The following is a 72,089-nucleotide window of genomic DNA, read 5'->3' on the forward strand; positions in this document are numbered from 1 at the left end:
TGGAGCTATTGGGTAGGTTGCTAGTAGTGACCGCTAGCGGTAGCCGCCAGCGGTTACCGCGCGATGCCGCTAGCGGTTAGTTAACTGCTGCGGCCAAAAAACACTGCAAATGATATTTTTTGAATTTTTTTTTGAAATTTCTATGTCTCAAATTGCATGCAAAGGCTGTACAACCCTGTACAGCAATTTTTTTCCTCCCAGATCAACGTTGTCCAAATCAGACAAATTTTATATCAAAATGGAGGTTTTGATGCCTTCTAAATCCATCCGTAATGTTTGTTTGGCCTCAAACTACTCCAAAAATTGGTGACCCCCTATTTTCTCAGAAAAACCTAAAAAAACACCAGATATGATCTTCCAAACCCTTGTTCTCTATTTTTCTTGAAACACTGAACAAGCTACATCAGATTTGGCTTTGATACCATATAAGATTTGAGCAAAAGCGCACAACAAATCCACGAAGCCCAAGAAAACCTGCATGCAGAAAACCTATCATGGAGAATAAAAGGACAAGAAGAGGCAAGGGTTTGATTTGAAAAACTCAGATGAAAAAAAAATTATTCAATGGATCTTCATAATAAAAAAATATAAAGAGATCAATCCTTATAAAAGGAGATTGAAACCCGAAAAGGGTAACCTAAAGCCTAAAAAAGCTAGGTTGCACAATACAATTAATAAAATATTAATTATATGCACCTACACGATAGCTTAAGCAAACTAGAGTAATAGGCAACTTAATTAATTAAATCAAATTGATTTAATTAATAAGTGCAAACAAATAATTACTTTAACAAAGTCATCATTTGCCGAGTGGTCTGTGTCTAGTTCTAGTTTGGGCTGACCTTGCCCGTATTTAATTCCATTATAAGTAGTTAATATTTGATGTAAGCCGACTTGTAGCTATGCATGCATTTAATATAAGATTTCATTTTGTGATAGGCTGACCTGTGGTCACACAAGTGTTTAAGGAGGTCTAGGATTGAGTTTAGAGTACGGGAGAATGTGAAGGAAGCAATAGGTGTCTAAAAGTGCGAACTTAAAGTTGGATCATGAATCTAAAAGTTGTATTTTTATAATTGGCCATAACCTAGAAGGCCTTACAACTGGGTATGTATTTTGATCATTAGATGAATCAATAAGTGTTTACTCTTCTCCTCCATGAGTTGTTGTTCTTTGTGTTGTGTGTTTCTACTGTGTTAACTCTTGCATGGTGGTTTGGAGAGCTGGGTATACCGTTGGCCCTAGTTCTTCACCCCTCCTTATGTTAAGTGGTATTAGAGCTTGAGTTTATCCTTATGGTGATTGGATCATGTAGAACCCTAAGTGAATTGGGTTGTAGGGTTGCAGATCTGTGGATTTGACCTATAACTTGTAGAGGGTTACGATCTTGCAGGAACCTAATTTTTAAAGATGGTTTGAGGTAGAGGAAATGTTGACAATACAATATTGGGTACATTGAGATAAATTATAGCCATATTAGATCCTATGGAGAAAACCCAGAGGAGAGGAGAATATCTTGATGATGTAAATGATGATAAAGTAGTAGCACCAAACCCTAATCTAGAACCTAAAGAAGATCAAGATGAAGTAAGGTTGTTGAGAGTATTATCTAGAGCAGATTCAAAAGCCTGCTATAGAAGTTGTTTCTTATGATGGAAAATTGGACACCAATGTTGTGTTGGATTGGATCTCTAATAAGGAGAAGTTCTTTGAGTATGAGAACACTCCTGATAATAGGAAGGTGAAGATTGCAGTTACAAGGTTGAAAGGTCATGCCTCACCATGGTGGGAGCATTTGCAAACTGATAGAAAAAGGAGAGGAAAGGAGAAGATCAAAACTTGGATGAAGATGGTAAATAAAGTAAAGAAAAAATTCCTCCCTACTAATTACCAACTTAGCTTCTTGAGAAAGATGCAAAAATTGAGACAGAGAGATATGAGTGTGAAGGAGTATACTAAGTAATTTTATAGATTAGACATCAGATCTGGACATGTGGATGATGATGTTGAGAAAATTACAAGGTACATAAATGGATTGAGATTTGGAATTCAACATGAAATAAGTTTTGAGAAGTTAGAGAGTGTGGAAGAAGCATATCAATATGCCTTGAAAGCTGAGGAGATTTTGAAAAAGAAGCATGAACAAAGACAAAGAGGTAGAGGTGGTACATTCCAAAGAGGCAGAGGTAGATCTTATGGAGAAGGTGGTAGATCTGACAATTTTGTGAAAGATAAGGACAAATCTAAATGGAAGAATGATGAAAAGGGCAAGACTAAGTGGAAAGGTGGTAGTTCTTATTGATGAGGCACTAGTTCTTATCGAGGAAGAGGTAATTCTTATTCTAGAGGTAGTTTTCATGGTAATTGTTTCAGATGTGGTAAAGAGGGACATATATCTTTTGAATGTAGATACTTTGAAAGTAGGCAAGGTAACATAAATGCTGTGATTCAAGAACATGATGAGGGTTCACCTAGTGGACCTGAGATTGGTGAAAATTTGATGGTGAGAATAACCTTATGTAATAAGGGAAGTGATGAGGAACCTGTCCTTATAAGAAGTCTTTTCAAAACTAGATGTAAGATGGTTAGAAAATGTTGCAAGTTAATCATTGATAGTGGAAGTTCTACAAATTTGACATTAGAAGAGCTGGTTAAAAAGTTGTAGTTGCAGAGGTTGAAGCATCCTAAACCCTATCATATTTCATGGATCAAAGATGAGCATAAGATATTGGTAGGTCAGAAATGCCTTGTGAAGTTCAAGATTGGACATTACTTTGATGAAGTTTTGTGTAATATTATGCCTATGGATTGTTGTCATATTTTTTTGGGTAGACCTTGGCAATATGATAGATATGCTATAGATGATGGAAGATTTTATCAATATACTCTTTGGGTGAATGGAAATAAGAAAATATTGTTGCATTTGATTGAAAGTCTAGATGAAGTTAATTGTACTACTGTGAAAATTTGCATGGTTAATGGGAAACAATTTGCAAAGAAATAAAAAAGAATCAAGTTTGTTTTTCTATAATTCCAAGGAGACCAAGTTGTGTTAATAGCAATCAAGTGGTAGAAAATAGTGTTAGTTGAGTACTAGTTAGTGGTGATCGAGTGACAACTAGTAGTACTGACTGAGTATGAAAAGAAATTATAGAATTGCTGAAGGAATATAAAGAGATTATTGCAAAGGATATACCTGATGGTTTATCTCCAATGAGAAGTATAAGCCATTGTATGGATCTGATTCTTGGAGCTAGTTTTCCAAATAAAGCACCATATAGATTGACACCTACTGAGAATGAAGAACTTAACAGACAAGTGCATGGATTTTTGGAGAAAGGTTTGATTAGAGAAAGCTTGAGTCCATGTGCTATACCTACTATATTAGCACCTAAGAATAATGAATAATGGAGAATGTGTACTAATTCTAGAGCTATCAACAAGATCACAGTGAAATATAGGTTTCCTATGCTAAGGATGGATGACATAATGGATTGTTTGAGTGGAGCTAAGTATTTTAAAAAGATTAATCTGAAGAGTGGCTATCATCAAATCATAATTAGAGAAGGTGATGAGTAGAAAATTGCTTTCAAGACAAAAGATGGTTTTTACGAATGGTTGGTTATGCCTTTTGGTTTGACTAATGCACATTGTACTTTCATGAGGTTGATGAATAAAGTTCTAAAAAGATTCTTGGGTAAGTTTGTGATTGTTTATTTGGATGACATTTTGATATTCAATAAGACTAGGGAAGAACATCTTGAGCACATTAGACATGTATTGCAGAGATTGAAAGAGGAGAAGTTGATGATTAATTTGAAGAAGTGTTCTTTTATGCAAGGGGATATTATATATTTGGGATTTGTGATTTCAGCTGATGGTTTGAAGATGAATTGTAAGAAGGTTAAAGTTATTTTGGAATGGCCTACACTTGAGAATATGGGTGAGGTAACATCATTTGATGGTTTGACTAGTTTTTATAAGAAGTTTATAAGGAATTTTAGTTCTATTTGTAATGCTATGATTGATACAATGAGAGGAGATAAAAAAGAATTAAAGTGGACACATGGAATTGATAAGAGTTTTGAGATTTTGAAAGAAAATGTTGCCGAATTACCTATATTGGCTTTGCCTAATTCAAATAAGGTATTTCAAGCTAAATGTGATGCTAGTGGTAGTGCAATAAGATCTGTATTAAGTCAAGAAGGTAAACTTGTTGCTTTCTTTAGTGAAAAGTTGAATGATGGTAAAAGGAAGTATTCTGTGTATGATCAAGAGTTTTATGCTATTGTTCAAGCCTTGAAGAAGTGGAGACATTATTTGATTCCTAAGGAGTTTGTGTTGTACACTAATCATAAAGATTTACAATAGTTGGGAAGTCAACGTAAATTGAATTAGAGAAATATGAAGTGGGTTGAGTACTTGTAGAGTTTTACATTTGTGATCAAACATAAGAGTAGAGTTACTAACAAAGTTGCTGATGCATTGAGTAGAAGATGTTCTTTATTGACTGAGATGAAGGTTGAAGTTCTTAGTTTTGATAAAATGAAAGAGTTGTATGATACTGACCTTGATTTTTTTGAGGCATGGAGAGAGTGTAGAGCACAAATTTAATAGATCACATAAGTAAGTATGATAAGTATTTCATTCAAGAAGGTATGTTGTTTAAAGAAATTTAGTTGTGTATTCCTAGAAGTTCTATGAGGCTGAATTTGATCAAAGAAAAGCATAGTGGTGGATTGGCTGGACATTTTGGAATGAATAAGACACTTAGTTTGCTAAAAGAGAAGTATTATTGGCCACAAATGTATAAGGATGTTTAGAAATTTGTGAAGAGTTGTGGAGTTTGTCAATTTGTAAAAGGAATAAGTCAGAATACTAGTTTGTATAAACCTATTATTGTTCTTAAGAAACCTTGGAGTGACATCAATATGGATTTTGTTCTTCGATTGCCTAAAAAAACAAAGGGGTATGATTCTATATTTGTTATTGTGGATAGATTTTCTAAAATGGCCCATTTCATACCTTATAAGAAGACATCAGATGCTAAAGATGTTGTTGAACTTTTCTTCAAAGAGATTGTAATATTACATGGATTACCAAGAAGTATTATTTTCGACAGAGATAGTAATTTTGTTGGTTATTTTTGGAAGACTTTGTGGAAGAAGATGGGTACTGAGTTGAAATTTAGTTCTACATTCCATCCACAGACAGATGGAAAAATAGAGATTGTGAATAGAAGCTTGGGTAATTTGCTGAGATGTTTAGTGGAAGATAAGCCAAATAATTGGGAAGTGGTGTTAGCACAAGCTAAGTTTGCATTTAATAACTCTATGAATAGAAGTACAAGGAAGACACCTTTTGAGATTGTTATTGGAATGTAGCCTAGACGAGTATCACATTTGATAAATGTTTTTGGTGAAGAAAAGAGAAGTGCCGCAGGAGAAGAATTTGCTAATTTTATGGAATCTTTGCATAAGGAAGTAAAGTTGAGGATATAACAAAGTAATCAAAAGTATAAAGAGAATGCTGATAAGTCTAGAAGACATCATGTTTTTCAAGTTGGTGATGAGGTGATGGTTCATTTGAAGAAAGGAAAATTTCTTGTTGGAACATACAATAAGCTGAAGATGAAGAAGTTTGAATCTTGTAAAATCTTAAAGAAATTTGACAGTGGTAATGCTTATGAAGTTGAGTTACCTAATGACATGGATATATCTCCTATATTCAATGTTGCTGATTTATATAAGTATCATGAGTTAGATGATGAAGTTGCTATATCAGAAGATTATCCTATGAAATAGATTGAAGAAGTTCAATAGATACTAGATTAGAGAGTTGGCAAGAGCACAAGAGAAAAAGGTTACTATGAATATTTGGTGAAGTCAAAAAATAGACCTATTGAAGATGCTTCATGATTTCTCAATCTAAGTTGGATTTAGCTCAGGTTGTGACATCTCAATGATTCAAGAGAATCATTTCTTCCAACCCTATTTGTCTGATGCAGTGTAACGCCCCGCCAAGGGATCCAAAAGAATTAACCTAAAGTTTCACTAAGTTTGCTAAACATTTTTTTTTTTAAAGTAAGAAAGTATGACATACACATCAAACAAATAGTAGCGGAAGCAATAACATGTAATCATCGACAAACATACATTGCAAGTTACATTTCTTAAAGATCCCAAGACGTTGAGTCACGTTTAAATTTAATTAATTCTAAGTCTAACAACTAACACATACATATAAAAGAATAATCAGAAACTCCAATGTCCATAATATACATTTGTTCCGAATGCTCCTTGGCCAATTAATTCGGAATGCTCATTCATCCACTGTACATGTCACAGGGTATGAAAGGCTTAAAAGAATATACATATGTAAAGATCAAGATACAACATCCTCAAATCCATGATACAAAGTACAGTAAAAAATATATGAAACTATTCACCATACATGATACATCCATACATCCATAATGATAAAACATCTATCATAAAATCTAACCATCCATCATACTAATCCAAGAACATAGTGTAGGTAAATGCCAATCACGAAATCTCCAACCACGGTGACCACGGAATGGATCTCAATGGTAAGAGTAAAAGCACTACCACCCGACCGCGTGGAACCTAAATGGTCCACTCCCACCGCGCTGAGGAGATAGTCTCAAGTCCCAAATAGGATAACAAAACCTATAATCATAAATACTCTCTAAGTCCAGGAAATCCTATAAGTATGCTAACTCAAGGGTTCCTAAAAAGATCGACATCTAAATCCCAGAGGTACCACAAGACACGTAGGAAACCTAATATGCAAGCGGGAAAGTGTCATCGCAAAAGTCATGTAGAAGTTACCCGAGCAATCCCTTAAGAATCCTGGGTCCCTACTGATCCTGCGGCCACTAGTATCCTCTCGTACTGACGAGGCATACTATGGAATGCAAGGTCGTAACCAAGCGTCCTCTCTACCCCATCCTAGTCTGTACTAGCACTCATGGCATGGGAGAGAACATACAATTATCTTGTTAGGTTCATTTTCTCTCATTTAGTGTAAATGTTTTCACTTATTAAAAATGACTTACAATGGGTTTCTCAAGGCAGCCTCTTAGGGGTCCGACCCCCATTGCAAGCCACTTCTCGACTCTACACATAGATAACCTACCCTAGCTCATGAACTCATAAATCAAAGAATCATAATAAAACCATCTCAGTCCTATACGAGCAACTGAAAATATTATAAAAAGATAATCCACAAAATATATTAGTTCTTCATGAGCAACAGATAACATCAAATAGTAATCATGTAGTCACGACAGTTCTCTATCAGCAACTGAAGGCATCAATGATAAGTCACAAAATCCAATGGTTCTCTAATGAGCAACCAGAAAGTAATACAAGTATAACTGATCGAGACTCAGAAATGGTTATCAAATATAACTGATCGAGACTCAAAAATGGTTAAGTTAGGTATTCTCAAATACATACACCTCAGCTTCACACAAGGAAACTGGAAAGCAATCACAAACAATAAACACAATCATGTCATAGAGCACTTCATCACATTACCATGGTCGGGTTAAGAAAGATCGAGACCAAATCATCATGACATCACATTCACAACCCCGAGCCTCTGGTAACAACCTGAACTGGTCAACGCTAAACCAACCCCAAAACATTCAAAGTACAAAGACAACATCAAAGTCTCAGAGATTGGATCTGAAAATATATTATTTGAGTTAAGGTAAGGTTTATGTTTCAGTTTAATGTCGAATTCAAGTAACAAAGTTTTCATATTTACCCCCTTTACGATTAACCCTTTCTATAATAACTTCCATTAAGTCAATCTTCCAAATTTACTATCTAATCAGATAGTATTCATTATTAATTAACTTTAATTAAACTAATTTTTGTTAAAGAAATCAATAATCATTTGATCTAATTACTTATTTTAATCTATCCATTAATTGTTAAATTATTAATATTTAACCAAAATTATCAATAATTTAATATTTACCATTTATGTGAAATACATTTAATATTTATTATTTAAGTATTAATAAAATAAAATTTTTATTAAATAAAAATATATAATAATTTTATTAATTAAAAATTTTAATTAATAATAAAAAATCATTTTTTGTAAATAATATATTAAAGAAAAAAAATGAATTTACAAACTATATATATATTATTTAAAAAAAAAAAAAAAAAAAAAATAATAAAAAAAAAAAAAATCAAATTCATTATTATAAAATTGCCGGCTTATATAAGTCGACGGCCTGCCGCAGTCCTGCAGACGCAGGGCCTGCGGCAGCAGGTACATCGTACCTATGGTCGCAGTACCTGCGACGCAGGTCTGTCGGCTAAGCCGACCGTGGGGGGTGGGCACGGGGTAATTCCCTCCCCCCCCACAAACTTATACAAATTATTATATTTAATTCATTTTTTTTTTTTTTTTGTTTTTAAAAAAAAAAAAAAAAAGGTACAATCAATATATATATATATAAACATTTTTAAACTATATATATATATTAAAAATAATTAATTAATTAATTTTTTTTTTAATATATATATAAATATATGCCTTGAAAGATTGTTTCCTCCTCTATCTTGATATAGAAAATATAGTCATTCATCCAAACGTTTAATCTAGAATCTCGATATTAAATTCAACCCTTCCCATTTAAATCTCATGTTTGAAGAAGTTTATAAACAAGTAACTGATAAATACCAATATCGTAATGTTTAAGTATTCTTCACAAGGAATTTCAGATTTACAAACCCCAGACACGAAGAAGATAGGAAAGGATAATTGTGTATTAAATCGATAATCGAAAACACCAGACCCTTCCTGATTCTGATGCTATTATGCAATCTCCAGGAACTGTAAAAGAATTCGCTCCTCTCAATAACCTTCCTCTGGAAAACTTTCTTGGTATCAGCTTTCTGAAATTCGCTTCCAAAATTGTCTTCCCCCAAAAATTCTCGTCCAACTTCGTATCTCACAAAAATGAACCCCCAAAGTTGTGATAAGAAAATTCTCCTCAATTCGGGGCACTAATTGTGCGTTTACCCGAGAAGACTCTTTGCACAACTCAGTTAACTCCAAATTAACTTTTATTATCTTTTCTAATTCTTTTGCATTCAACTTTCATGCACATTAAGTTGAATGATTAAATAACTTTATTTAAAATTTCACTTGACTTCTATTCTTAATTAATTTATTACTTTAAATCTTATGTGCACTTTTAAGAAATTAAAATAACATTATTAATTTTTATAATTTAATCTTTTAATTTAATTCTTATATTTAACTCATGTTTAGATCATGCGATCTAGAATTCTTAATAAATTAATATCTTTCAACTTTTTAATTTATTTTAGAATTCAATTGATAACATATTTAATTAATTTAAATAACAATAGTATTTAGCATTTATTTAAAATGAACTCCAAATATATTATTATTAAATTAAATAAATATTATCCTGTTCTAAATATATCTTGAACTTTAATTTCCAACTTTAATTCTTTTATTTAATTAATTAATTAATTAAATTAAATATAAAGATATCATAATAATTCCTTATTAAATTAAATCATTAATTAGTCTTTTTTTAATTAGACTTAATTAATAGAAAATACACCAAGGACTCATAAAGCAACATACGAAAACCCATCATAGAAAAATACATACCAAATCAAACAAAAGGGTTATAATCACAAAATTACATCATTTGATGCATTCGGAGGGTACTTAACTCAGATACTTGTCCTAATTATCAATTAGGACAATTGGCTAAAGGGTTTAGGATTTGGACTTAAGAGTTTATCTCCCCTCTCTTACCATTGAGACAGTGCGATAGGGTACGCTCATCCTAACAATTCAGGGAAGTTGATACCTGGTACCTGCAACCTGCATAAAATCCACGCATGTACAAACACAATATTCTAAGCTAAACAGGCAATGGCAGGAAGTGGTGCATCGTGTAGATCCCGACTAGTAGGTGACTACGACTCCCTTCCTTAACCATATCAGAAACACCATACATAAATAAAACAACACGCACACCATACACATGCAGTATGGGGTAAGTATCCATAAGAGGCACATGAAATAATAAGCCATCTAACTAATCATCATCGATAACTAAAACCATTGAATAATCATCATACATGCACGAAATATAGAGTACCAAGTAATCTCATCATATAATAAACTGAGTGTAAACATCCTCTGATAATCTCTAAAATAATGATACTACTCATCAAACATAAATTGGCCTAAAAGAGTTTGGCAATCATATCATAAATGTAGCTCGAAAAATGTAAACTAGGGGCAGGCACTACATCCACCCCCCCTAGACTTAGGCTTACTCCTGGAAGCCTATAAACAAATAGGGATATAAATCCCGTAATCTAGATGCATCCTCCCATGTAGCTGAAGAGTCATCAGTAGGGTCCCATTAGACCCTTACTTGCTCTATGGTTCGACCCCCGAGGGTCAACTCCCGCTGCTCCAGAATACGTATTGGCTCCAAAGCCAGCTGCCCGTCCTCTACCTGTAATGCATTCCAATCAAGAATATGTACAACATCAGGAATATACTGTCTAAGTACTGAAACATGGAAAACATCATGAATGCGAGCAAGGCTGGGCGATAAAGCAAGACGATAGGCAACTGGACCAATCCTCTCAAGAATATCGAATGGTCCCACAAAGCGAGGTGCTAGCTTCGAGCCCTTTCCATAACGGATCGGACTCTTCCGCGGACGCACTCTCAAGAAAACCTTCTCTCCCACAACAAACTGCTTATCTGACCTATGAGCATCAGCATACTTCTTCTGCCTATCCTGTGCCGTTGTCAAGTGCTCTCGGATACGCACCACCTGTTACTCCATGTCACGAAGCATCTCTGGGCCCAACAGGATGCGATCCTCAAGGCTATCCCAACTCAAAGGTGTACGAAAAGGGCGTCCATATAAGGCTTGGAAAGGTGCCATGCCAATAGAACTGTGATACCTGTTGTACTAAGCAAACTCCACTAGGTAGAGATAGTCCTCCCAATGAGTCTGCCTATCCATCACGTACATCCTCAACATATCTTCGAGAACCTGATTCACTCTCTCTGTCTGTCCATCTGTCTCTGGGTGATATGCTGAACTGAAGTTCAACTGCGCTCCAAGATCATGCTGTAGTGATGTCCAAAATGCGGAAGTGAAAACATGATCCCTATCCGAAATGATCTTTCGGGGGATACCATGTAGTCTCACAATATCACGCATGAAGACATTAGCTACTGAAGCTGCAGTGTAGGAAGACCTGATTGGTGCAAAATGTGCCACCTTGGTCAACCGGTCAACGGTGACCATGATAGCATCATGACGACGAAGAGTCATAGGTAATCCTACTATGAAATCCATAGAGATGATGTCCCACTTCCATGAAGGAACGAGATTCGGTTGCAAAAGTCCTGCCGGATGCTGGTGTTCTGCCTTGACTCTCTGACACTCAAGACATCTAGCCACAAAATCAGCAATGTTGCGCTTCATCCCGGACCAATAGAATAAACATCGCAAATCTGCATGCATCTTCTTGACACCTGGATGTGCCGAGTAAGGTGCACGATGGGCCTCTGATAGGATCAATATGTGAAGCTCATCCAGTAGCGGCACATAGATCCTTCCTGAATGTCTCAAAAGGCCATCTGATTCTAAGACATAGCCTGAAAACTTACCCTCCAAGGATCTTCCTGAATTGATCTCACTGCACACCTCCAAATACCATGAATCAGTGGGGAGTGCCTGAAGTATCTGACACCTCAAATCGACACTAAGGGTCATAGATGATATCACATGTTTCCTGCGACTCAAAGCATCAGCTACAACATTCTCCTTCCCCTGGATATACTTCACCTCAAAGTCGTACTCGCACAAAAACTCCATCCAACGCCTTTGCCTAGCATTCAGATTAGGCTGCGTGAATATGTACTGAAGACTATGATGATCACTATGTAGTTCAAATCTGTGTCCCAACAAGAAATGTCTCCATCTCACTAAGGCATGAACTACTGCTGCTAACTCAAGGTCATGTGTAGGATAATTCAACTCATGATCCTTGAGTTTGCGTGACTCATATGCAATCACTCGACCATTCTGCATTAGAACTGCTCCAATACCCTCAAGGGAAGCATCTGTACACACCATGAACTCACCTTCTGGATCAGGTACTGCTAAGATCGGTGCACTGGTCAGAAGCTCTTTGAGTTTCTGAAATGCTTCTACACACTTTTCTGTCCAAAGAAACTTCACTCCTTTCCTCTAAAGGGAGGTAATAGGGTGTGCTATTCTGGAGAAGTTTTGAACAAATCTGCGATAATACCCAGCTAGACCCATGAAACTATGAATCTCCGACACAGTAGTGGGTGTAGGCCAATCTACTATTGCCTGGATCTTCGCAGGGTCTACAGAGATACCTTCGCCTGAAATAACGTGTCCCAAATACTGTATCTCTGATTGAAAGAAATCACACTTTGCCGGATTGGCATAAAGTTGATTATCTCTCAAGCACTGCAAAACTAAACTCAAATGTTCCTCATGTTCCTTTTGGGACTTAGAATATATCAAAATATCATCGAGGAACACAAGAACAAATCTATCAAGATAGGAATGGAACACCCCATTCATTAAGCACATGAAAACTGATGGAGCGTTCATCAGCCCAAAGGGTACCACTGTGAACTCATAATGTCCGTAGCGAGTTCGGAAGGTGGTCTTATGAATATCAGCCTCCTTGATGTGAAGTTGATGGTACCCTGACTTAAGATCAATCTTAGAGAACACTGTAGCTCCCTTGATCTGATCAAATAAATCATCAATCCTTGGTAAAGGATACCTGTTCTTTATTGTCACCTTATTCAGCTGTCTGTAATCGATGCAAAGGCGCAAAGAACCATCCTTCTTCTTCACAAAGAGCACTGGAGCTCCCCATGGTGATACACTAGGTTGAATACTACCCTTGGATAAAAGTTCCTCTAACTGCAAACACAACTCACTTAGCTCTTGAGTGGTCATACAGTAAGGAGCTCTAGAGATAGGTTCCGCTCCTGGAGTGAGCTCAATGCTAAAATCAATGTCTCTCTTCGGAGGCATGCCTGGAATCTCACTCGGAAAGACATCAACATACTCCTGTAAAATAGGGTGATCTAGGGTCTTCCTCGTAGAGTCTTCCTCATCAAGCTCATTTACCGTAACGGCAAATACCTGACACCCCTTACGAAAGCTTCGCTTAAGTTGCATAGTAGAGATCATCCGTAGGGATATAGGTCTCGGTATCCCCACAATCTCAACATCCTTCCCTTGGTCATCCTGACACTTAATGGTCTTCTTTCTGCAGTCAATACTAGCCCTATGAGAGCCAAGCCAATCCATACCTAAGACCACATCGTAGGAGCCAAGAGGAATAACTCAAAAATTGACTGAAGTCTCAAACCCTCCTATGCTAAGTCCACACTTATGAACTACCGAATCTGTGGAAACTTTAGCGCCTGAGGCTAGTTCCACTTGCCAACCATGGTCTTGCTTAACTGACTCCAGCTTACACTTGTCAACTAGAGATGGAGAAATGAAAGAATCTATAGCACCTGAATCAAATAATACAGAGAGAGGTGTACCTCGGATAGCTCCTGTAGTCTCAACTACTGTCCCCTGATGGTCTGCCTGACGGTGATCCACCGCTGCAAATACTCTATGAGATCCACCTGTATTTCTGACTGTAGGCTCAGATGCCGCAGGCCTGGGTCCTGAATACTGAGATGCTCACTGTGGGCAGTATGCTGCAATATGACCAATCTGTCCACACGAATAACATCCTGTGCCTCTGCCAGATCCTCTCCCTATAGGTGGTGCATTCGACCGTTGGTGGCTACCCCTGCTAGCAAAAGACTGGTTGCTCTGTGCAGGCCGAGATTGCTGATTCTGTCTATTACGTTGAGCATTGCGATTGATCCTAGAGTTGGATCCACCACCACCACTCTGTGCCTGAGGGTAAAATCCCTTATGCTGCTGAGGCTGCTGCTGAGAATGCTACTGAGAGTACTGATTCCTCCTAGGGAAGGGAGGCTTCCTGATTCCACCGAAATTGTGGTTGCCCTTAGATCTTGCTATAGTAGGCGCTCCCACAAATCCTCCTTGTCCAAAGTTAACACTCTGCTCTACCAGGATAGCTCGATGTACCGCATCCTTAAGGGTCTTAGGCTCAAATACCTTAACACCCCCAATAAAACGGTTGTTCAAGCCTCGAATGAAATGTTGTGCCAACTGTGCTGGGTTGTCACTGAATCTCGAAAAAGGCATGAGCTCATAGAACTTGCGCTCATACTCTACAACGGTCATAGTGAACTGTCTAAGGTTATGGAACTCATCTGCTCTATGCTGCTTCCATTCCTCTGGTAGGAATCGCTCATGAAAACTCTCCAAGAAAATCTCCCAAGTGACACTACCCATGTCAATGCCCAACTTCTTCTCCTCAATAGTCCACCAGGTGGCTCCAAATAACTCTAGATTGGTAATGGCAAACCTCGCTTTGACATTACTGTCAAAGTCCTGCATAGCAAAAATCCTGTCAAGGGCAATAAGCCACTGCTCAGCTACATACCCAGAACCTTGCCCATTAAAGGGCTTGATCTTGGACCTCTGAAGATCCTTCATCTGAGAAGATACTATGAATCTATGTCGATCCCTCTGAGGACTCCTAGATCTGTGTCTATGCTCATATCCAACCTGGTGTGATCTATCCTGCTCAAGAATAGGAGGTAAGCAATCAATAAGGGTTCGCATCATTTGCCTCAGATCAACCTCCTTAGAGTCGGCATGTCCCTCATCATGGTTCTCTTCCTGATGCTCACTGACATGCTCTTCCCTATTCTCTTCCTGAATAGGGCTCTCATGGATAGACTCATGAACACTAACATCTCTGCCTCGTCCACGACCTCTGCCATAGCCAAGGCTACGGCCCCTAACGGAAGATCTCGTCCCAGATACCATCCTGCAATAATATCCAAGACACAAGATGCTAAAAATAACCATGAAACATACTACTGAAATACATAGATAAAAGACACATGTTTTGCAAACAAGATATTTTCAATTTTCAGTTTACCTATAATTTCAGTTTAAGTATAATTTCAGTTTTGAAGTTTTGAGTGTTGAAGTATGAATAAAATAGGTAACTAATAGTTTATATACTGTTTCAGTTCAACTAGCATCAAGTTTTAGTTTAAGGTTTGCATCTTTGTTCAACTAGTTAACACTAGTGGCGTTCCAATATACCCAGAGCTCCCAATGTAGAAACTTTGGCTCTGATACCAGATGTAACGCCCCGCCAAGGGATCCAAAAGAATTAACCTAAAGTTTCACTAAGTTTGCTAAACATTTTTTTTTTTTAAAGTAAGAAAGTATGACATACACATCAAACAAATAGTAGCGGAAGTAATAACATGTAATCATCGACAAACATACATTGCAAGTTACATTTCTTAAAGATCCCAAGACGTTGAGTCACGTTTAAATTTAATTAATTCTAAGTCTAACAACTAACACATACATATAAAAGAATAATCAGCAACTCCAATGTCCATAATATACATTTGTTCTGAATGCTCCTTGGCCAATTAATTCGGAATGCTCATTCATCCACTGTACATGTCACAGGGTATGAAAGGCTTAAAAGAATATACATATGTAAAGATCAAGATACAACATCCTCAAATCCATGATACAAAGTACAGTAAAAAATATATGAAACTATTCACCATACATGATACATCCATACATCCACAATGATAAAACATCTATCATAAAATCTAACCATCCATCATACTAATCCAAGAACATAGTGTAGGTAAATGCCAATCACGAAATCTCCAACCACGGTGACCACGGAATGGATCTCAATGGTAAGAGTAAAAGCACTACCACCCGACCGCGTGGAACCTAAATGGTCCACTCCCACCGCGCTGAGGAGATAGTCTCAAGTCCCAAATAGGATAACAAAACCTATAATCATAAATACTCTCTAAGTCCAGGAAATCCTATAAGTATGCTAACTCAAGGGTTCCTAAAAAGATCGACATCTAAATCCCAGAGGTACCACAAGACACGTAGGAAACCTAATATGCAAGCAGGAAAGTGTCATCGCAAAAGTCATGTAGAAGTTACCCAAGCAATCCCTTAGGAATCCCGGGTCCCTACTGATCCTGCGGCCACTAGTATCCTCTCGTACTAACGAGGCATACTATGGAATGCAAGGTCATAACCAAGCGTCCTCTCTACCCCATCCTAGTCTGTACTAGCACTCATGGCATGGGAGAGAACATACAATTATCTTGTTAGGTTCATTTTCTCTCATTTAGTGTAAATGTTTTCACTTATTAAAAATGACTTACAATGGGTTTCTCAAGGCAGCCTCTTAGGGCTCCGACCCCCATTGCAAGCCACTTCCCGACTCTACACATAGATAACCTACCCTAGCTCATGAACTCATAAATCAAAGAATCATAATAAAACCATCTCAGTCCTATACGAGCAACTGAAAATATCATAAAAAGATAATCCACAAAATATATCAGTTCTTCATGAGCAACAGATAACATCAAATAGTAATCATGTAGTCACGACAGTTCTCTATCAGCAACTGAAGGCATCAATGATAAGTCACAAAATCCAATGGTTCTCTAATGAGCAACCAGAAAGTAATACAAGTATAACTGATCGAGACTCAGAAATGGTTATCAAATATAACTGATCGAGACTCAAAAATGGTTAAGTTAGGTATTCTCAAATACATACACCTCAGCTTCACACAAGGAAATTGGAAAGCAATCACAAACAATAAACACAATAATGTCATAGAGCACTTCATCACATTACCATGGTCGGGTTAAGAAAGATCGAGACCAAATCATCATGACATCACATTCACAACCCCGAGCCTCTGGTAACAACCTGAACTGGTCAACGCTAAACCAACCCCAAAACATTCAAAGTACAAAGACAACATCAAAGTCTCAGAGATTGGATCTGAAAATATATTATTTGAGTTAAGGTAAGGTTTATGTTTCAGTTTAATGTCGAATTCAAGTAACAAAGTTTTCATATTTACCCCCTTTACGATTAACCCTTTCTATAATAACTTCCATTAAGTCAATCTTCCAAATTTACTATCTAATCAGATAGTATTCATTATTAATTAACTTTAATTAAACTAATTTTAGTTAAAGAAATCAATAATCATTTGATCTAATTACTTATTTTAATCTATCCATTAATTGTTAAATTATTAATATTTAACCAAAATTATCAATAATTTAATATTTACCATTTATGTGAAATACATTTAATATTTATTATTTAAGTATTAATAAAATAAAATTTTTATTAAATAAAAATATATAATAATTTTATTAATTAAAAATTTTAATTAATAATAAAAAATCATTTTTTGTAAATAATATATTAAAGAAAAAAAATGAATTTACAAACTATATATATATTATTTAAAAAAAAAAAAAAAAATAATAAAAAAAAAAAAAAAAAATCAAATTCATTATTATAAAATTGCCGGCTTATATAAGCCGACGGCCTGCCGGAGTCCTGCAGACGCAGGGCCTGCAGCAGCAGGTACATCGTACCTACGGTCGCAGTACCTGCGACGCAGGTCTGTCGGCTAAGCCGACCGTGGGGGGTGGGCACGGGGTAATTCCCTCCCCCCCCACAAACTTATACAAATTATTATATTTAATTCATTTTTTTTTTTTTTTGTTTTTAAAAAAAAAAAAAAAAAGGTACAATCAATATATATATATAAACATTTTTAAACTATATATATATATTAAAAATAATTAATTAATTAATTTTTTTTTTAATATATATATAAATATATGCCTTGAAAGATTGTTTCCTCCTCTATCTTGATATAGAAAATACAGTCATTCATCCAAACGTTTAATCTAGAATCTCGGTATTAAATTCAACCCTTCCCATTTAAATCTCATGTTTGAAGAAGTTTATAAACAAGTAACTGATAAATACCAATATCGTAATGTTTAAGTATTCTTCACAAGGAATTTCAGATTTACAAACTCCAGACACGAAGAAGACAGGAAAGGATAATTGTGTATTAAATCGATAATCGAAAACACCAGACCCTACCTGATTCTGATGCTATTATGCAATCTCCAGGAACTGTAAAAGAATTCGCTCCTCTCAATAACCTCCCTCTGGAAAACTTTCTTGGTATCAGCTTTCTGAAATTCGCTTCCAAAATTGTCTTCCCCCAAAAATTCTCGTCCAACTTCGTATCTCACAAAAATGAACCCCCAAAGTTGTGATAAGAAAATTCTCCTCAATTCGGGGCACTAATTGTGCGTTTACCCGAGAAGACTCTTTGCACAACTCAGTTAACTCCAAATTAACTTTTATTATCTTTTCTAATTCTTTTGCATTCAACTTTCATGCACATTAAGTTGAATGATTAAATAAATTTATTTAAAATTTCACTTGACTTCTATTCTTAATTAATTTATTACTTTAAATCTTATGTGCACTTTTAAGAAATTAAAATAAAATTATTAATTTTTATAATTTAATCTTTTAATTTAATTCTTATATTTAACTCATGTTTAGATCATGCGATCTAGAATTCTTAATAAATTAATATCTTTCAACTTTTTAATTTATTTTAGAATTCAATTGATAACATATTTAATTAATTTAAATAACAATAGTATTTAGCATTTATTTAAAATGAACTCCAAATATATTATTATTAAATTAAATAAATATTATCCTGTTCTAAATATATCTTGAACTTTAATTTCCAACTTTAATTCTTTTATTTAATTAATTAATTAATTAAATTAAATATAAAGATATCATAATAATTCCTTATTAAATTAAATCATTAATTAGTCTTTTTTTAATTAGACTTAATTAATAGAAAATACACCAAGGACTCATAAAGCAACATACGAAAACCCATCATAGAAAAATACATACCAAATCAAACAAAAGGGTTATAATCACAAAATTACATCATTTGATGCATTCGGAGGGTACTTAACTCAGATACTTGTCCTAATTATCAATTAGGACAATTGGCTAAAGGGTTTAGGATTTGGACTTAAGAGTTTATCTCCCCTCTCTTACCATTGAGACAGTGCGATAGGGTACGCTCATCCTGACAATTCAGGGAAGTCGATACCCGGTACCTGCAACCTACATAAAATCCACGCATGTACAAACACAATATTCTAAGCTAAATAGGCAATGGCAGGAAGTGGTGCATTGTGTAGATCCTGACTAGCAGGTGACTACGACTCCCTTCCTTAACCATATTAGAAACACCATACATAAATAAAACAACACGCACACCATACACATGCAGTATGGGGTAAGTATCCATAAGAGGCACATGAAATAATAAGCCATCTAACTAATCATCATCGATAACTAAAACCATTGAATAATCATCATACATGCACGAAATATAGAGTACCAAGTAATCTCATCATATAATAAACTGAGTGTAAACATCCTCTGATAATCTCTAAAATAATGATACTACTCATCAAACATAAATTGGCCTAAAAGAGTTTGGCAATCATATCATAAATGTAGCTCGAAAAATGTAAACTAGGGGCAGGCACTACATGCAAGAGCATCCTGGGTTACCTTGTAATCCTGCACTTTTGTTCATTCTGCTAGTTACTACTGAGTTTTAGTTATTACCGAGCACCAATTTTTAGTTGTTACTAAATTCTTAATAGGTACTGAGCATTTAGTTGTTTTCAAATTCTTATTTGTTGCCAAGTAATCCCTTTGGTTGCTGAGCAATTCCTTTGATTGTCGAGTGACCCTTTGGTTGTCGAGTCCTCTGTGGTTGCCAAGTATTGGAGGATGCTGAGTTCATAGTTGATGCCGAGTGACTCTTTGGATGCCAAGCTCCTATGATTTCTGAGTGCCAATGTTTTGTGAAGTCTTCATTTTTTGAGTGGTCTATGTTTGGTTCTAGTTTGGGATGACCTTGCTTGTATTTAATTCCATTATAGGTAGTTAATATTTGATGTAAGCCAACTTGTGGCTGTCCATGAATTTAATGTAAGATTTAATTTTGTGATAGGCCAACCTATTCCCACACAAGTATTTAAGGAGGTCTAGGATTGAGTTTAGAGTAGGGAAGAATGCAAAGGAAGTGATGGTGTCTATGAGTGTGAACTTGAAGTTGGATCATGAATCTAAAAGTTGTATTTTTGTAATTGGTCGTAACTCAGAAGGCCTTATAGCTAGGCATGTATGTTGATCATTGGATGAATTAATAAGTGTTTACTCTTCTCCTCTATGAGTTGTTCTTTGTGTGGTGGTTTGGAGAGTTGGGTATACAAATGGCCCTAGTTCTTCACCCCACCTTATGTCATAATGTCGAGTTGCTGCATTATTTAAAAGACCATAAATTCAGTGAATCTGAGCCAACAAGTTTCTTTTCTTTGATTTTGTTGACCAAGTGGAAGATAAGGATGATGAGCTGGTGGCACATACTTCAAGGTAAACCATTTTGAGGTAAATTCAAAGTGGATTCTAGGAGAAGTTTCTAGAAGAGATATGGAATGTGAAATACATATATTGTATCCTACCTAATCCATCCTAACCCTAAATTGGATGATGGAGAATGAGCGTTAAAATATCTTAATTTCCTATTTATAAGAATGGTTGGTCATGAAGCAAAGTTGTCATGTGCAAGAACCTAAGGAAGACAAGAAGTCAAGGTTCTTCTTCATCAAGTGATCTAAGAGAAGAGTCTATATTGGCATTTTAAGCAAGAAGGCTTAAGGAGATGAATACTTAAAGGGTGAATAAGCCATTAGATCTACAAAGTATGAAGGCCAAGTAGAATTGAGGACTAAATAGTGATTTATAATCTACAAATGAAGTTGTAAGTTGCATCAGATCAAGCCTTACTAGTACTCTCTAAAAATTGTATCAGTCTAGGGTAAATCCTTTGGATTGATTTGATCTAACAATCATTTGTGAATCCTTTAACTAGGTGACATTCCAAGTGAATGGTCTAAAATCCTCTAACAAGGCTCACGTCTAATAGGGTGATTGAAATCCTTTAATAGGGTCACATTTAATAGTGTGTATTATAACCTTTAATAGGGTTGGCCTTTCATAGGGCATCACTTTAGAAGTGTGAAAAAAAGTAGCATGTTACTAGTGGCTTTTCTAAAATTGGGTTTCTACGTAAATCATTATGTCAAGTGTGTTGATGAATCTATGATGTTTCATGTTTACATTTCTACAAGTTGATTTGATAGTAACCTACAAGTTTTAAGTTATTGCATAATCTTATGGATGCATGTATGTTGAAGATAAATGTTTTATGGGTTCACTAAATTGTTAAAAGTTTTTTTTATACATCTGGACCTTGGATAATTGATTCACCCCCTTGCCCCCCTCTTAGATATTCTAAAGTATTCCAACAAAATGTTGATAGAGAGTGATTCGAAGGGTCAGAAAGGGTGTAGATGAACTCATAACAACTCAAAATTTGGTGTGCATGCTCAAAAATCTAGGAAGAGTTCAAAACATAGGTCAAGCTAGGTAAACATGGTAAGGAATTGTCAAACTTAGTAAAACCTACTATTGTGATGTGTAGCCCAATTAGACTTAGAGGTTTATTCGATGTGGTTTTCTTCCCATATATTTTTTTTATAGGGGTTTGGTGGAAGCACTCACACTCGCTGTCGTAATATAGGGTGGAGTCTAGGGGCAATGCCCTTGTAGGAGTTTTCAGGGGCAGTGCCCCTAAAGAAAAAAATGACCTTTTATTTTAAAAGGCATCGACTGCTATTTTCCTATTGGATGACTTATTGTAGCCCTAATTTTGTAAACAAAAAAAGTTACTATAAAAAAGCTTAGGGTTAGGGATTTCATAGTGTAATGGTGATATTGTAGCTTCTTGTAGCAGTATTGAGCTGTAAGAGATTTTGGATTGTAATCAATGGGTAATAATAATAATATTGGACTTGCTGTTGGTGGAATAGCCTAGAGATTGGGTGAACCACATTAAATCCTAGTGTCTTGTGTTCTCTTCTATGTGATCGATTATTTTATGATATTGGTTATATTTACATGTAACTATTTTTTCTATCTGAGGTTAATCCTAACTAGTGGTATCATAGCCAGATGATCATTTTTTTAGCCAAACCATCATTGTCATTTTTTAAGTGATCCTCTGTAGGAAGGTCTAATGGTTGAGTGAGAGTGTCACAATTGAGTGGGAGCAATGGTAGATGAGGGTAAGCTAAAGGTGGAGAAGTTTAATAGACAAAACTTTTAGTTATGGAAGATGCAAATGGAGGACTATCTTTATCAGAAGGATTTATGTAAGCCATTGGAAGGAAAAAAAAGAAACAAGGAACTATGATAGATGAGGACTGGGAGATTTTAGACACAAAGACATTTGGAAGCATTTGATTATGCTTGGAACCATCAGTGACATTTAACATTACAAAAGAAAAGATGATGGAAGAGTTGATGCAAATCCTAGCAAAACTGTATGAAAAGCCCTCTACTTCAAGCATGGTATTTGTCATGAAATGTTTATTCAATATAAAGATGACAAAAGGTGGATTTGTTACAGATCATTTAAATGAGTTTAATACTATTACTGTTAGTGTAAATAATTAATTATTATTACACTTTACTTAAGTTTACTTAGGAATATGCATAGACACATGATTTGTCTTGTTGACAACATAGGAGTTAGCAACTTATTAGAGCACATGGTGTCTACAACATCTCTTTATGAGATACACCTATGTAAACTTATCATCTCATCATCACACAAACTCCTATGCTCAATGGAAGATAATCTACCTTTGGTAGACATGTGGTGAGTTGCAATCCTTATGTCTTGTGTGACTTCTAGACATATCAGTTGCCCTTATATACATGCACCCTCTATGATGTATTCATCCAATTATCTAATTACCCAATTATATAATTATCTAATATCCATTATCATTTGATCATCATTAGTCTCTCTTGCGCTATCTATTGAGCTTCTTGATTTTGATGTTGAATTATTGCCTTAGGAAAATTCTTACATGGTATTAGAGCCATACCAAATTCTTACATAGTATAAGAGCTATACTAAATTCTTACATGGTATTAGAGCCATGAGAGCTTCATTACAAAACCATTGGAGAGATTTTTTTTTTGTAGGTCAAGATTGGAGCTTGCTAGTGCAAATCAGATATTGGTATCACATTCAGAAAGTCAAAAACCCTCAAATAGACTTTTGTTTCATCAAAATTGAACATCTGAGGTGAAATCTAGAGTCATTTGATTTTTAGAGGTATGACAACAATGATTCAGGAAAAGCAATTACAGAGGTATTTTCAAACAACAATATCTCTCTCATACAAACTCCTTTTGTTGAGCAATTTTTTTGGTTTTGTTTTGGGGTAGAATTTCACGATCTACACATTGGTGTAGGTTGTTTGAGATCTCTTTTCTTTAATTTTTCTAAAAATAAAAAATCCCAATTTTTGCAACTTCAAAGGCTTAGTTCGGGCTCATTTGAACACATATTCAAGTGCTATTTTTTTGAGAGTGAATGATTTTTTGTCTACTTTCTAGATCTGGTATTAGGTTGAAGTAATTTTGAGTAGACATAGTCCTTTCAAAGTTTGGTCATTTTTTGCCTATTTTGGCACTTGTAATTAATTAGATCCTTGAGAGGTTTTGTGTCTTATCTTGTTGAGTCTGATAAAACTTCATATTTTTTGTTGTAACTAAAAAAATTAGAAGTCCACTTAGGCCCTAAATTGGCAAGTGGCCATTGTAATTGCACTAGATATAAAGTGCCAAATCATGCATTAAGGGGGGGTTTCTTTGTTTTTTTTTGAAATTTTGGCATTTCATACATTATTTGATCTCATGGAGTCATGTTAAAAGTGTCACTTTGGTTTAAGATTTAAATTGACAAAAGGGAACTATCGAAAATAGAGTGCTTTGATGATTGATCATCTAAGAGAACATAAGGAAGTATTTCCTTATCTATATTCCAAAGAACCGCCTTCTTCTACTAATTAGACAGTTCTTAGAATGATTTTTCAAGCTATTTTTAATAAATATTAGTATGGATTGTTTTGCTATTCTTAGAAAGGAAAGTAATCCTTACGAATTTTGGATGTGTCTTTGGAAAGCATATGGAGATCTAAAAGTCCCTCCATTCCTAGAGGACATTCTCCCTCCAGTTACTCTAGTTATGGTGCCTACAACTCTAGTTGAGATCATACCTCCTTATGCTCCTATTGCTTCTAGTGATCCAGTTCCAGCCAAAGAAGCTCTTGATTCATTGTAGCAGGAAATACCATCTCTTTCTATTTCAGCTCTCTTATGTGGGTATTAATTTTGATGAAGAAATTAGGGTTCTCTTTTTTTTTTTGTAAAGAGGGGTAAACGCTTTGACCTGGAGCTATGAACCAGTGAGGCCACAAACGGGGGACCTCATCCCCATGAGATTTGACCCTTGATGGCAAGGATAACAACACAACAACTTAACCATCACAACATGCCACTATTGGCAAGAAATTAGGGTTCTCTTGATTGTGTGTTCTTTACCTAAAAGTTGGAATGACTTGGTAATGGCTATGAGTAATTCTATTTCTAGATCTAATACCCGACTAAAACTTGATGATTTGATTGGTGTTATTCTAAGTAAGAAAATTCATAGGAAAACCTCAGGTTGATCTACATCAGGAAATGCTTTGAACAAACAAAGAAGAGATAGAATGACTAAGAGAGGAAATAATTCTAGAAATCATGGGAAATCAAAAGGAAACTCAAAGGAGAAGATGTCTCAATCTAGAGGACCAAGAGATTATTGGTACTGTAGTAAAATAGGGCATAAGAAGAAAGATTGTTGGACTCAAAAGTACAATGAAAGAGATAAATTAGAAGGGAACAAGGAGGAAAATGTGGTAAGTAACAAATCTGAAGAGGATATTTTTCTTCTTCCTCTAGAAAGTGTTGATGATTCATGGGTTTAGATTTTGGTGCTTCATTTCATGCTACAACTCATAGAGGTTATTTTATTGATTATGTTTAATGGAATTTTGGGCTTGTTTATTTGGGGGATAATGAATGATGTTAGATTTTTGGAAAGGGAAAAGTTAAGATTAAGTTGTAGAATGAGAATCATTGGCTACTACATGAGGTAATACATGTTCCAAGGCTGAGTAGGAATTTAATTTCCGCAAGGCAAGTTAGTGATGAGGGTTGTGTAGTTACTTTTAATGATGAAACTTGGAAGGTTTCAAAAGGTTCCCTTGTAGTAGCAAAAGGTGTGAAAGTAGGCACCTTATATCTTTTTACAAGTCATACTGATCCTTCTAAAGTTGAATGGGGAGAACAAACAAATGTTCAAAAATAGCTACTAAAGTTGAGTAGGGAGAACAGACAAATGTAGATTCTAATACAGTGCTAAGACACCAAAAACTTGGGCACATGAGTGAGAAAGATATGGAAGTACTTTATTCAAAGAAAGTTTTACTAGGTCTAAAATGTGTTAATAAGATTTTTGTGAAACTAGTGTGTATGGAAAACAAAAGAGAGTGAGTTTTGTGAAGATTGGGAAGGAAAAGAAAAGTGAGAGATTATAGTTTGTGCATATAGATGTATGGGGACCAGCTCATATATCTTCCCTTGGTGGCTCTCATTATTATGTTACATTTTTTGATAATGCAACTAGAAAAATATGGGTTTATTTCCTTAGATAGAAATCTGATGTATTTCAAACTTTTAAGAAATGGAAATGCTTGGTTGAAAATGAGACTAGTAAGAAATTAAATTTTTTTAGATTTGATAATGGTGGTGAGTATTTCAGTCATGAATTTGAAGATTATTTCTCCACTAATGGTATTTTTAGACAAAAAACTATTTTGAGGACTCCACAAGAAAATGGGTGGCTAAACATATGAACAAGACTATAATAAAGCATACAATAAGCATGAGGTTACATGTAGGGTTGCCCTTAAACATGTGAGAGTAGGCTGTCAATGCTGTTGTATATTTGATTAATAGAGGTCCCTCTACTCCTTTAGGCTATGTAATTCTAGAGGAAACATGGACTGGTAAGAAAGTGAGTTATTTTTTTCTCAAAACCTTCAGCTGCGAAGCATTTGCTCATATAGATTTTGAAAATAGAACCAAGCTAGAAGTTAAGTCAAAGAAATGTGTATTTTTTGGATATGGAATCGATAAATTTGGTTATAGGATTTAGGATTTTGAAAATCATAAAATTCTAAGAAGTAGGGATGTCATATCAATGAGAAAGTTTTGTACTAAGATCTATTGTAGCAACATGTGAAGAAAGAAAATGATTGTGTAGTGCTGGATGATATTCCAAAAGATGATGTTCCAATAGTTCCTCATGATGTGCAACACAAAAAAAACAAATACCACATACTCCAGTGAATGTTAGATGATCAACAAGACTAGATAGACCTCTAGAAATATTTTCTCCTTCTTTGTATTCTATTTTACTTACTGATGTTGGTGAACTTGAATGTTATGATGAAGCTGTGCAGGTAGATAGAAAGATTCAATGGGAGTCTACAATGAAAGAAGAAATTGATTATTTTCTAAAAAATAAGACATGGGATTTATGAAGGTTTCTTGTAGGTAAAAGGGCTTTACAAAATAAATTGGTTTATAGGTTGAAAGAAGAGGATGGAGGTAAGAAACAATTTAAAGCTAGGTTAGTGGTAAAAAGATTTGCATAGAAAAAAGGGCATTGATTTTGATGAGATATTTTCTCCTGTTATTTTTGATAAAAAAAGTCAAAAAATAGGGGGCTGGCCCTTTACAATAGTGGTGGAACAACCATCTAAAACCTATTGGAAACCAATAGAAAATCAACTGGAAACCAACACACAACCAAATAGACCCCCTAACGGTTCATATAAAAAACATCATAAACAATATACTAGTATATAGAGTTACTAGTATCCCTACTATTAAAACCAACAAAGTTTAACAAGTAAAAAAACTACATATAGGTAATCATCACATCACACCACCTATAATCCATACAAATTTTTAGCATAAAAAATAAAACCATCAACAGTAGATGGGGAGAGACCAAAAGAGTATCAAAAAAACAACAAAAACTAGAAAGCCATTAACTAGCCTCCTTTTTCTTTCCTTTCCCAACCATGAGAACCTTGGCCCAGTCATCAACAAAGAAGCTATAAAGAAGCTTCATGTCCTCATTTCCAAGGTTCTCCTCCTTTGAGTTATTATCCAACTGCTGAAGAGTGGTAGCTGTCACATGTGTCACTTTGTGAGTGAACTTGGAGGAAAGGTTGAATCCCTCTTCCTTCTTGTCCATCAACTCCTTGTGTTCCTTGTGGGTAATAGGTTCATTCTCCTTGGTTTCAAACTTTAAGGTACTACTACAATTCTCTAGGGGGTTCTACTTAACCTACACATTAGAAATGTTAGCATAGCTCTCTTTACCAACCAAGGAGGAAATATGTTAGGGGAGGCATTGGATTTTCTCTTGTTGTTAAAATGACTTCTATTCGCACTATTTTAAGTATTGTGGTCACTAAATTTTTTCATTTGGAGCAGCTTGATGTTAAAAAAACATTTTTTAATGGTGATTTGGATGAAGAGATATATATGGAACAACCATAGGGATTTGAGGTCAAAGGTAAGTAGAACTTAGTGTGCAGATTGAAGAAAATTTTATATGGCTTGAAGCAAGCACCTTGGCAATGGTATCTAAAATTTGATAGTTTTATGCATGAGCATGGATACAGTAGCTATCATTTAGATCATTGTGTTTACTTTAAGAGGTTGAATGATAACAACTACATTATTTTATGTTTATATGTTGATGATAAAATTTTAGCTGGGTCTAAAATGGATCACATTAAGGGGTTAAAGGAACAATAAGCACATTAATTTGCTATGAAGGATTTGGAGGCAACAACACAAATCCTTGGTTTGAAAATTTGGAGAGATAGGAAAATTAAAAAATTGACATTATCTTAGGCTGATTATATTGTGAAGGTGCTACAATGTTTCTCTATGGATAATGTTAAAGTTGTTAGCACACATTTACCTAGTGATTTGAAATTAACTAAGGAGATGTGTCCAAATACATAAGAAGAGGAGGCTAAGATGTCCAAGGTACCTTATGCTTAAGCTTTAGGAAGTTTGATGTATGTTATGGTATGTACTAGGCCATATATTGCACATGCACTAGGAGTTGTTAGCAGGTATATGAGTCATCTAGGAATTGAGAATTGGAATGGAGTTCAATGGATTCTCAGATATTTGAGAAGAACATCTAGTAAGTGTTTACATTTTGGGGGCTCTACTACTAATTTATAGGGTTATGTTGACTCAAATTTGGTAGGGGATATTGATACCAAGAGGAGTACTATAAGTTATGTATTTATTGTTAGTGTGGCAATAGTGAGTTGGGTTTCTCGATTACAGAAGGTTAATGCTTTACTCACTACAAAGGCATAGTATGTGGCTGCTATAGAGGAAACCAAGGAGATGATATGGCTTCAATTATTCATGGAAGAATTGGGACACCCATAGAGGGATAATTATTTGTTCATAGATAGCTAGAGTGCCATTCATCTTGTAAATAATTGAGCTCTGCATTGTAAGAAAAAATGCACACAGTTGGGGTACCATTTCATTCAGTCAGTTTTGGATGATGGAAAATTAAAGCTGGAGAAGATACATAAATATGATAATCTAGTAGATATGTTTACCAAGGTAGTAATAAGGGAGAAGATGAACTTCTATTTAGGTTTGGTTGGTCTTCTAGATTGAACAAAATAGAAGAACATCAGAGTCTAGGGTGTTTTGTTATTCTAGTGGGAGCTGTAGGTTTAGCAATGGTATGATTAGTCTCCAAGTGGGAGGTTATTGTTGTGGAGTCTAATCAATCTCAAAGTGGGAGATTGTTATGATGTGGAGCCTAATAAAACTTGAAGGTTTATTTAGTATGGTTTTCTTCCCATATTATTTCTATGGGGGCAGCACAATGCACTCCCTATCACAGTACAATGTGGGGTCGAGGGGCAATGCCCCCACAGGAGTTCTCAAGGGCAGGGTCCCCAAAGCTAAAAATGACCTTATATTTTAAAAGATGTTGACTTCTATATTCCTATTGGATGACTTATTCTAGCCTAATTTTGTAAGTGGAAAAAGCTTGTATAAAAAGACTTAGGGTTAGGGATTTTATAATGTAATGACAATATTGTATCTTCTTGCGGTGATATTGAGCTATAAGGGATTGCAGATTGTAATAACTGGATAATAATAATATTAGACTTATTGTTGGTGGACATAGCCCATAGAATGAGTGAAACACATTAAATCATGGTGTCTTGTGTTCTCTTCTATGCAATCTATAATTTTTTGATATTGGTTATATTTGCATGTAACTATTATTTGTATTTGAGGTTAATCCTAACACCTAGCTTATATTTAGGACAACATTGACAGATAGATAGGTAGAGGGCTAGATTGATGCAAATGAGTTTGAAATGACCCAAAACTTGGTATATATGTTTAAAACCCTACAGTTCAAAATATAGGTTAACTTAGTCAAACATATTCATTAAAAGTCAAAATTAGTCAAACTAAGGTCAAAATAGGTCAAACTTGGGTCAGACATAGGTTAAACATTTTAGAAATCCATGAAAGGTTAACATAGACCATTTGGTTACATAAGAGGATTTTCCCCTATTGTAGATGAGGGGACAATGACCTTAGAGCTTGCTGCTATGACATCATATCACCTTAGGTGAGCACGAGATCCTAGTAGGATTGGTGTTGTATTATATTACATTTATGTGTAAGGTGAGAGGGAACACAAAATTGCTGATAGTGTTGACATAGAGGTGGCAGTTGGAGACTAGTTCCTTCCATCTACCAAAAGGGGAGGCGATTGTGACCTTAGAGGATGTATGGCACATCCTTCAAATTTTGATAAATGGAGAGTTGGTTTTGTATGACCCAATAACTAGGTGAGTGATAATTCACCAGATGTTCAGGTGTGGAAATTGTAGAGATAGGGATTCGAGACTATGGGATTAGATGGGATATATTGGTGGTGTGACATGAGCATCTCAATATAGTTATTTTCTAGGTTCTAGGTGGATTACTAATCCCTGATAGATGAGAACATGGATTTCTTTTCAGATTGGGGTAGAGTGTTCAAGCGAATGGTTATGGATGGGACCATGTTTTCTCGGGGGTCGTGTATGCTTGGTATGTTGTACTATTATCTTCACAAGGTGACATACATAGGTGGATTGACATTCAGTACTAGAGGTACAATTATTGTGTCTAGATTACTTGTGGAGAGGGAGCTAATTGAAGACATTCCTTATGCATATAACTACAAAGGGATATTGACATGAGGACCACTAGGATACATCTGGTTATTTAGACATCAGCTAGACACCATGGCACAATTCATATAGAGATCGTATAGGGATTCCTTGGGGTGGGATAATGATGAGATCCACCTCCCATATTGTAGATAGGAGCACTATTTGATAGGGCACATTGTGATTGGAAACTTAGTGATTGAGATGTACCTTCTAGAGTAGGTACACTCATAGTTTGGAGAGAGATAGGAGGTGTTAACAGGTCTAGCATTGTTTACACAATTTACAGCAGAGATCAGGGAGTAAGGAGCACTGATTAGGATGAAGGTGGCCTATGCATAGTTGGAGGAGTTGTAACCTAGGTTGTGGGGAGCAGTGGTAGATATGGTAGATGTAGGTATCAAAACAACATATGATAGGTGGTTTTCTTAGTATTGTTTGAGGCCATTGACAAATCCAACAGTAACAATACCATGAGTGAGACCATAGGAAGAGAAGGGTGATGAGGGCGATGAGGAGGAGGATGAGGAGGGGGATGGGTTTTGGAAATATAAGAGGAGTAACTAAAAGGGGAGGGGTGAATTAGTTACTATTAAAATAAATTTTTAATCCCTTAGATGGTAGTACAAACTATAAACTAAAAAATTGAATACTACTAAAGTTCAGTAACCATATACAGAATGCTGTAACTCAGTAATAATTGAATGCTTAAGATACAAACTTTTAGATGTTATCTATGATTACCATTACTTTAAATTAGTTTCCAACATAAAAGAAAATAACATGAACACATTAGACACCTAGATTTACCGTGGAAACCAAATTTGGGAAAAACCACCAATTGCAACTAGTTACTGTTTTTCACTCTTTTGAAGTGAGCCCTATTAGGAGCCAACCTCATTAAAGGTTACAAAACACACTATTAGGTGTGACTCTATTATAAGATTTAATCACCCTATTAGGAGTGGCCTTGTTAGAGGTCTTTAGACAATTCAATAGAACTGCCACCTTGTTAGAGGATTTACAAATGGCTATTAAACCAACTTAGTTAAGAGATTTAGATCATTGCTATAATGGTTAGAGAGTAATAATGAGATGACCTAATTTGAATACAACTAATTTTTTTATTTTAGATCTCTATTCTGGCTCATACTTGATCCTTCCTAATCAAATATAGCTTTTATGCACCACAAGGATATTCTGCTTATCCTTCAAGTTCGCTTCCTCGCTTCATTGCTTATATTTCATTCATAATAGCTTGCACACTTCTAAAATTGCAACTCGAACTTTTTCTTATACCTTTTGTATTGTCAAGCCAACTCAAATACAACTTAGAATAATTAATATTCATTACCATAGTCAGCTAGAACCAATAGTTAAATCAATTGAGTTTAACATGCCAAAGTAAGACAATCCATCATTAGCTAACCCAGCTTTGTAGAAACTAACTTAGAAGTGATTTCCTGTGTTAACCAATGGAAGCTTGGTTAATACTGCAAACTTGTGAAAATCCTTTGGCAATCGAGTGAGCTCAGTTAGCATTGGTTCCACCCAACTTTCTCGTTAATCAAGTGAGCTTAGTTAACACTCATCTTCTATAGTTTTACCTTTGACGCCTGAGTGAGCTCGGTAGACACTACCTTCTAAATTAGGAAAACTCAAGAACGCTCAGTAGACACTAAAAATTGTCTTCAATGCCCAAGTGATCTCGGCATATATTGTCTAATAATGATATGGCATTTGTGTAACATCAAAAACAACACACAACTAATCAATTGTATCCAACAATCTCCCTCTTTGGCATTGATGGAAACACAAAATTTCATAGCATAATGAAATTTTGAATTTATTCTTGAGAACTCCCTCTATCAATATGAGCTCTTTCTATCTTCAATTTCTCCCTCTATCAAAAAACTTTTGTCTGCAACAATTTTTGTTAGGTTCATTCTCCTTCTTTGATATTTCTTTGTAAAGTTTTTGTGATAGAAAACTTCTCCCTCTTACAGTAGACTTCTCTCTCTTTGTAATAATAAAGAAAATTTCTATGAGATATGATAGTAAACTTCTTCCTCTTTGAAAACACATACCAAAGACAAAAATTCTGATAATATCAATATACTTTAAGTACTGATTCATTTGCAATATGCCCTTTCCAATTCTACACCAACTGATTGATCCTTCTACATAGCTCTTTTTTGATGCATCACTAAACTTTATTTAGTGAACTTCAGATAGGAGAATGACCCTAGCTTACCTCTTAGATATAAAAATGTATTCTTAGGTAATGGCTTGGTGAATATGTCTACAATTTGCTCTTTTGTATTCACATATTCCAATCTGACTTCTTTATCTACACCAATTCTCTTAAGAAGTGATATTTTATAGCAATGTGCTTTGTTTTGGAATTCATCACTAGATTCTTTAATATATTGATTGCACTGGTGCTATCACAATATATGATTACTAGATCTTTTATCTCTACCTTCATTCCTTCTAATAGTTGTTTGAACCAAACAATGTTAGAACAATTCATTGCTATTGCCACATATTCTACCTCTACTATGGATTGAGATGTACAATTTTGCTTCTTACTTGTCCAAGATACCAATCTTTTAGCAAAGAAGAATGCTTCTCTACTAGTGCTTTTTTTGTCATCAAGACTTCCTGCCCAATCAACACTAATGGACACTTTTAAGTCAAGATTGACTCTGATTTTGTATCATAAGCTATAGTCTTAAGTAACTTTTAGATATCTCATGATTCTTTTGATTGCCATCATATGGTTTTCTTTGGGATTTGCTGAGAATCTTGCCACTATCCCAACTGCTAAGGTAATGTCAAGTCTTGTATATACCACATACTATAATTTCCCAATCATTGATCTATATAAGGTCTAATATACTTCTTTGTATTGAAATTTAAAAATGGGAAACATATACTTCTGAGGCGGGGGGGGGGGGGGGGGGGGTGTGAATCAGAAGTTCAAACTTTTCCACTTAAAACCTTTTTACCATTCAATAGATGCATGTAATAAACTGTAAAGAAAATGCATCAAACATTTAAGCATACACACACTTGACACTTGATATGATTACCCAAAAACCCTCCAAATGAGAAAGTAAAACTTGGGTGGGGATTACACCCACAATTCTTTACTACTATAGCAATATAGTGTCACCTATTAAGGTTACAAAGTGGTGCCCATTTTCATGATCTGCACTGTGAGAGGCTTGCCCTGTTAAAGGCTTACAAAGGATTGTTAGATCCTACCCTATTAAAGGATTTTAACACCCTATTAGAAGTGTGCCTTGTTAAAGGACTTTAAGAACATTCACTTAGAATGTCACCTTGTTAAAGGATTTTACAGTGACTGTTAAGTCAACCTTAGTCTAAAGGATTTCACTCTGCTGAAACAGTTGTTAGAAAGTAATAGTAGAATGTTTGATTTGATAACTTACAACTTTGTATTGCTGATTTCATATCTCAATTCTATCCTTCTTGACCATTCTTGATCTAATATATCAATGCTATATTTATGATCATCTATTCTATGAACTTATTGTGCAACTCTTTCACTCCTCTAAGTAACCTTGAATGCTTTCTAATTAATTCACCCCTTTTCTTCCTTCTCCTCTTTGCTCACATGCATGCTGAATTATGAGGCTTCATCATTCTTATAAAGACTTTTGTGACTTAGGGTTAGTTATGAATCTATGGCTAAGATTCATTCATTTTTTTGCTTAACCTTTCCAATTTTTTGATTGGTTGCATGTTGATTGCATAGGAAATCCAAAATAGATTCGATCTTATCTTTAAAGCTTTGATATCTATGCATAAGTGGGCATAAAAATGGTTTACATAGTTGTTTGTGCCATCACAAACAACTATATCTAATCCGTACTACTCAACACTTGATAATACTAATGCTTGGCACATATTATAGTTTTGTTTCTAGCTCGACACCTAGATTGCTTGGCATCAACTACTTTCTTGACACTTGAATCACTCGGCATGGTCTGATTGCTCAACACTTGAGTGACTTAGCATCTATACATATTATGCTCAACATGTATTACTAGCTCAACATGAACTTAGTAAATAAATTAAGTGTGTTGACACTCAATTGTCAAAGCCAATTTGAGATCAACAATCTCCCCCTTTTACATGAGTGTCAAAAAAACTTAACTGTACATAACAAGACTACTCTTGAGCATAATACATTCAAAGCTTGACATATGTACAAAACTTCAAAAATTTTCAAAATTTTGTAATATACTTATATACCTCTAAATTTTGTAATTCTCCCTGAGTTGATGTGCCTATTCTGTATCCAAAATCTGTTCTCCATAGATTTGTCTTTTGCAGATACTCTATGGCTTCAAAAATACTGATACTCTTTATCTAATATATACTCTATTTCTACACTTTTTCTATTTACTCCTTCTTTTGTGTGTTCTCCCCCTTTGGGTTATCTCCCCTTTTTTGACACTTATGTCAAAGGGTTTATATACTAAGGGTATATTTATCCAAAAATTTCTTATGTACTTCCATTATAATCTTTAGAGCAGCATCCCAATTGTCGAATGCAACATCTAATGATTTTATTTGGATGGCTATCTCTATTGCAAGGTGAACTAGTCCATATAATGTTGAAAGATTTGGATCTTTCTTCATCAAGGTCTTTGCATATCCTAGTTCTTTGTGGAGTATCTCCATGTGAGGGGTAAGGGAGGCTTGAATGTTAGTCAACTTGGCTTTGATATTAGCCTCTTCTGCTATTAACATAGCTAGTTGACTTTGTGTATGAAGCAATGAATGAAAATTCTTCTCACTTTGAGCTAGGTTGAGAGGTAATTACATACCTGATATTTTTAAGTTATTCTCTAGACTCAAAATCCTATGGCTTGTCTCCTGTGTGAAGACTGTAGGATCACACAATTTTGTGTACAATGAGAATATGTTCTCAAGTGCCTTCTTCACTTTCTCTATTTTGGTAGCAAATTCAACTTGTGATAGTGCTATTTCACTAGATATTTTCTCATTAACTTTCCCTTGAAATTTCTTTTCAAACCATTCCATATGTTTAACATTAGTATCCTAGTCTTCATTAGTCACTTGTTCCATAATTTCTGATAGTTGTTCTAATATGGGCTTGGATTCTTCAAGTGCTTGCAAGTTGAGGGCATATAAAAAGATGTCCTTAGTATCTTGTAATGCTTGCCTTTGTTTATACTCCTTTTTGAGTATTTCTTGATTTTTCTTCCTTTCCAAGGCTGCTTGCATTATGGAAATTTTCTCTAGTGTCATGTTTGCATAGTCATATTTTGGTATCACTATTTATTCATCTAAAATTGCATCTGCATAGTGAAACACCTTGGCAACCTTTGATGAGGTAGATCCTAGTGCTAAAATCTAGAGTGGTATTGCATTAGTGCTCAGCCTTTGAAGGACTTTCTTTTGGAGTGCTAGATGCTGGTAAATTTACCAATGTTTGTTTGGCCTCTTGCTCCTTTTGCTTTGGTATGTCCTTGTCATTTTTTCTTCTTTGGTCAGTTACTATTATCTAACTTGCTGCTTATTTTTGTGTATCGGGTACATATACCTCTGTCTATCCTATTTGTGCTTCTAGATCCTTCTCTTCTTGAGCAGTCTAAGTTTGTTGTTCAACCATGAAAACTTTTAAAGTAGTGTCAACCTTTGCAGATGTATCATTTGATGTTTGCACTAGAGGTTGAGCACTATTAGCTAGAGGGATGACAAAAGGTGGTTCTTGTGTATTCACTTTATCCCATGTTATATCAGCTACTACTTTGTGAAGCTCTTCAACACAAACCAATATAGGATTCTCACATTATTTGGCTTGTAATGTGGATTGGTCAAGGATATTTTTTAGGTCCTCTGCAATTAATGGATAGATGTTTTGATTTGAGCTATTAGGAACATCCTTCATAATTATAGTATCTACAAGTGTGCTTGTATCATGTGGAGGGATCATGGCTGGTAGTTGTGTGTCCTTTACACTTTTTTTTGCTTGCTACTCTTCAGCTATTGCCATTTCATCTAACTTCTTTGGTCTCTCCTCCACAGTGGTGTTTTCCTTTCCTTTTTCTATCTCTTCTTCCTTGTCCTCATCTTCTTCCTTATTATTTCTTCCCTCAAAGGGATCTTCCTCTCCTACTTTGATAGTAGTCAAGCCATATATCAATTTCCACATTTGAGTGGATTTATTGACAAGATCTTCAATGTTGTTCTAGAGTATACTGAATGCCCTATACTTAGGTGCAAATCTGCTACCATACTTCTTATTTGCCTTGATAATTTTCCCCTTTTTTAGTTCAAGCATCACTTGGGCTAGGGTTGATTCCCTTATTTTCTTTTCCAATTTTAAGTAGTAATTCCACTTATTCTCTACAATGGTGTATAGGTCTTTGGGTATGGTGTTGTCTAATTCAAGTGGAGTATTCTTGAACTTAGACATCATGGCATATACTAACTCTTCTACCTTGTTTTTCTCTCCTTTAGCAAGTCTTTCAAAATTAATACCTTTTAATCCTGTTAAGTCTACATAATTTTTGACATAATCAAAAATATTCTCAAGATCAAATTTAGGTGAATGACTTACCACTCTAAATTGAATTGTATCTTTTGAGTCTATCTTCTCATCATTAGTTTCAGGCCGTGCAACATACTTTCTCCTTTTCTTCTATACTAGGCCCTTCTATTTAGTTGCTTTTGTTTTCTCCTTTGCGTACTCTTTGGACTTTTGTGTAGTTTCCCTTGTACTATCCCTTGTTGTTGGAGCTATTGGCTTTACTGTGCTTGGCTTGGTAGTTCTCTTTGCTTTCGATTTGGCTACAAGCTGTGCCTTAGCCTTCCTCTTTTTTGGTTCTGGCTTTATTGGTGCTTCCTTAGCTTCCTCTTCCTCTGAACCTTCTTCTTCATGGTCTTCACCCATGCCTTGGGTTAAAGCTAAAGGTTCTTTACCTTGTACCTCTTCTTCTTCTTCATCTTCTTCATCATCATGTTCTTCATCATCATCTGCACCTTCTCCAAACTTGGCCTTTAGTTTCCTTACCATTTTGTCCTTTTTCAAAGTTGAGGGTATCTTCAATTCCATATCAACCTTTGACTTCATAACATCATTATTCCCAAATATCTTGGCACTTTTGTCAATTTCTTCAGCAAGGAGTGCAGTGATGGTAGCTAAGGCTTCATCAACATTTATTTCATAACCTAGAGGCCTTAGCCATCTAACTCTTGGTACTGCAACTTGAGTATAAGTATATTCAATATCTACAAGAAAAAAAAAATCATTGTAGTGTTGCTCATCTAATGAAATAGGAATTCTTAACCTCTACTTCATAGACTTCTTAAAGTCCTCAAAGTAGCTTGTCATTATTGATTCAAAATTCTCTCCCATTTTCTCAATATATTCATTAATTTGAACAACTATTGATCTATTTGTCTTTCATCCAATTTTTCCAAAAGATGGTAACTCATTTTGTACATAGAAAAATATACATATAAGTATTGATCCAAATTTACATTGAGCACTTTTGGACTTTCTTATTGCTCCTAGGTTCTCCATTATCTGCTACATTTGGAGTTCTGCAAGATCATAAGTATGATCTTTCTTGACAATCTTTTATCCAACATCAATAGCTATGTAGGGAACATTATTTAACCTACTTGATTGATAGAATTTGTGTGAAATAACCCTAATTATAAAATCAAGAAGTGTATTTGTAATAGTGTCAATGGTCATTCCACGCTTATTCCACTTAGCACCTTTGTTTTTCTCAATCACTTCTTTGGAGTCACTTCTCAATGTCTTGAGTTGATCTAGGGTTGGGTAACCAGTAACCCTATGTACAATTTTCTTCAAGATCTTAATGGTTTGATCCTCTAACCACAAAAATCCATCATGAATTCTACTCAAAAGTATTTTAACCCACTAGATTTTGAATACTACTAGGAATTCTAGGGCATGAGTTAAATCCTTTCTTTCTATAATTTTGAATTCCTCCTTCAACACCCATTTTCACACAGTTTTTCATAAGCCTATCTAATCTCCATTTCTCCAATACCTCCTACTTTTCAATTATAATACTTTCTTACATCTTGTACCATTATGACCTTAGGTGGAATCATAGATAACACACCTAAAGGATCCTGCTTGTAGGGAATGTTTGGTATAGCCTTGAAATTGGGTTGTTTAACCTCATTGCTTACTAATTGAACTTCAAAAGTCTCTTGCTCCTTAATATTCTTTGAACTATATTCCATACCATAAAACTAGGGTTTGACAAATATTAAACTGCATAGCTTGACATTGACAAATATTAAACTGCATAGCTCGGCAAGTGAAGAATACCTTTAAAATTGATGAACTGGTGCTGATCTTTGATATGATCTTTGCAAATGCTTTGAACTAGTTCATAAATTACTTCCTTTCTTTGCTCACTCTTGCTTTGAGTTTGTAATGATGAAAAATAGGCAAAAATTGACCATATACCTTTCAAAATATAACATTTATTACATGGTTCTTGTACAATTATAAACTCGACTTCAATGTGATTTCTATTTCACTTAACATCCATTGTTTTTACCATCACTTGGTAGCTATTGATTTTACCTTTACTTGACACCTATAGAGTTTTCCCTTTCTTGATAGCTACTACTAACTTGGCTCCAACTAACTTTGGTTGACAACTTGGCACTAACAAGCATTTCACTCGACATCTAAAGAGGTCTTTCCATACTCGACAATAATATGAAAACTTGAAGATTTGACCTTGGAATTTCCTCTTTATCTTGCATCTTTATTCATGCTAATCTATCCTTTTTAGTACTAATATTTCTTGGAACTGATGTATGATAAAGCATTTTAAATATTAGCCCCACATACCTCTTTTGCTTAGTTTGATGAGGTGTGACCACTTGACCTATTAGGTGAAGTGATCCCTTCTCCATTTGATGTACTGCTATCTTCTCTTTTCTTCAATGTTTTGTTTATCTCATTCTTGATGTGTTCAACATTTTCCTTGCCTTTTTCTTTATTAAACTCACAACTTGGTGCCTTTGACCTAGTTGGACAATGCTTCCTAATGTGTCTAGTCTGCAACTAACTAAAACATGTAGTTTGGCTTAACCATCTTTTGTAGTTACCACTGAAGTGTGTTCTAATGCAATTCTTTGGGATGTGTCCATACTCTTGACAATAATAACATCTATATCTTGTGTTATAATCCCAATTGTAAGAGTGTTTATGATTTCTTACCTTTGTTGACTTCAAATGCTCTATGTCCATATTACTAATAGTTGTAGTAGTAACCTTCAAATTTTAGTGCTTGCATGGTTTTGGTTTTGCATTCACATGCTTGATGACCTTTCTTTTTGCACTTATAATAGTGAGTCATGTTCTTAGGCTTGGCATGCTGATTTTCATTTTTGCTCTTACACAAATTAGCAGTATGTCCTTTCTGTCCACAATAATGACAAGTGGGTTTTGAGTTTTTACCGTTTTCATTCCTTTCTTTAGCAGTTTTGGATGATTCTCCTTCTTCAGTGCTTGTGTAGCCCAGTCCTGATGTATCATTGCTAGATCTAGGAGAATTTAGTAATTTCTCAAAGTACTTGATGACTTCATTTGGCTTGTTGAAACTTTAACAATCTCGCTTTCTCTTCTTAGATTATTTTGTAGTTGTTCATTCTACAACTTCAATGTGGTGACTTCAATGTCTTTGACATTCAACTCATGATGAGCATTCATAATCTAGCTTAGGGTATCCAATTGCATGTTGGATATTCTTGCAAGCTTAGTTGACTTCCCTTCTGGTCTATTGGCTAGGTTTCTCTTGTCTTCTTTAATCATGACCTTATCTTCTATGGCTCTCTTCTTTTGTTTAGTCACTTCACATAGCATCATGGCTTGCTCTGTCTTGAGATTTCTAATCTTCTCAGCTTGTATTTTGTTCTTTTCCATTAGATCCACAACTGCTACCTCATATTCACTGGAGTCTCCATTTTCAAATAGCTTTGGGGTATCAATCTCTTTGTATTGGGTGTCACTCTCTAAAATTGCAATGTCTTTTCTTCTTTTTAGGGAAATTAAAGCATCTCTAGCTTCATTCATTTGATGTAGTATGAGATATATTTCAATCTCCTGGTTCTCAATAGTCTTTCCCAATTTGTATATTTCTATCTCAAGATCTTTTCTCTAAGTTGTAAGACTTCTCTTAATGAGAACTCAACTCTGACACCAATTGTTGAGATTACAAATGGGAAACATATACTTTTGAAAGGGTGGGGGGGGGGGGGGGGGGGGTGAATTAGAAGTTCAAAATTTTCCACTTAAAACCTTTTTACCATTCATTAGATGCATGTAATAAATTGAAATAAATTATAAAGCAAATGCATCAAACATGTAAGCATACACACACTTGATAGTTGATATGATTATCTAAAAACCCTCCAAATGAGAAGGTAAAACTGAGGTGGGGATGACACCCACAATTCTTCACTACTATAGCAATAAAGTTTCACCTATTAAGGTTACAAAGTGTTGACCATTTTCATGATCTACCCTATGAGAGGCCTGCCCTGTTAAAGGCTTACAAAGGATTGTTAGATCCTACCTTATTAAAAGATTTTAACACCCTATTAAAAGTGTTCCTAGTTAAAGGAATTTTAGAACATTCACTTGGAATGTCACCTTGTTAAAGGATTTTACAATGACTCTTAAGTCAACCTTAGTCCAAAGGATTTCACTCTACTGAAAGAGTTGTTATAAAGTAATAGTAGAATGTTTGATCTAATAACTTACAAATTTGTATTGCTGATTTTAGATCTCAATTCTATCCTCCTTGATCCTTCCTGATTTGATATGTCAATGCTGTATTTATGATCTTGTATTTAATGTCTGATCTTCTTGTTTGGTTCTTCCTTGAACAAACTACTTTTATCATTTTTTCTTTGAAAACCAATCTATACCAAATAATTATGTAGTCTTTCATACCAAACTCTAGGAGCTTGTTTGAGACCATATAGTGCTTTGTGTAATTTGCAGACCATGTCCTTTTTGTTAGGATCTACAAAACTTTCTACCTGTTCAATGTAGACTTCCTCATCAAGAACTCCATTCAAGAATGTAGATTTAACATCCATTTGATATAATCTAAATCCTTTGTGAGCTGCATATGCAAGTAGAGTTCTAACACCTTCTCATCTTGCTACAGGTGCAAAATTTTCACCATAATCAATACCTTCTTCTTTAGAGTAGCCTTTACATACTAATCTTTCCTTGTTTCTAGACACTTTTTCCATCTTCATTTAGCTTATTTCTGAATAGCCACTTTGTACCAATTACATTTTTACCTTTGGGTCTAGGAAAAAGGGTCTAGGTTTTGTTCTTTTCTATCTATTCTATTTCTTCATTCATTGCTTCAATCCATCTTTCATTTTCCAAAGGATCTTTAACACTTCTAGGTTCAAATTTAGCAAGTAAACATGTACCTTTTAATTTGCTTCTTGTCATCGTTCCATTAGATTTGTCTCCAATGATTTGATCAAGTGCATGATGTCTTCTAACATATCTTGCTAACATAGGCTCTTTAGATCTTGAATGAGTTCCATTGTCTTCATTATTAACTTTACTCTCAAGCTTGGGTTCTTCTGTCTATAACTCAGGTCCATTAGACTTGGTTTGAATCTGACTGTGACTTAGCTCCTTTAGATTGTGACTCAGGTTGCACTGTCTACAACTCAGGAAGTATTGAAGATTTTGGGGACTAAGGAGATGAAGCCTTCTTTCTTTCTGATAGGTTTGGTAGGGTATCAGGTTCATAGTAAACAAATCTTCTATAATCTTCTAGCTCCTTTTTGCTTTCTTCTTCACTCTTTTTCGCAAACTCATCAATTTTGACATGTGCATTTTCTATGATCTTACGAGTAGAAAAATTCAAAAATTTATATGCTTTACTTCTATAGGAGCATCCTACAAATATGCCTTCATCACCTTTTACATCAAATTTACCTTTTCTAGATTCTTTCAAGATATAGCATTTTCTACCAAATACTTTCAAGTAACTTACATTAGGTTTGTAGCCATACCATAATTGATAAGGAGTTTTGTTTGAATCTTTCTTCAACTATATTATATTCAAGGTATGAACTACACTACTGATAGCTTCCTTCTAGTATTCAAGAGCAACATTCTTTTCAATCATCAATGTTCTTGCACAATCCATGATAGATCTATTTCTTCTTTTAGCTATACCATTCTGCTATGGTGTACCAGGTGCTGATACTTGTCTTTTGATTCCTCTTTCAATGTAGAAATTATTGAATTCATTGGAGATGAATTCACCACCTCTATCTAATCTTAAATATTTTAAATTCTTTCTAGTTTCTTTTTCTACTCTTGCCAAATACCATTTGAATTTCACAAAAGCTTCTAATTTTTCTTTTAGAGACATCATAGTCATCATTCTAGAATAGTCATAAAAAAAAAGAATGAAAAACTTTTCTCCACTATAACTCTCTATTCCAATAGGTCCACATAAATCTATATGAAAATTTTCTAAGACTTCTTTTGACTAATAGTTTTTGCTCTTAAAAGTAGTCTTTCACGTTTTACCAATTTGACAATTTTTTCACAAACCAACATTAGGTTTCTTCAAACTAGGAATATGTCTTACTCTTCTAAGTTTGTTTATTTTGACCATATTATCAAAGTTTACATGGTATAGTCTTCTGTTCCATAACCAACTTTCTTCTACTTGAGCAATGAAACATGAGCTTTCACCAAGATCAAGATAAAATAGATTACCTTTTATTTGCTTGCCTGATCCAACCATATTTCCTTTGTCATCCAGCAGTCTTTCCTTTCCATTCATGAATTCTACCTTGAATCCAATGTTGTTCAACTATGCTACACTTAGTATATTATGCTTTAGTTCTTCAACCCAATGAGCATTGTCAAATACAAGTTCTTTAGTCAATGAAATACATCTTTTTCCTTTTATGTTACCAGGTTCTTTGTTTCCAAATATCATACTATGTACATCATAATATTCCATATGCTCAAACTTTATTTTGTCTCTAGTCATATGGTGTGAACATCCACTATCAATAATCCATATATCATTTTTGCTAACATGAGAGATAAGTGCCATCTTATCTCCATCATCATCAAATTCATCTTTTACAATAATGTATACCATCTCATCTTTACTGTTATCAGAATCTTAAGCTATAAAACAAGTTTCCTTACCTTTGTCCTTGTAGTTCTTGTAGTTCTTGAAATCCTTCTTGCCTTTGTACTTGTGACTTTTTTTCTCATCCTTGCTTTCTCTATTTGGACACTTCGCAACAATATGACAACCTTCTTCGCAAGAGAAATAGATTATAGGGATTTTACCTTTGTATTTACCTTTGCTTTTGGAATATTTATTTGCAAGTAGGGCTTCAAAAATTTCAAGATCATTTTCTAAGATTTCTTTAGTTTCTTCCTCACTTCTTGATTGATTGGCTTTTGATTTCTTGATCTTCTCCTTGAGTGAGAGTTTGGCTTCAAATGTAGATTCAATATTCTATGAAGTAGGAACATAGTTATCAAAGTTGTCTAGTTTAAAAGCTATCAATCTTCCTACTAGAGCATCCAAGCCTATTTTGTTATTTGGATTACATCTATTTTCTTGAATAACAGATACTCTAATTGCATAAATAGGAAAAAGAGTTCTAAGTACCTTATTTACAATAGTTTCCTCTTTAATGTCTCCTCTAGATGCTTTAATTGCACTTACACTAGCCTTGATTCTTTCCACATATTTTGCAATGCTATCATCTTGTCTCATTTTCATCTTGTCAAATTGTCCTCTAAGACTTTCTACTTTCACTCTTCTTACATTGTCATCTCCTCCATAGATATCTTTCAGTTTGGTCCACATTTCATGAGCAATTTGATAGTCTTTTACCTCATCAAATTCAACATAACTGAGAGTAGATGCAATATCAATCATCATGATGTTATAATTCTCCTTCTTAGCAATATCTTCAACTGATAATGTTCCAGTGGGAGTTTTTTTATTTAGTGTCAACATATTTTCAACTTGAATCATTGATAGTAGCCAAATGTAACCTCATATGTCCTTGCCATGTTGCAAAATTATCTTTGTTGAGTTTTAGAATCTCTCTTTTGTAATACATTTTAATCTTTAGCTTAGGTCCTTGAAACCTTCTCTGCAAGCACCAAAGCTTTGATACCAATTTTTGGAAATATAAGAGGAGTAACTGAGAGGGGAGGGGTGAATCAATTACTACTAAAATAAATCCCAGATTCCTTAGATGTCAGTACAAACTATAAACTAAAAAATTGAATATTGTTGAAGCTCGGTAACCATATAGAGAATGCTGTAACTAAGTAATAACTAAATGCTTAACATACAAAATTTTAGATGTTATCTGTAACTACCATTACTTTAACTTAGTTGCAAACATAAAATAAAATAGCATAAACACATTTGACACCAGGATTTAACGTGGAAATCCAATTTGGGAAAAACTACCAATTGCAATTAGTTACTATTTTCCACTCTTCTAAAGTGAGCTCTGTTAGGAATAAACTCTGTTATAGGTTACAAAAGACATTTTTAGGTGTGACCCTATTAAATGATTTAATCACCCTATTAGGAGTGGCCTTGCTAGAGGTCCTTAGACAATTCAATAGAATTGCCACCTTGTTAGAGGATTTACAAATGACTGTTAAACCAACTCAGTTAAGAGATTTAGGTCATTGCTATAATGGTTAGAGAGTAACAACGAGATAACTTGATTTGAATAAAACTAAATTGCTTATTTTAGATCTCTATTCTGGCTTGTATTTAATCCTTTCTAATTGAATATAGTTTTTCTGCACCACAAGGATATTCTACTTATCCTTCAAGTTCACTTCCTTGCTTCATTGCTTATCTTTCATCCATAACAGCTTGCACACTTCTAAAATTTCAACTTGACCTTTTTCTTATACCTTTTGTATTGTCAAGTCAGCTCAAATACAACTTAGAATAATTAATATTCATCACCATATTCAACTAGAACTAATAGACAAATCAATTGAGCTTAACATGCCAAAATAAGACAATCCTTCATTAGCTGACCCAACTTGGTAGAAACTAACTCAAAAGTGATTTCTTGTGTTAACCAACAAAATCTTGGTTAACAATAAAAACTTGCAAAAATCCTTTGGAAATTGAGTGAGCTTGGTTAGCACTGGTTCCATCCAACTTTCTCATTAATCGAGTGAGCTCTGTTAACACTCATCTTCTGCAATTTTACCTTCGATGCCCAAGTTAGCTTGGTAGACACTGCCTTCTGAACTAGGAAAACTCAGGAACACTTGGTAGACACTAAAAACTATGTTCAATACCTAAGTGATTTCAACATATACTGTCTGATAATTATATGACATTTGTGTAACATCAAAGACAACAAATAATTAGTCAATTGTATCCAACAATCTCCCTCATTGGCATTGATTGCAACACAACATGTTATAGAATAATGAAAATTTAATTTATTTTGAGAATTCCCTCTGTCAATATGAGCTCTTTCTATCTTGAATTTCTCCCTTTTCAAAAAACTTTTGTCTGCAACAACTTCTGTCAGGTTCATTCTCCTTCTTTGATATTTCTCTTTAAAAGTTTCTATGATAGCAAACTTCTCCCTCTTATAGTAGACTTCTCTGTCTTTGTAATAATAAAGAAAATTTCTATGAGATATGATAGTAAACTTCTCCCTCTTTAAAAACACATGCCAAAGACAACAATTTTGATAATATCAATGTACTTTAACTACTGATTTGTTTGCAATATGCCTTTCCCAATTTTGCACCAACTGATTGATCTTTCTACTTAGCTCTTTGTTGATGCATCACTAAACTTTATTTAGTGTAATTTAGATAGGGGAATGACCCTTAGCTTACCTCTTAGATACAAAAATGCATCCTTAGGTAATGGCTTGGTGAATATGTCTGCAATTTTCCCTTTTGTATTCACATATTCTAATCTAACTTCTTTATCCTACACCAATTCTCTTAAAAAGTGATATTTTATAGCAATGTGCTTTGTTTTGGAATGCATCACTAGATTCTTTGATATATTGATTATATTGGTGTTATCACAATATATGACTATTGGATCTTTGATCTCTACCTTCATTCCTTCTAATAGTTGTTTGAACCAAACAACGTTAGAACAATTGACTACTACTGCCACATATTCTACCTCTGCTATGGATTGAGATGTACAATTTTGCTTCTTACTTGTCCAAGATACCAATCTTTTACAACGGAAGAATGCTCCTCCACTAGTTCTTTTTCTGTCATCAAGACTTCCTATCCAATTAACATCAGTGAACACTTTTAGGTCAAGATTGCCTCTAAATTTGTATCATAAGCCATAGTCTTCAGTACCTTTTATATATCTCATGATTCTTTTGATTTCTATAATATGGTTTTCTCTGGGATTTGCTAAGAATCTTGTCAATATCTCAAGTGCTAATGTAATATCAGGTCTTGTATGTACCACATACTGTAATTTTCCAATCATTGATCTATATAAGGTTTGATCTACTTCTTTGGAGTCATCATTTTTGGAAAGCTTATGTCTAGTAGACATTGGAGTTCCAACTAGTATTGAATCTTCCATTCTAAACTTTTTTAGTATCTCTTTGATATACTTAGATTGAGTGATGTAGATACCATTTTTGTTCTACTGTATTTGCAATCCAACAAATAATTTTATCTCACCAAACATGGACATCTCAAATTATTTACTCATTTCTTTTGAAAATGCTTTACATAATTCATCATTTCTTGTAAATAGGGTGTCATCAATAAATATTTTTTCCAACACAATCTTCTTGTCTGGTTCTTCCTTGGTATAGAGACTACTATTATCATTTGATCTCTAAAAATCAATCTGTGCTAAATAATTATGTAGTCTTTCATACTTGGCTCTAGGAGATTGTTTAAGACCATATAGTACTTTGTGTAATTTGTAGACCATGTCCTTTTTGTTAGGATCTAAAAAATATTTTGGCTATTCAATGTCGACTTCCTCATCAAGAATTCCATTCAGGAATGCAGATTTAACATCCATTTGATATACTTTAAATACTTTGTTAGCTACATATTGATCTGATTAGGATCTAGGAATATTACAACAGAATGCTAACTAATTACATAAAGTTAATTTAAACCTTTTTAATGAATCAAATTAACATAATTGAAATAAGAGAACAATAAGATTATGTTGATAAAAGAGAAATTGGGAGGAAGAAGACACAAACAATTTGATTTCAGAGTTCGTCCGTATGGACTATGTCTCCGGGTCCTGCTCCAATAGGGGGACTGATTCGATTATCTCCAACATTAGGTATAAATGTTTACAAAGTCACTCCTTTGAAGTACAACAACATCACACTACTTCAAAGTACAAGAATGATCACTTCAAAAATCTCCCATACTCTGAACACTTGGATGTTCTCTCCATTTTCTAAATGCCTCTAAGAGTCTCCTAACCCCCTTTTTATACAAAAAAAAAGCCAAAATAAGGCTATGAAAAAATGATATAATATTAGACCCTTCAATTAATTCCTCCCTTTGAATTAACCTTTAGCCATTTTAAAAAGATTTGGCTTATGTTAATTTTGGGGTCAAAATAGTAACAAATAACCTTATTTTACTAAAGTTGGTAGATTTTGGCTAAGGTTAAATAAGGACCAGTGCATAATAATCTCTAAGAGCTAAAATAGCGCAATGGCTAGTCATTTTTTATGGTAATTTCTGGTTGGGGGTTCCAACCCTGCCAGCGGCCTCCCTTGCTTAAAATTGGTGCTAGCCAATGTTTAAAATAAAATTGCCGCCCATGTGTTTTAAAACCCATGCTTGGTCAAGTGGTTAAACAATTAATTTTGGAGGCAATTGGTCATGAGTTCAAATCTGACCATGATTTTTTTTTTGGAAAAATAAACCTTCCTTTGAGATGCCACTTGTCACTTTGATGATGTCATGATGATATCATCAATATTCATTTCTTACTCTGAACTTTAAAATGGCATAACTTCCACGTACGAGCTCCTTTTTTGATGAAACAAACACCATTGGAAACCTCTCGATGAGCTCTTTGATTTGAAATGCATGTTGACCACTTTGGAGATATTTTTTCACCTTTTTTGATGACCTCTATTCCCAATTTGACCAACCTTTGATTGACCATAACTTTTTCATATGGACTCCATTTTTGTCCATTCAAATTGCGTTGGGTCCAGAATTTTGAGGACTTTAAACTAATGCTGACTGTTGGAGTTTTTGGGATACTTAAAATTTTGGTGAAAATATTTGTCAGATCAATCCCCCCCACTGAAGAGCTTTTAGACCTTCGAAAGTTTGGATTACTCAAAAAGTAGGTGAGGGTATAGTTCCCTCACTTTACCAATCTCCATCCATCTTGCCTTGCTTGGATGCATCCCCTTCAATCCCACTCAGAGGTATTCAACTAGTCCTCTTCATAAAGTTTTGACATTCCTGTCTAGGATAACATCTTCTGGCAATTCTGACATATACTCTGGTGAAAGATCATCGACTAATAGAACCTGAACACTGATGTTTTCATCCAAGATCATTGGAGGTTCATACAAATTCAAATTCTCAACATTGACAACTGAGTAAATTTGCATGTATGGAGGAAGATTAAGGCAGAAAGCATTGGTACCAATCTTTTCGAAGATATCAAAAGAACCATACTTGATAAGCTTGAGCTTCCTTCCTTCACCTTGCATTCTTTCCTTGCTGATATGTAACCAAACTCTATCACCAACTTGGAATTGGTGATCAATGTGATTCTTATCATGGCGAGCCTTGTATTTTGCTTGGCTCTGCCCCAACTGTGCTTCTACTGCCTGATGGATTGCTTGGACTTTTTGGATGAACTTTAAAGCCTTTTCTACATCATGGCATCCATCTACAACATCGTCGTTCCCAAAAGAAAAACCCATGTCTTAGGCAAGTAACTGAAGCAAGTCTCAAAAGGATACCTCTTTGTAGAAGAGTGTGCCACATGGTTGTAAGCATGCTGCACATAGTGAATACTTTCATCCCACAACTTAGGATGCTTGCTGCAGTAACCTCTAAGTAGATGCACAATTGTCCTGTTCACTACCTTTGTCTGTCTGTTGGTTTGTGGATGGAAGGCTGTACTCTTCTTCAACTTAGTGTCCATAAGTCTCCACAAAGATGACCAAAATCCCCCAAAGAATCAAGAATCTCGATTTGATACAATAGAAGTGGGTAACCCAAAATGAACCCATACATTTTTAAAGTACAAATGAGCTGTCAGTTCAACAATGATTTTCTTTTTACAAGACATTAAAATACACATTTTGCTGAACCGATCAACTACTACGTACAAATAATCACGACCTTTCCTAGACATAGGTAAACCTCCCACAAAGTCCATAGATACACTTTCCCATGGACAAGATGGTACAATTATTGGTGTGTACAAACCCAATTTCCTATTACTTGGTTTTCTGGTTGCACACATTACACATCCTTTTATATACTTGTTGACAGTTTCCTATATACGAGGCCAGCAACAATATTTCTACAATTGAGCTAATGTCTTACTTACCCCAAAATGCCTTGCAATCAAAGAGGTGTGTGCTTCACAGATTACATGTGCACATTCATCTTTAGGAATGCATAGTTTTCCCAAGTGGTACAACAAATTATCTTGCACATAGTAATCTTTCTCTTCCAAATGTTTACCTTGGATTAAAATTGCATAGATATCAATAAATTTCTCATCATTAGCATATTGTTCCTAAAAAATTTCATGAACCATAGAACTATTTTGAAGGATTATGAAAGCATTCTGAACAGGAGGTCTAGACAGCATATCTGCTACTTTTTTATGGGAACCCTTCTTATACTTAATTACCAAATGAAACTATTGTAGAAAACCCATCCACCTAAAGTGCCTACTTTGTTGCAACTTAGATTGTGAGTGAAAATATTGCAGTGGCTGGTGATCGGTGTGGATTACAGTTTCTTTTCCCATTAAGTAATGTTTCCATTTTTTAACACTCTGAACTAAAGCATAAAGTTCTTTATCATAAGTAGGATAGTTACTTACTACTCCTGAAAAAGTTTCACAGTGGTAGCAGACTGGTTTACCTCCTTGCATGAGTACAACTCCCATGGCAAACCCGCTCGCATATGTCTCAATCTCAAATGGTTGATGTAAATCAGGTAGAGCTAACACTGGTATAGTACTCAACTTTTTGTTCAAAGTGTCAAAAGCCTTTTGTTGTGGACCTCCCCACTAAAAATTTGCCTTGGTACTAGTCAATTCATGCAATGATGATGCAATAAAAGAGAAGTTTGCAATGAACTTCCTCTAGTACTGAACTGCACCTAAGAAACTCCTGACTTCTATAACTGTACTTGGCTTAGGCCATTTTACAATAAATTCAACCTTCGCAAGGTCTACTTTCAATTGACCATCTCCTATGACATAGCCTAAGTACACTAAGGATGTCTTTGCAAATTTGTATTTTGACATCTTTAAATAGAGTTTTTCTTTTCTCAGTATATCAAATAGTTTCTTTACATGAATTACATGATCATCCCAAGTCTTATTGAATACAAGAATATCATCTAAATAGACTATGAAAAAATCATCAATAAAGGGACGAAAGACATCATTCATGGCTCTCATAAATGTAGCAGGTGCATTACAAAGCCCAAATGGCATGACCAACCACTCATAAAGTCCTTGTTTTGTCTTAAAAGTAGTTTTCCAAATATCACTTTCTGCAATTCTTATTTGATGATATCCACTACGTAAGTCTAGCTTAGTGAAATAAATTGCATGTTTCAACTGATCAAGTAAATCATCAATTCTAGGAAGAGGGTACCTGTTCTTTACCGTTATCTTGTTCAAAGCCCTGTAGTCAATGCACATTCTCCAAGTACCATCTTTCTTTGGAACCAACACAATAGGAGAATCACAAGGAGAAGTACTAGGATGAATAACTCCTTTCTCGACTAGCTCTTGAACTTGCTTCTTGATTTCTTCATTCTGCAAGACTGATAAGTGGTACATGCCAATATTAGGAAGTGGCGCATCTTGCTGCAACTGAATCTCATGTTGTATCTCTCTCTTAGGAGGCAATCCTTTTGGTTCCTAAAACAAGTCATCATAGGCAGAAACAACTTTGACCAATTCAGCCTTATGTTTCAGATCACATCTCTTAAATGCCCCAAATGTTTCATCTTCTTTGCCTTTTACAAGCATTAACACAAAGTTCTTACTAGAGTTGACTAACCTTTTCATTTGACCAGCATTGACTAATGCCAGATTAGTCTTAACCTTATGTTCCTGTACAATGTATTCAATATTATCTTGAAACAAATGATACTTATTTTCCCCCCTATAGAAAATAGCCTATCAATCATACAACTAGGGACTCCCAAGTACAAGAATACAAATATCTAAAGGGACTACATCAACTTCTACCTCATCCACAAAGTTTTCAATGATAGCAAATCTTAACTTGCATTGTTTAGTTACTTGTAACTATTCATCATCACAAACCCATCCAAGAGGGTATGGTTTCAGATGAGGCGTTGTAGTCAAATTAAGCTTTTTAACAACTTCTTTAGATATCAAATTAACTTGAGAACCTGTGTCAAATAGTGTATCAACCTTAGTATGCTTAATAACAACTCAGATGTGAAATAATTCATTCCTTTGCTTATCATTCTTAGGAGAAGATTCTTTACTTGTTCTTGCACTTATACTAGAAGAACTTGTAGCTGATGAAAGAGATATACCTTTTCCTTTACCTTGAATCCTGGTAGCAACAATCTTTGTCTCATCTCTAGAGTTAGATCCAAGATCTTGTTGAGTTATAGCAGGAGTGTTTTGTTTTCCTTTGTTTCCACCAAATCGCTTTGGCCTCTTTTTAGGATGCAGCTTCTAGCACTTAGAATCATCATGCCCTTCTTTCTTGCAATGTGAGCATGTGGGTTTCTCACCCTCTTTCTTTACTGTTGCTATCTTTTTACCCTTTCCTTTGCCTTTGGATTTTTCTTTAGACTTAGATGGCTTTTTATTAGACTTATCAATGAAAGTACCCTTACCCCTTGATTCTAATTGTGTTTCCTGGACACATACTTCATCCAAATTACAAGGATTTAGGACAAGAATAGAATGCCTTAGGTAAGAATGAAGACCACCTATATACTTGAGTAAAGTGTCCTAGGTATATAATGGGACATTTAATGAAATAGCCTTTTTATGAAATTCATGGGTGTAATCCTGGATCGACTGACCTTTCCCTTGCCTAAAATGTTTCCAGTTCATCATTAACTGTTGCATATGGCCTACGGGATAGAATTGCTTCTTTAAAGTAGTAAAAAATTCTGACCAAGACAAATTGAACTTACCATGCTGTGAAGTTTCATCTCGAGACCTACTCTCCCACCAAGTTAGAGCTACACCACCTAATCAAATAGTGGCTAACTAAATTTTTTCAACATCATCTACAAGGTTTTGAACTCTACAGTAGACTTCTACTTATTGAATCCAATCATCTAATTTCTCTACATTTAACTCCCAACAATATTTTGGCAAGTCAAACTTTACATCCAACTTGATTCGAGGCTTATGTCCACCTTTAAAAATATTAGAAGACTCAAAATGGGTAGAAGAAGGAGAAGAGGGGGGAGAAGGAGAAGAGGGAGAAGAAGGAGAAGATGGAGGTGTCTTTGGCAGATCATGATCAACGCCTTTCTTTTTCCCTTTGTCCTTTTGAGCTACACGTCTTTGCATCTTCTCTTCTCTTTCTTGTACCAAAACTTCTGCCATTGTTTGTAAATTTTGAAGAGTCTTTTGGATACTTTGGTCTTCTAAACCTTGTCCACCACCTTTATCTTCCATTTGTAATGGTGGATTAACTCTTCATTTTTTGATCTCAGAATTATATTCTTCAAGATCACGTTCGCCTTGATTCAACCTGGATCTTGTTAACATTCAAATCTACAATACTAGTCCAACAAAAGCTCTGATACCAAATTTGATCTGATTAGGACCTCAGACTATTACAATGGAATGCTAACTAATTACATAAAGTTAATTTAAAACCTTTTTAATGAATCAAATTAACATAATTGAAATAAGAGAACAATAAGATTACGCTGATAAAAGAGAAATTGGGAGAAAGAAGATGCAAACAATTTGATTTCAGAGTTCGTCTGTATGGACTATGTCTTCGAGTCTTGTTTCAATAGGGGGACCAATCTAATTATCTCCAAAATTAGGTACAAATGTTTAAAAAATCACTCCTTTGAAGTAAAACAACATCACACTACTTCAAAGTACAAGAACGATCACTTCAAAAATATCCAATACTCTCAACACTTGGACATTCTCTCCATTTTCTAAATGCCTCTAAGAGTCTCCTAACCCCCTTTTTATACAAAAAAAAAGCTAAAATAAGGCTATAACAAAATGATATAATATTAGAACCTTCAATTAATTCCTCTCTTTGAATTAACCTTTAGCCATTTTTGAAAGATTTGGCTTATGTTAATTTTGGGGTAAAAATAGTAACAAATAACCTTATTTTACTAAGGTTGGCAGATTTTGGCTAAGGTTAAATAAGGACTGATGCATAGTAAATTTTAAGCTCTAAAATAACGCAATGGCTAGTCACCTTTTATGGTAACTATCAATCGGGGGTTCCAACCCCACCAATGGCCTCCCTTGCTTAAAATTGGCACTAGCCAATGTTTAAAATACAATTGCCGCCCATATGTTTTAAAACACATGCTTGGTTGAGTGGTTAAACATTTAATTTTGGAGGCAATTGGTCATGAGTTTAAATCTGACCATGAGTTTTTTTTGGAAAAAAAAACCTTCCTTTGAGATGCCACTTGTCACTTTTCTGACATCATGATGACATCATCAATATTCATCTCTTACTCCGAACTTTAAAATGGCATAACTTCCACGTATGGGCTCCTTTTTTGATGAAACAAACACCGTCAACAAGCTCTCGACAAGCTCTTTGATTTGAAATCCATTGTTGACCACTTTGGAGATGATTTTTTTTCATCTTTTTTGATGACCTCTGTTCCCAATTTGACCAACCTCGTTTGACTGACCATAACTTTTGCATATGAACTCCATTTTTTCCCATTCAAATTGCATTGGGTCCAAAATTTTGAGGACTTTAAACTAATGCTGACTGTTGGAGTTTTTAGGATACTTCAAATTTTGGTGAAAATATTTGTCGGATCACATATGCAAGTAGATTTCTCACACCTTCTAATCTTGCAATAGGTGCAAAAGTTTCACCATAATCAAATACCTTCTTCTTGAAAGTAGCCTTTACATACTAATCTTTCCTTATTAGATTTAATCACCCTGTTAGGAGTGGCTTTGTTAGATGTCTTTAGACAATTCAATAGAATTGCCACCTTGTTAGAGGATTTACAAATGGCTATTAAACCAACTCTGTTAAGAGATTTAGATCACTGCTACAATGGTTAGATAGTAACAATGAGATGACCTGATTTGAATACAACTGAATTGCTGATTTTAGATCTCTATTCTAGCTTGTACTTGATCCTTCCTAATTGAATATAGCTTTTCTACACAACAAGGATATTCTACTTATCCTTCAAGTTTGCTTCCTTGCTTCATTTCTTATCTTTCATTCATAATTTGAAATTGCAACTTGACCTTTTTCTTATACCTTTTGTATTGTCAAGTTGACTCAAATACAACTTAGAATAATTAAAATTCATCACCATAGTCAACTAGAACCAATAGATAAATAAATTGAGCTTAACATTCCAAAATAAGATAATCCTTTGTTAGCTGACCCATCTCGATAGAAACTAACTCAGAAGCGATTTCATGTGTTAACCAATAGAAGCTCAGTTAAAACTGCAAACTTGGAAAAATCCTTTGGCAATTAAGTGAGCTTAGTTAGCACTAGTTTCATCCAAATTTCTTATTAATCAAGTGAGCTTGATTAACACTCATCTTCTACAATTTTACCTTCGACGCCCGAGTGAGCTTGGTAGACACTACCTTCTAAACTAGGCAAACTTAGGAATGCTCGATAGACATTAAAAAATGTCTTTAATGCCCAAGTGAGCTCGACATATACTATTTGTTTGATAATGATATGATATTTGTATAACATCAAAGACAACACACAATTAATCAATTATATCCAAAAATGGGGAGGAGGACAAGGAGGGGGATGCAAAGGAGGATGATGAGGAGGAGGATGGGGAGGATGGAGAGGAGGATATGGGGATGCTAATGAGGGAGATGGTGATGATGATGTAGGGGATGGTGATGATGATGAGAGATATGGGATGAGGATGATGAGGGAGATGATGATGAGGAGGGTAGAGATAGTGGGGGTAGGGATGGTGGTGGGGGAGATGATGGCAAGGGGAGAGATGACAGGAAGGACATAGGTGCAAATGCAACGTTGATGGATGTAGAGGAGGATATAGTGGATTACATTGGGGGGATTCTAGTACCGATACATACATGACCTAGCCAGATAGAGCTTATGGAGGTGATTAGAGGATTGAGAGGTAAGTTAGACTAAGTTACAACAAAGAGGGATGTGATGGTAATAGCGAGGGACCACACTATGGTAGAGAGAAATGTGTCAGTAGTAGCAAGGGACTAGGCTATGGCAAAGAGGGATATAGTGGTGTGTAGGGTAGAGAGGGAAGTGTAGGATTCATAAGAGTTTATTAGTAGCACCAAGGATCCTTCCTTCTAAAGGATGGCTACGATGATGACTAGGGAACATGTAGAGACATTGTACTGGAGCGATCATTATGACATGGTAGTACCACCAGGGTGGACAATAGAGATCTATCATACATCAAGATCTCATTCACAATGGACACAAAGGAAATAGAGAAATACAAGGGTGATGGGATCTATGAGGCCACCACAAGAGACAAAAGGATCATCCTTGAGGCTAGACAAGGGCCATGAGGCTAGGGACTATATTGGTTGACTTAGACAAACTCATTTGCAAAGGCACTTCCTTTTTTGTTTATGCTCTTTGATAGTTCATGCTTATGGGCAATTAGTATTGATGTAAACTATGATTATGAACTCTAATACTTTTTGAGACACTTATGAGATGTACCTATGTTATTATGACTATATGAGATGGACTATGCACATGCTTTATACATGTTATATGGATGCATTTATGCTTTTCTATGTGGACTTTATATGATGGCATTATATGTTATGCTTAGAAATGGCATCTTTATTTTTACCATATATTTTTCTCATGAATGAATGGCAATGAAATGTATAATGATATGGAATGAATGCAAATGAAATGTAAAATGATATGTATGTCATGTTTATGCATATATGTATTGCTTTGGTTTTTTAGACTTTTGACATATGCATGAATGTAGGATGACAATGTTTTTGGTGTATCAGAGTATGAGACCATGGTGGTGGATGAAATGGACAACAAAAGATAGAGGAGATGAGATGAGGACCAATTAGTATGAGGTAAGGACTTTTCCTTTCACAAAGTGCACTATATGTTGATGGAGCTTTATTTTGATATGGAAAATGGAATGCAACACATCATGGTCATAAAGGGCTAGAGTGCAAATGCAAATCTTTTGCTTAAAAAAAGAATGATGTACACAAAAAATGACCTTGTCCTTCATAAGGTATATATACATGCCCTAGACTCTTGAAGATGCATTCAACACACATAAAATAAAAGATGACCATGAACCATCTTGACCACTGTCATAGATCAGTTTATATCATCAAGTGACATAGGAAAATGATCAAAGAAAAAATAAATAAAAATAAATCACTCTATAAATAATGTGAGCTAACAACTATTCTTGGCCATTATTACTTGACTTTTAGTGTTTTAGGTCTTTAGCTAGTGTATGATAGATCAACAATGTGATAGGTTAGCTTGTTTGTTTGGTTGATAGTGACAAGTTGGATTGATTGTTGGTTCACATTGCTTAGATTGCATGATTATCATTCAAGTGTACTGCTTTGAGTTCCAGTCTATAAAAGTATGAGTGTTTAACCAGAAGGGTGATTATCCATAGTGAGTGTGTACAAGTTTTATTACAAGTTTGTGGTGGGATTTGTGATTTTTAGGGTTTTTGAGGATATTTGATATTTTTGTGCTATTCATTTCTTCAAGATATTTTATGAATTTTAGGGTTTATTTCAGGATGTTTTATGATGTTTAGTTTTTTTTCAAGACATTTTATGATTTTTATCAAATTATTCATGACATTTAAAAATTTTTACAAATTTTTTCTAGACATTTTACAATTTTTATGAATTTGTTTAGGATGTTTTATGATTTTTATGAATTTTTTTAGGACATTTTATGATTTTTATTGGTTTGTTCAGGACATTTTTTGATTTTTATGGATTTATTCAGGATGTTATATGATTTTTTTTGTTGGTTTTTTCAGGACATTATGTGATTTTTAGGAATTTTTCAAGATCATATATGAATTTTTAGGAGTTTTTCAGGATCATATCTGAATTTTTAGAATTTTGTTCAGGATCATATTTGAACTTTTAAATTTTTTTTAGGACCATGAAGAAATTTCTGGATTTTTTCAAGATCATAAAAGCTTCACAAGTGTTAGCTCCAATATGATATGTGATAAGTCCAATGGATAAAATGTTCTTAGGGACATGCCCCTAGTTCATCTTCAAACTCACACACTATGTAGGTGATATGCCCCCAGACAAGACTACAGATTGGTGACAATTGGATAAGATAACAATGGATATTAACTAGTTTGTGGTCCATGATCATGGACTAGGGTTATCTTGCAATATGAAGGTTGTGATCAAGGAATGATGAAAGGTAGGAAAACTAGATGGAATCTTGATAGATGGAGGAGCAAAAACTAATTGCACATGGCACCTATTTGCCAGGTTTTCACCATGGTTCTTGCCCAAAGCGCTTGTTTGCTAGGTTTTCAATTTTGAAAAGAATTTCTCTCTTGACTCAAATTTTCATGCCAAGACACCTGTTTGCTAGGTTTTGATCAAGGCATCCATTTTTTCTATTTTTTTGTTTCTTTTTTTAGGACTTTTGACCATTTTTTGATTTTTTTAAGGAATTTTAGATAGAATCAAGTATAATACTTATGGAGATGCATGTTGTTGGTGGACATGGGTAGTGGTTCACTCTCCAGAGTCGCAAGCTGATATACTCCCAACCCAAATGCTATAGTAACTACATAGGGTCCTTCCCGATTTGGTTCAAATTTGCCTGGTTTTTCTCTATGTTGTTGAGTCTTGTAGTTCATCTCTAGGACTAGATCACCGACCTCAAAATGATAACCTCCTACTTTCTTGTTATACCTCTCTTTTAGTTATTTTGGTAAGCTTTTAGATGTGTCAAGGCAACTAGCCTTGGATCATCAAGCAATTCAAGTTCATGGAGTCTAGATACTCTATAGTTTTCATCAACAACATCTTGTAGGGATACTCTCAATGATAGAATTTCAACTTCAATAGGAAGTATGGCCTCAATACCATAGACAAGAGAGTATGGTTTTGTGCCAATGGGAGCATAGAAACTTGTTCTATAGGTCCAAAGAGATTGATTTAGTTGTAAGTGCTAGTGTTGACTAGAATCATTGACAGCCTTGTGGAGAACCTTAACAATAGTCTTATTAGATGCTTCTGCTTGGCCATTGCCATGTGGATGGTAAATACTAGAATATCCATGGTAGATGTTGTATTTCTTATAGAGCTTATCAACATCTTTGTTTTGAAATGAAATACCATGATTAGTAATAATAGCCAAGGGGACCCCCTACTAACATATGATATAGTTTAGGATGAACCTTGAAATCTGCTTTCTAGTGGTGAAAGTTAGAGGGACAACTTCAACCCACTTGGTAACATATTTAGTGGTCATGATGATGAACTTATGGCCATTAGAGGAAGGAGGAGAGATAGCTTCAACAAGATCAAATGCCCATTGTGAGAAGGGACATGGAGATATGATTGGCTAAAGTTCTTGTGCTAGTGCATGGATCAAATTTCTATGTATCTAACATTTATAACATGTTTTGGAAAAATTATAAGCATCTTGTTCCACTGTGGGCCAATAATATCTAGATCTTATTAGTTTCTTTACTAGGCTCTACAATGTCCCCACTAATAGGGTTAGTTAGGGAAAAGTAATACCTACAAAACAAATGTTAGAATCACAATAATAATAAAACTAACTATATTATTCTACCCTCTAAGTTAACCCCAATCTTAAGGATGTCTCTAGATCGAGCTTCTTAGCTCATAGCTACCTCATTGTCATCCTAGAAGTGTATCCCTTAAGATTCTTCTTGGAAATGCATTCTCTATCCAAGGCCAATGACATATGCATATGTTTGACAACATCAAAATATTCTAGCACATTGATTATCAACCATGGTGGACAATTGAGATCTTAATATCTCCATGCTCCATGTTTCGATATCAATTCTCAGCCATGGTAGACAATGTAGATCTTAATATCTCACATGCTCCATGCTTTGAGTTCACATTGATTCTCAGCCATGGTGGACAATGGAGATCTTAATATCTCCATGCTCCATGCTTTGAGTCTCATTAATATCCATGGTGTTAACCCCATGAGCTAACACAATACTATCCACAAGTATGATTGATAAATATAAATAAATGCATAAACATAATTAAAAAAATATAATCCATAAACATACCTTTATTACCTTGTTCTTTTCCAAGAGTTCCAACCTTTCATAATACAAATTCTTTGAAAAGTCACAACACTTTGAATAGTTATAATCCTTTCAAAAAGTCACAACACTTTATAACTAAAATCCATTGGAAAAATTCTAGTACTTTATAATCACAATATCTCTTTGATACGTCCTTTATTTTTACTTTTTCATTGTCTAATAATGCCTTTCAATTTTCACCAAGAGACCTACTTTTGTCTTTTTTTTTTTTCTATTTTTCCAATTTTGAGATTGGAAGATGGAGTTGAATCCCCAAAGTATGTCATGATGTTTACGTCAATGGAAAATCTTGACTCATGATCTCCTCATGGTAAGTCCTCATGGAGTTCAAAGAATTTTTTAATGGCGTCATCATTTTTAAACTGGTCAAATGTAGGTGGTCCTTATTGGTTCCAATCAATAAGCTTGGGGTAAAATAGGGAAATTCCATCATCAATATTGGATAAGCTTTGGTCAAAGGCAAGGATATGGGTGTCACTATCACATGGGTCATAAGTGCCATGTACAGAGGTAGGAGGGCTTGGGTCTCAACACATTTCTTTACAAGGTTATAGATGAGTTAAGGGTCTAGTATAATTTCCAATAATGTGCTTATCCTATATGGGTAGTTCATCAAGATGAAAGACTTTGAGTCCAAAGGAGCTATCAGGGTCATCAATTTTGGATGTAGTTTCTATGGGTTTAGGTGGGGTGTTCTTAGATACCTTTTCATTAGTAAAAGCTTCACATTCTTAGATGAGGATGACTCAATATTAGGGAGACCCAATACAAATAGTTTGAATCCAAGTCCCAAGTTATGAGGTCATCCTGCTGTAGCAATAGGTTGAATAATGCTATTTTTGAGGTCCTAGGTCACTACATCCATCATATCCCTTTTTTAACATGATGGTGTATCTAGGTCCATACTTTTCTTAGGGTATAGGAGTAGGTTCTTGTTTTACTTTAGCCTTTTCAATCCATGTAGAGGTATTTTTGTAAAGATGCTCTTCATGCAGGTCACCTCTACTAGTGAAAGTCATGGGAGGTTACTTTTGTAATGTGAATTTGGGTCGTATCTGCATAAGTTGTGGTTTTCTATAAGACATGAGAGAAAGGGATAATTTTCCACTATAAAAGGCCTATGACATGGAATACTCACCACAACCTTAGTCTTCAACTTTGAGATTTCTTTTGAATGCACTTGTGAGTATGGAAGGATCAACATATTTGAAGGAATCAAGGGGATTTGCTTCATTTTTGGTAGGGACTTGGTGGGGTGTTCTCAAATAAATTTTCATTAGTCAAAGCTTCACATTCTTAGATGAGGATGACTCAGTATTAGGGAGACCCAGTACAAATAGTTTGAATCCAAGTCCCAAGTTATGAGGTTGTCCTACTATAGTAATAGGGTGAATGATGCTTGTTTTTGAGGTCTTAGGCCACTACATCCATCATATCCCTTTTTTTGCATGATGGTGAATATAGATCCATACTTTTCTTAGGGTATAGGAGTAGGTTCTTATTCTACTTTAGCCTTTTCAATTCATGTAGATGTATTTTCGTAAAAATTATCTTCATGAAGGCCACCTCCACTAGTGAAAGTCATGGGAGGTTTCTTCTGTAATGCAAATTTGGGTTGTATTTGCATAAGTTGTGGTTTTCTATATGACTTGGGAGAAAGGGATAATTTTCCACTATAAAAGGCCTATGACATGGAATACTTGATTGGTTAGAACAATATCCTAGTAACACAAGGATTGGACATCCTTAAACAATAAATCAATATTTAAATTCATCATATTTCTACTTAGGACATCATGCTAGACTCATTTATTGTATTAATTTGGGAACATAAACTTGATATAGTGACTACAAAGTTTATGCTTTACTTCTTCTCAATAGTCATCACTACTAAGATAAAAGCAGTTGCTATAGGCAGCTTATACTAGAAATTGAACTTATAGATTGATTCTCATCTTGAAGGGAAATAATAGTAAATAAACAATGCTTTAGAAATAAACCTATGCTATAGGATACAGTCAATTGTTCTACTCCAATGACTATAGAAACAACAGTACTTGACAACTCAAAACAAACTTAATTGAATTCTACCTAAGCATGAAAAAAGAATTTACCTTCCACATGGGCCCCCATGGAAGTGTGCATTAATTATATCTCAGAGATTGAAGTGTAGAATTGCCATATATTTATTCAATAAAACATGGACACAATATATAATATCAAGATGTCTACTTCTTGATTATAACATGAATTCCTCAAAAACAAAAACTCATCCCCCTTGAAAATAGAAGTTCCAACTTATTAAAAGGAAACTAGGAAAAATAGAATGCCTACAAACTAGGTCTTCCATTACATAACATAACAAATTTTAGTTTCAAGGGTAATAATATCATTTATGCAAGAAGATAAATCACATTCAATAGTTTAGAAATATAGGAATGCTCGACAACTAAACTATCTTGAATTAAATCAGCAATAGCAAAGTGATGGAAGGACTGGAGCTATAAATGTACTTCTAAAATAATCAGCCACCTTGAAAGATCTACACATCCTTTATCCATGTTCCTTGTTTGACTTATTTCTCCTACAAAAGTAACACAACAAAATCAAAAACACAAATCCAAGGCATAGATAATTATAAGTTTTTCCTATTTAAATTTAGCCTTGTCACACAACTGTAGGAGGTCTACCCATTAAAGCTTAGAGAAGAAATATACCATATTTACCATGATATTTATTAATCTAAATATATATTCAATATCATCTTTAAGTTTCATAAGCATCAAATATACATATGGTTAAAACTTGTAAACATAAAAGACTATATCATGTTCATGAAAAACCATAAAATATTCAAGTCTGATCTTCAAAAATCATAAAAAAAACATCCCAAAAATTTGACTCATCAATACACACCACAACCTTGGCCTTAAATTTTGAGCTTTCTTTTGAATCTGGTTGTGAGTGTGAAAGGATCAAAATATTTGAAAGAATCAAGGGGGTTTGCTTCATTGTTGGTAGGGACTTGGTATGCAGTAGTTCCTCTAAGACTAGTACAAAATTGGGATGAGTCTAGATCACTATGGATGGTAACCTTTACATTTTAATAGGCACATTTTAAGAATTAGTGGTATGTGGAAGGCACCATTTTTATAGTGTGGATCCAAGGGCATCCTAGTATCATGTTGCAATTCATTTCGATATCTAGGACTTGGAATAATGTATTCTTAGTAGTAGGACCAAATCTTATGGGCAATATGATAATGCCCTTGAAGAAGCATTTGTGATCATCATAGGCCTTTATTGTGATTCAATGAGAGGGATCCACCTCTGCTTTAGAGTAACCTAGACCTTTGATAACTTTAAGGGTGCAAATATTTAGTCCCACTCCTCCATTTGTCAAGACACATCTAACCTTGGAATTATGGATAAAGACTTCTAGATGAAGGGGGTTATTGCAGTTGGTTCTATCCTTAAGAATATCTTGAGGGGAAAAGTTGATATGTTATGATGCAGATAGGTTCCCAACCATGGCTTGGAACTTGGCAACATCAATGTTATCTAGTACTACAGACTCATTTAAAGCTTGGTCAAGGATTTTCTAAGGCTAGGGTGATGCACACAACAAATCTAGGATGGATATTTATATAGGGGTTTTACCAAACTGGTCTACAAGGCTATAATATGAAGAAGTAGGATCAACAAGTCTACTTGGGGCCATAGGTTTAGCAGAGGTGGTAGGTCTAACTAGGGCCATAGATCTAGTTGGGGATATAGGTAAGGTAATCTGAGTATGGTGAGTAGTGATAGAAAAATGAGGGTCTTCATCTTTTAAGGTGAATGTGGATATGTGGGAGTGAGACTCATTGAAATAGTTGATGGTATAGTCATATCTAGTGCATGTGTAGTTAGCCCGCAAGTCAAAGTTTGAACTAGAGGCTTTACCTTTGTCATGATTACCCAAAGGGTCTTTAAAAATAGTATGATTAGAAATGGATGCTAGTAATGATGGATCAACTATGATCACACCATCATCAATAACATCTTCTATTTCATGTTTTAGCTGAAAACAAGATGAGGTCTTATGTCCTTTGGTGTGGTGGTAATCACAATTTTTTGTCATCCCTCTAAGAGGCTTTAGTTAATGGTTCATCTTTGATCGGGGGTAACTGTAAGAATTCATTATTGAGTAATTGTTGAAGTACAGTCTCTAGAGGTAACCTTAAGGGTATGAATTTCCTATCATTGTTTCTAGGATGCCTTTGAGGTCTTTCCTACATGGAAGTCTCAATTTTCTATTGTTCAGGTGGTGTTTGATTAGGAGTTTGTGAATTTGTAGGGTTTGTACCTTTTAGAGTTAGTTGAGGTTGTACTATGTTGATTTTTCATGCATCTACAATGCCATCATTGGTTATATTCTTGTTTTTGGAGAAATTTTTTCCCTTGTCATTAGACAAATTTGTATTGGTGTTTTCCTTGTTTGTTTTGAGGATACCCTTACGGATGAGGGCATCTTCAAGACTATCTCCCTTTTTCATTATCTTAGCAATGATGCTTAGAATTTTGATCTTGAGTGCATACATTAAATTAGGGACTAAGTTTTCAACACAAAAATTAACTTATTATTCTTCAGGGATATTCAGTGAGCATTGGCTAACAAGGTTTCTCCAATGTAATAAGAATGTGATGAATGGCTCTCCCATATTTTTTTTAGTTGAGAACAAATCAAAAAGTGTCAACTCATTCGTAATGTTGAAGGAAAAATGGGAGGTGAATTTTTCTACTAATTCTAACCGAGATTTTATGTTACATAAAGTTTGGAGTACCATTCAAGTGTAGGTCCACTAAGAGAATGAGGGAATAGTCTCATGAGGTATGTGGGCTCATCACCAAGTTCAGTACAAGAGGCATAGAATTCCTTGATGTAATCAAATGGATTGCATTTTCCTTGTTACTTTTCAAATCTTGGTGCCTTGAAATGATTTGGGAATGGAGGCATACACATACTTTTGTCAAAGGGATTAGGATGTAAGTTCCTTTTTGTTTATATAGTATATTTATTTTGGACTCCTAATGCCTTGACTTATTTGGATAGTTATTTGAATTGATGTAACAAGTCCTTAGTAAGTTTTTGAATGATGGTCCTTTCTTTGAGTCTTTTATGTCTATGAGTAGATATCTTTCTATGGAAAGAACTATGTCTACTTGGTTCTGACATTTCTATATATGAAGACTCAGGTGATGTTTCACTTGAAGGTGGAGGTATGTTGGTAGCTCAGAGACAAAATGATTCTTGTTGTTGTGGTATTGATTATGATTGTTATACCATGGGATATTGTTACATCACTTGTTGTGGTTATTGTTGTGCCATTTTTTGTGGTTATTGTTGAGATACCTCTATTGGTTGAATGTGAGACCATGCTTATGACTATTGTTGCAAAGGTATCTATTACGGTTGTTGTGCTATATATTGTTGTTCTAACAAGTGTTGTCAATAGAAAAATTTGTTTCTCAAGGTGTGTTTGGTATTCCAACTATTGTTTTAGTTGCTCTTGTTGTTAAGAAAATATGGCTTGTTTTTGTTGGAATTATTGTCGGTACATTGTGTGTAAGTCAAATGGATTTACACTAGGTTGTGTATTAGGGACATTGGATCCTTGTACCAGTTGAGGTTTTTCTTGTTGTTGTTGATGGTGATATGTTGGATGCATGTTGAGTGAATTTTGACTTGGTTATGTGTTAGGGATGTTAAGTCCTTTTACTACTTGAGGTTGTTGTCATCTTGGAAGTTGGTTATGTCCCTTAGAGGCGAACATCATGTTTGTGTCTTGATACTTTTGTGTGTTAGATGTTTCTCCTTGGGACATCATTTGATTTGGAAATGAGACTTATTCCTTTAGGGAATGGGTGAAATGTTGATAAGAAACTTGCTTTGTATGTCAATAGGGGTTTTTGCAATTGATGTTTCACATGGTATACTTATAAGGGGCTCCATAACATTTGATGTCATAACAGTTCGTAGAGTTAGGAGCAAGGGTACACTTTGTTGATTTTACTCCAAAGGAGGTATGTTTGGCATCCCTAGAGTGCCAGTCCCCTTAGGCATATCTTTTTGTTGCATTATTTTATTAAGGTCAATTATTAACATCCTTTTGGGATATTTTGAAAGAGTCTTGTTACCATTGATTCATGCAGGTTTGTCAAACAAGGGATTGATATTAATGTGTTCAAATGTACTTTAGAGAATTTATAAGGTTGATTCTTAGTGAGATCTTATAGGTGCTATTTGTGTGTTTGAAAATTCCAAAGGTTTTTTTCCCTTGTCCAAGTCCAAATTAATCATGGGTTTAATTTTTTTAAACATTGGGGTGTCTTGATATTTGGACTTAGGTCCCTCCAAGTTTAGATTAAATTTGACAATTTCTTGGGCTGCCAAAAGTTTAAAGTTATTTCAAAAAGTCTTATCTTAGCACACCTACCCATTTCTTCATCTGTGATACCATAATCTATGTTAGAATCATCAATTAGTTGTAAAGTACCTTATATGTTTGGAGGATTGAAGTTACTTGTGTTGGGTTTACTAAATTTGAATGGGTGAGTTTCTTCATCTTCAAGAGTTGTAGGCACACTTCCACATCCAGGAGGTATAGGTATGAATATGGGTTTGAAATTAGGAATTCATGTTCTCTTGATGGCTCATATTCTCATTTGAGGGTTTTCACTTTGTCTATCTCATATGTTATGTTAATCTTTGTTAGTTAATGCTTTGTTCTCTTTATAGATTAGTGTTTCTTGCTAACATATTAGTATATACACTACCCATTAAAGCTTAGAGAAGAAATATATAGGATTTACCATGACATTCATTAATCTAAATATATATGTAGTATTGTCTTTCAGTTTCATAAGCATCAAATATACATATGGTTAAAAATTATAAACATAAAAGACTGTATCATATGAAAAACCATAAGATATTCAAGTCTAATCTTCAAAAATCATAAACAAAACATCCCAAAAACTTGACTCATCATTCCCCCTAGCTTAGCCATTTTTTGGTCTCACAGAAAATACATTCTTTAACCTAGCTGCCATTCTATAGTCAGCAGGTATGGTCTATCTAGATCCTCCCTCTATAAAACTCCAGTAGAGCCCTTTTGTTTTCCTATGATTCTTCCACCTGTCCTCTTCCTCTTGTATGGTAAAACTATCCATTCTATCTAAATTCACAAGTAATGAAGACAATAATAATGGAGACTAAAAGGTTAATGGAATCCAAAAAATTTCTCTCTCTCTTCCCAAAGAAATGTACCAAGAAGCATGCTATATTTTGATAGCAAAGTTGAGAGGTGAATGTGGCTCTCTCTTTCTCATCTCCTTAGATAAATTATTCTAGCACCAATGTATGTCATTTCTAGCCTTAGGTAGTTTAGTATTCTTTATCTCTTCATATGCATTAAATGCTTCCTATCTCATTGGATAGATGATTGCACTGCTTGATTTAGAGGGAGCTATTCTTAACTAGATATAATAGAGAGTTTGAGGATATTTGGGTTCAAGTCTTTGGAACAGGGGAATGTCTGACTCTAAATTTCTATACACTTCAGCTTGAGTGCTCCAACTAATTTCATTTTGTATCCAAGACATGAAGGCTCTATGTTGAATATCCCCAACATAAAGTAAGGGATTCCAAACTCGGTCATCTAGAACTACAAGATTGTGGAGATAAAGTTCACATAAATTTTTTTTGATGGCTCCAAGAGAGTCATGGAAAGCTCAGAAAAATTGTGTAGGCTCTTGTAATGAGGGACTCCTATCCTGCATAATGCAAGTCATTTGATAGTTCAACAACTATTCTTTAAGAAAAAAAGTATAGACAACTGATGGGGATCTATAGCCCATTAAGTTAGGGATTAAAGATGTAATTTTGTCAAACTTTTCATTTAACTACTCTACCTTTTCCTCTTGAATAAGTATTTCCTAATAGTGACTATCTATGATTTTAGTCAGTTCTTTCTTTTGCTATTTCCACTCTTCCATCTCATAATTTAATTGCTTAGCCAACATGAAAATAACATCGAACAAAGAGGTTGGCTTAGATTGAGTTGCTATCAAATTATGGTGAAAATTTTCTATTGATTGAGGAACATATGAATTACACTTGTTAGCACTTCTCCTTTTTAAAGGATCCATCCAAACAATCATAGCTTTCTAAAGATTAGAGAATTGTTGAGCCACTGAAGCTAATGTTTCTAATCCTTTGTTCAAAATTTGTTCAACCACCCTATTGACAAAGCCCATATCAACAATTGGATTTTCTTCATAAAGATCCCTCTCTACCATAGGGAATTTTGCTATAGGAGAAAATGCTGGTTCATCTGCTTCTATGATAAAACTATCAGAATCATCACTTCTTGAATCATTTCCCTAAAAATTCCAAGAGGTTGGTCCTTGAAATACATAAGCTTGCTTCTTCAAACTAGAGTCATCTATGATTGTAATGACTTTTACATTCTTGGGCTTATCATCTAATTCTCAGGGTACCCAAAACAAAGTTGCAGCAGAAAACAACCACAAATTTAGAGAAAACTTGAAACAACAGGTTTTATGAGTAAAATTAATGCAAATCTTTGTGTTATCATTTCATAATTACTCATAAATACATTCCTTAGAACACATCCTACCATCTTAGCAATACACATGTGAAAAAAGGATTGCAAAAAATGTCAAATCATTGGCAAAAAATACATGTATGACAAGGGAAAAGAATAAATAAAAAGATTGCATAAATATAATGAAAAAACTAATATAACTTCCCGCCCAGCCAAGATAATGTAAGTGGTCCCCCACTTGTAGTAGTGACAAGGCATACAAAAAATATATTGGAAAAACAAATTACTATTGCATACCTTGGGATCTATGCTAACTAAAAGTGTTGGAAAGGTAGCAGTTGCTATCCATGAATGAAAGAAATGATGAGATGGATACGTGGAAAACTAGAAATGAAGTGGAGATTTATTATAGAGAATCATCTTTCAAAATGAAAGTGTTTATTGTGATAGGGACAAGAATAGCTAGAGTAAGGAAGGCAAATGAGAAAAAAAACTCATTAGGAGATGCTGTAGGAACTATAGCACTAGAAACAAAAGAGAATTGCTACAGGAACTCCTTACTCTTTGGTTTGTAATAAAATTTTAACCTATGACCATTGATCAAGAATTTGAACTGAACTTGATTCATAGTGGAGAGCTGGACCATTTGATTTGAAAAGACTACAATAATTCCATATGGTCCCAACCATCAGGTCTAAAATTTTCTAGAATTATGCTGATACTTGGAGTCATAATGATGTAGGAGCATCTTGGGTTGCACTACTATCTAGTATGTTTTCAGTTTTTACTTTACTATTGAAACTAGGTTTTACTGAAACTACATTTTCTAGTTTTTGGGTGCCTATGGCAATCCATGTAACTAATTTTCCATAATGATTTAGAGTCTGTTCACTTTAGGGATTGAAGAAGTCCTAGATTACTATCTATGATCTATAGAAAAAGTTCTAACTCCTCATGAGTTGGGAGATATGGAAATTCTCCCAGAGTATCAATTTTTGGTAGTTCTACATGACAATTTTTAGTGCTTGACTTTTAGAGTGGATGCACACTTTTTCTTGATGAATCAGCCCTTTTAAATTTAAGGGGTTTTAGAAGACCTAGAGTACTACCTAAAGTTTTAAGTGCACATTCTAATTCAATTATAACTAGGAGATATCATGATTTTTATTGGACATCAATTTTTGGATATTTAATTACTGTTGCAGGCTGACTGATGGCATTAATTTATGTATTTATATTTAATTTGTGTTCTAGGCTGACCTGTGGCTTAGATTTGTATAACTAGGGGTCTTGTGGAGTCTTTTAGTCATTTTAGTAGAGATTTTAGCAAGTTTTTAGAGAGGATTGGAGAGTAGAAGTGGGATGTATGAATCTGATGCTAGATCTTAGATCATGAATATATTTGTATTTGGTCGTAACCCATAAGGCCTTATAGTTGGGCATGTAAGATGATATTTTCATGAATCAATAAATAATATTGTTCTCTCTCTCTCTCTCTATGGTGCTATTCTCTCTTTTTTTTTTCTTCCATTGTGTTAACCCTTGCAAGCTGGTTCAGATAGCTGGGTGTGCCTTTGGCCCTAGTTTATTTGGTCCTTCCTTGCATCAGGTGGTATCAGAGATTAAGGTTCATCCTTATGGAGATTGGATCATGTAGAACCTTGATTTAGATTTGGTTTTAGGTTTGCAGATCTAAAAATTTGACCTATAATTTGCAGAGGGTTACGATCTTGCAGGAACCTAATTTGTAAAGATGGTTCATGGTAGAGGAAACACTAATAATGCTATATTGGATCAATTGAGAAAAATTGTAGCCAGATTAGATGCTGTGGAGATAGCCCAAAGGAGAGGAGCACATCTTGATTATGTAAGTGATAATGAAGCAATAGCACCAAACCATAATCTAGAACCTAAAGAAGATCAAAATGAGGAAAGATTGTTGAGAGTATTGTCTAGGGAAAATTCAAAGCTTGCTATAGAAGTTGTTCCTTATGATGGAAAATTGGATACCAATGCTATGTTGGATTGGATCTTAGATATGGAGAAGTTCATTGAGTATGAAAAGGTTTTTGATAATAGAAAGGTGAAGATTGTAGTTACTAGGCTGAAAGGTCATGCTTCATTATGTTGGGAGCATTTGCAAATTGATAGACAAAGGAGAGGAAAAGAGAAGATCAGAACTTGGTTGAAGATGGTGAACAAGGTAAAGAATAAATTCCTTCCTACTGATTACGAAGTTAGTTTGTTGAGAAAGATGCAATATTTGAAGAAAAAAGACATGAGTGTGAAAGAGTATATTGAGGAATTCTATAGATTTGACATCAGATCTAGACATTTGGATGATGATGTTGAGAAAATTTCAAGGTACATAAATGGATTAAGATTTGGAATTCAAGATGAAATAAGTTTTATGAAGTTGGAAAGTGTGGAAGACACATATCAATATGCCTTAAAAGTTGAGGAGATCTTGACAAAGAAGCATGAACAAAGACAAAGAGGTAGAGGTTGTAGATTCTAGAGAGGTAGAGGTAGATCTTATAGTGAATGTAGTAGATCTAACAATTTTATGCAAGATAAAGGAAAATATGAATGGAAGAATGAATACAAAGACAAGGTCAAATGGAAAGGTGGTAGTTCATACTAAGGAGGTACTGGATCTTTGATGCAGGAGCATCCAGAGGTATAAGGGCAATCCTGTGTCACCCGAAAAAATGTACTTAGACTTAGTTTCTATTTTATGTCTTTACATTTTTGGATACCCATTTGGCTCAAATAAAGGTTCCAACTCTCATAGTTCAACCATCAGTGCATTTGAAAATCTCGAAAAAATAGGAGCATGCAATTTGACCATCATTTTGGTGACCTAGAAGGTGCGACTTGGCCAGATGAATGTAATTGAGATTTAGAGCATTCCAAAAAAAGAATCAGGTCAAAAGGCCCCATGGTTTGAAAGTTATTGCAGTTTTTTGAGTTTCGGAGACCTCCTAAGAATGCTTCGAAGTCAAGTTTGGGGCATTAAATGACCTTGAAAAGGGTCGAAAAATGGGGGACGAGCAAAGCTTTTCCATAAGGCTATAGAGCACTTC

This window comes from Cupressus sempervirens, chromosome 10 (assembly GCF_028749045.1).
Source record: "Cupressus sempervirens isolate cs-2001-9-10 chromosome 10, ASM2874904v1, whole genome shotgun sequence".
In the NCBI taxonomy this organism is placed as follows: domain Eukaryota; kingdom Viridiplantae; phylum Streptophyta; class Pinopsida; order Cupressales; family Cupressaceae; genus Cupressus; species Cupressus sempervirens.